The 72,089-nt window shown below is 34.2% G+C and overlaps 2 protein-coding genes across 2 annotated transcripts; one reads left to right on the forward strand and one right to left on the reverse strand.

Annotated features, from left to right (window-relative positions):
* Positions 1 to 9,894: 9,894 nt before the first annotated feature.
* On the reverse strand, positions 9,895 to 12,492 carry LOC131857307 (uncharacterized). The gene is made up of 2 exons (XM_059209593.1): positions 12,247 to 12,492; positions 9,895 to 10,155 (listed from the first exon to the last, which is right to left on the reverse strand). The coding sequence occupies exons 1-2, from the start codon at positions 12,490 to 12,492 to the stop codon at positions 9,895 to 9,897; spliced, it is 507 nt and encodes a 168-aa protein (XP_059065576.1).
* Positions 12,493 to 25,208: 12,716 nt separating this feature from the next.
* Positions 25,209 to 31,604, forward strand: LOC131075720 (type IV inositol polyphosphate 5-phosphatase 6-like). The gene is made up of 9 exons (XM_058012593.2): positions 25,209 to 25,240; positions 25,410 to 25,523; positions 27,212 to 27,327; positions 27,520 to 27,674; positions 27,837 to 28,030; positions 28,215 to 28,323; positions 28,529 to 28,677; positions 28,829 to 28,938; positions 31,507 to 31,604. The coding sequence occupies exons 1-9, from the start codon at positions 25,209 to 25,211 to the stop codon at positions 31,602 to 31,604; spliced, it is 1,077 nt and encodes a 358-aa protein (XP_057868576.2).
* Positions 31,605 to 72,089: the final 40,485 nt, after the last annotated feature.

Here is a 72,089-nt window from a genome sequence, read left to right on the forward strand (position 1 = left end):
TAGTTGGACTTAATGAAGTGTGATGTGGTGATGTTACAAGAATAAAGTTAAATTTATCATCTGCTGATAGGTTATTCTCTTCTTGGAAAATTTGGAAATTTAGTGCATCTCCCTCTTTAGGGGCTTTAGGTGGTCTTGTGGTCCTTTGGAAAGATGCTTGTGTAGATTTCTCATTGATTTCTTCTTCTTCCAACTAGATGCTTGGTCTAGTTAAGAGTAGGTTTTCAAATTCAAAATTATGGCTTTTTAATGTTTATGGCCCGACTAGGGTTCTAGAAAAAAGAAACCTTTGGGAACTTTTGGCTTCAGTTCCATCTCCTTTGCGAAAGGCTTTTCTGATTTTTAGGGGGCACTTTAATCCTATTACTAGTTTAGATGAGAAGGCTGGGGGAATCATCCCTAATAAGCATTCTATATCAGATTGTTGTCACTTTATTCATTCTTTGAATTTCGTTGACTGTAAACGTCTTAATGGGTCATTTACATGGACCAACATGCGGAGAGATTTTTGTCAAATCTATGATCATTTTTTGGTTTCTGAAAATTGGTTTAATTCAGGTTAGTATTTTGTTTCCTCAGTTCTCCCTTTCACTAGTTCTGATTATTTCCCGATTCTATTTTCCATTTTTGAGGATAGGGCTCCCAGGAAATTACCTTTTAAGTTTGAGCCAATGTGGTTTAGGGATCAATCTTTCTTGCCTTCATTAAAACAATGGTGGCTTTCTGGCCCATTTTTTCTTGGGTCTAGGATGTTTTAGATTGTTAAGAAACTGACTTTCTTAAAGCATAAGATTAGGGATTGGAATGTGACACACTTTAAGAATATTTTTGGAGAAAAGGCTAGGATTCAAGAAGAAATTGAGTAGCTTAATAAGAGTATTATTGCATTGGGTATGTCCTCTCTTTCTTATGATAGGCTAAAGTTTTTAAACATTCAATTGAGTGAGATTTTGGCTAGGGAAGAATCTTATTGGAGGCAGAAGTCTAGGGACCTTTGGCTTTCTGAAGGGGATACAAATACTAAGTTTTTCCATTCCTCTTCTAAGCTTAAGAGGCTTCGCAATCGAATTTCATGTATATTGGATTCTAATGGAAATAGTCTGATTGATGAGAATGAGATCGCTTCTGAAGCTATTAGGTTCTTTAAGTCTCTACTTATGGCTGAACCTGTTGTTGTAGATAATGCTTTTATAAATTTGACCCCCCCACTAGTGTCTCAAGAAGATAATAAGATGCTTATGGCTCCCTTTTCATTGGAAGAGCTGAAAGAGATAGTTTTTTCCATGCATCTAGAAAAGGCCCCGGGTCCGGATGGTTTTATAGCTCTTTTTTTTAGAAGTGTTGGGATTTTATAGGAAATGATGTTTTGTTAGCCTTGGAAGAGTCTAGAAGAAATAGGTCAATATTGAGAGAGCTTAATACTACTCTTATTGCTATTATTCCAAAAGTGGATAATCCTAGCTCTTTTTTTGAATTTCGTCTGATTACCTTATGTACTACTTTATATAAATTTTTTACAAGGGAAATTTCGGTTAGGGTTTCTAGGCTCCTTCCTTGGATAGTTTCCTTGGAATAGGGTGTCTTTGTGCCTAGTCGGGAGACATCTGAAGGTGCGATTGTAGCTCATGAAATTCTACACTCCATATCGCAACAAAAGGTTTTGGCCATGATCCTTAAACTAGACATGCTTAAGGCTTATGATCATGTCAATTGGCAGTCCCTTGTTGTTGTCTTGAATCGTTTGGGGTTTTCGCGCTGTTGGGTTAAATGGGTGTTTTCATGTATATCTTCTGCCTATTTCTCAGTATTGATTAATGGTTCCCCTTCGGGGATTTTTGCTTCCTCCCGAGGACTGAGGCAAGGGGATCCCTTGTCCCCTTTTTTGTTTATTCTTTGTGCAGAAGAGTTAAGTAGGGCCATTTCTTACGCTACAACATCTGGTTTATGGTTGGGTGTCAAAATTGATGGCCTTCCTTCTTCACAATCCCATTGTTTGTTTGCTGATGATACGCTTCTGTTTGGGGCTACCTCTTCGAAGGAAGCTAGAGTTATTAAGAAAATTATCTCTGACTATGTTGCTTTTTTAGGACAAAAGGTTAATATTCAGAAGTCTAAAGTCTTCTTTGTGAATGTCTCTCCTCTAGTTAGGGATAGACTCATTTGGTTTTGGGGTTTCCAAGTAGGGACTTTTCCTTGCATGTATTTGGGCATTCCTTTCTTTCTGGGCTCTGAGAAGACCTCCTTTTGGGATAAAGTTGTTCATTTGATAACTTCCATAATTTCCTCCTGGAATCACAAGTGGCTTATGATGGCTGGTAAGATCCTTCTAATTAAATCAGTTTTGAGTGCCAGCACCACATATTTGTTGTCTATTTTACAAGCTCCCCCTAAAGTTACTAAGGACATTAAGATTTCCCTTAGATCCTTTCTTTGGAATGATAACTTGGGAGGTAGAAAGAAGATTCCTCTTCTTGCTTGGGACAATATTTGTCATCCCAAAGAGCTGGGTGGCGCGGGGATTCATGATTTAGCTCTTCAGAATAAAGATCTGGGGGTGAAACTAGTGTGGAAATTATATGTAGACCCTTTAAGCAAATGGGCTTCCATCATGCTTGCTAAGTATTTAAGGGGAGCTTCTAGAGAAAGGATTTTTACTGCCACATCTCTTCCGAAGGGATTTGCATTTTGGAAATTTTTGGTTTCTTGTAAGAAGGTTATTTTACCACATTTATCTTGGGTTGTTCATAATGGGAAGAAGGCCCGGTTTTGGGATGAATTCTGGAATGGGTATCCTGCTCTTTCAGCTATCCAAGATTGGCCCCCTTTACCTAGCATTTTATCGGATCTTTGGGGGCCTTTTGTTGTAGATTATTTTGATATTGTTTCTACAGGTCCATGTTTAGTGGCTAAATGGAAGAATATTCCTCCCTTGCCTATTTATGATTACCTTAGACTTGCATTTATGGAAGAACTTCTCAAAAGACCTCTTGTCTTTCAAGATAAGGAGGATTCTTTGGTCTAGACTAAGAGTGCCTCAAGTGCATATTCAGTAAAGGATGGTTATAATTATTTGTCTCAAATTTCTTCATCCTGTTTTTGTTGGCCTACTAAGCTATTTTGGCATCCGACTTGTCTTCCTAAGGCAGGGTCCTTTGCTTGGTTGGTAGTCTAGGATAAAGTTCTCATTGGGATGCGATTGGATAGGCTTGGGATTACAGTTGTATTCCCTTGTGTTTTTTGTGGATATTGTATGGAATCCATGGACCATCTTTCTCTACTTTGTCCATTTTCTTGTGGGTGTTAGTATTGGCTTTTTGGCATGCTTGGTTGGTCTTCTACTCTTTGTCCCAATCTATTTTCACAATTTATGGCCTGGCCCTTGTTGTTCTTCTCTTCATTTTATTCATCTCTTTGGATTGTGGCTCCATCGCAGGTGATTTGGAATCTCTAGCTTGAAAGGAATTCTAGGATCTTTAAACATAAGTCTGCTACTCTGGTAGATGTGATTGGTAAAATTCAATCCTCCATGTGTGAGGGGTGCTTTCTTACATCCATAAAAATTTAGATCATCTCAGGTCTTTTTCTCATTGGGATTAATTGGGTCACCTGGAAATGGTCTTCACTTCATCTTATGCCTTCTCATGGGGCTATATCAGCCGGGCTATCTTCTCTTGTTAAACGTAAGATGGCTAAATGGACCCTCCCCCATGTCTTCATTCAAGCTTTAGTTTGATGGGGCTTCTAAGGGTAATTCGGGAAGGTTTGGTATTGGAGTGGTCATTTTTTATCATTCTTATAAGATCATCAAAGCTGTGGGAAAATACATTGGTCAGGGTACTAATAATATTGTTGAGTTTCAGGCTCTATCCTTTGGGCTTGATCTCGCTATCTCTTTGAATATTAAAGATATTGTTATTGAAGGTGACTCAATAGTGGTTTTTCAGGTAGTTGTTGCCAAAAAATGTCTCTCTTGGCATTTACAGTATTTTTTAGATCACATTCTTGCACAATTAAAGTGCTTTTCCACTTTCTCTATCTCTCATTATTTCAGGGAGATCAATGTCATTGCAGATTTTTTGGCTATTAAAGCTATTGATGAGGATGCTGAATTCTTAGAGGTTTTTCCTTTGAACATACCAGTCTCTTGCATGAAGCTTCTTTCTTAGCAAGATTTCTTTTTAGAAGCCTCCCTCATTTTCCTTGCTGGACGTGGTTTTCTTTCGTAAGTATCTGCAGTAAGGGTGTTGCTCTTCGTAACAATTTCTTCGTTGTAGATATTTCCAGTTAGAATTTCCTCATGGAGCAAGGTGATTGTTGTGGCTTCTCTTGCTAGAGTGATATCCTCTTTATGGTGTTGTCCTCTCCCTTCTCCTTGCTGGGTGTGGTTTTTACTTCCCTATATGGCTATAAGGAGGATGTTGTCCTGCCTTATGGCAACATCTTTGTTGTAGCTATATTTGGCAACATCTCCTCACTGAGTATGGAGGTTGACGGGACAACTTTGGATTGGCTGGTAGTTTTCTATTCCTATGAGTTCTTTATGTTTTTTGATGTTGGAGGGGCATTTTGTTTACCATGTGCATGTCCTATTTGGCCGGTTGTTTGTTCACCTATGGTTACCTTGTCGATGGGTGTCTCGGTCTCCTTTTGATGACATAGCTTGGTTACTGTGTGGATTGGTATCGATACGGATTGGTATCGGGTACTAACCAAACCTACTCATTGCTCGATAGGAATTGTTTACATTTGGTATAATTATGTCTGTTCAACCCTCTACATTATTTGGTAATCATTAACCTTCGTGGTTTGGGCTTGGTGACTTTCGGGCAGGGCTTTTGTATCATGATGATTTGAGTTGGCTCCTTCATTCTTTAATCATCTGGCATTGTGTTTGTTCTTATCATTTGGGAGTTGCATTTTTTATGATTGGGGGTGTTGTGAGGCATGAGTATGTTTCATCATCTATTGAGCAGCTTCTTGCTCGCTGCCTTTTCTTGTAGTGGAAGGCTAATCATGATCTAGTTATCTTTTCCTCTTTTATATTCTTGGTGGCCTACAGTCTTGGTATCCACTCTTTCTATGCATTTATTTTTACTAACACAAAATACTCTGTTTGTTGTGGAGAGTTCTTGTAAAAATTTGTGGCTGGTGGCTCTTTTTAAGGAATTGGAAAGAGCAGTTTGTATGGTGTTGCAGATGGTTTCTTATTTTGTTGTTATTTCTTTGGCTGTTGCTTTGGATTATCTTATGGATCGGGCTTATCCTGCTTCCTGAGGGTTTTCATCATCCTTCTCTACTTCTTATCTGGATTGGCATATGTTTGCTCACCATTTTTGTGTTGGCAGGATCACTTATTCTTGGCTCTCTTTTGGATCTGATTTTTGGTCTTTTCAGAGCTTTGGACTCATGTGTTGTGTAGACAGGATGACTTTGGGTTGTTGGCACTTGTTATCGTTGGACACTACTGGCTCTATTTTGAAGATGTTCTCTTCTATTCTGGATTTTACAGCTTCTTTTATATCTAATGCGGTTGGCTATGTATCTGGAGGGTTTATTTGGGGTGCCTATGAGATTTTGTAATGGGTAGATATGCTTATGTTTTCTTGAGCAATACTGAAGGGTTTTCTTACTGGTTCTTTCCCTACAGTGCTCTTTGAACCAGACACCTGCAAAAAAACTTAATATTTAATATAATTTTAGTGGTTTCATCCACTTTTATCAAAAAAATAAAAATAAAAATTTACAAAGACTTCACTTTTCTCAAGGACAAGCATCTTGCTTTAATTAATCATTTACTTTTTTTTTTAAGACATGCATTTTATTTTAATAATTATTTACTTTATTTATAAAAAGATCATGCATTTTGGTTGAGATATTAGTTACTAAAAATAATAATATTTCTTTAATACCTATTTCAAATTATATGTTCTTTATTAAATTATTTTTTTTACTACTAAGTAATATTATAAATGTGTATCAATGATTAAAAGTGATATGGAATGATAGAAATATGGAAATGTGGGGGTTGGAAATCATGAAAGGATTGAGTATTTTATTTAAATGATCAATTTTAGTTATCTGTCATTAGTCTTAGCAAGTTGATGTTAAATTTATGTTTGAGTTGTTAGTAAGCATTGTATTATATAACTTCCTTTTATGCAATATTTGATGGAATAAGGGAAGATATTTGTGAGTAATTTATACTTAGGAATAGAATTATATCACTAAAGTGTTATGGAAGAAATAATAATCCTTCAATTAATATCTAGGAGAATTAGTTTCTAATAGTAATAGTAAATAAAAGAATTGTGTTTAAAATTGTATTTGGTTTTCATGAGTTTAGAATTAAAATAAAGATAAAATAATTAAAATTAATATACATTTTAGATTTAATTTCAAGTCTCGAGTAAATATATTAATGTAAATATTTTTTATATATAATTTAGTTATTAATTTAAATTATTATTGTAAATGTTTGGACAATTATTTTAAAATTTTATTTGAATTATCATATTACTCTAGGGTTGGTGATTTATTTGGTTTTATTTACTATTAGAAAAGTGTAAGCATTTTATTTATTAGTGTTTTGTCATTAGAAAATATTATTTTAAATATGAACTAGCTTATATATATTTATTAATATATATAGAATAAGCGAGAGGTATCTTTCTAGAGGCGCCTATTTTTGTATTAATTTATCAACATTAAATTGCAATAGGCACCTCGAGAAGGATAGCAATCGCAACGTGAATTGAAGGACATGACATAAATTAATTTCAAAATATATATTGTTGGATAATTCAATTCTAGATTTAATAATATACTTAGGATTGGGATTAAAATAGTACCCCTATTTCAATAAGGATTAGGGTTAGGGTTTTATTTGGTTTAGACTTACAATTTAACCAAATGAATGAATTTGTAGGTAATACCCACCCATTCCTTGAGAATAGAGCACTTATGCTACAATCCAATTACCTGTACACAACCAAGATCAAAGTAAACACATTTAGGAGATGAAGACTCAGTATGTGTAGATTTCTGGATTCAGTTTGGCAACATTTTATAATATCAATATTTTGGATCATATTTCCATGATCCTATAAGATAAAATTGATTTCATTTATTTTCAAACTAATTTTATTTTGTTTTCATATTTGAAACATTGATGTTGGTAAATATTAAGAATCAAAACCAGAGATCAATGCATACTGAAATTATAGAGTGTGGAAAATTCATGCTGTTAATAGATAACAACTATTTTAAGAAGAAAATTAAATGCTTGTGTCAATGTTACCTTGCTTTCTGTCTTTGGGCGTTCATATTTTAAGACTTCTATCTATTTTGAAACACCAAGTAAAAGAGGTAAATTGATCAGTATACAATATTTTTTGTTCAATTCATATACACGTATTAATATGTGCACAAGATTTTCATCAAGATAACCCAGTTGTTTTGGTGTAAATGTCTCTACATCTTCACCCTTCACACAACTATACAGAAGAATCAATCCAGATAGCTTTCCAAAAGTTGAATATTAATATGCTGATGATTCTACATTTATTCTGCAAATACAATAGATTCAACAAACCTACAATATGAAAACAATATGAAATCCGTAAAACAATATTACATACATCTATCTCACATTGAAACTGCACAATTGGTACATTACCGTTTTTGCAATTTTTAATTATGTAAAAAATTTAAAAATGTAATTATTTTAAAAATTTATTTGAATTATCATATTATTTACAATGGAAAAATGTAAGCATTTTATTTATTAGTGTTTTGTCATTAGAAAATATTGTTTTAAATATAAAAAATGAACTATTTCAATAGTTTTGTATTTTTATGGAAAAACTTATGTAAAAACAAAGTAACATTAAAAATTTACTAATTTAGAGTATTCAAATTACAATTAATTTCTTAATTTCTCATCCCATATGTACATTAGCTTTCATTTGATTGGGTGATATTTTGGTTTTTATCTGACCAAGTGAAATACTTGAGGTCTAATTGCATAAATCTAAGAAATAAAATAACTATTATATCCATTATCCATAAAACAAGAAGAATAGGGATCTAATAACAATGCCAATGATTTATAATAGTTAGAAATAACTTTTGTGTAATTTATAAATAGCTTTTAGTTAGGTTGGGATTATGTTTATATAATTTGATAATATAATTTTTTGGCTATATAAAAAGAATAAAACAAAAAAAAATATAATATAATAAAAAATATTATTAATATAGCAATAAAAAGTAATCTAATTTTTGAAAAAAAATATTAATGAAAATATTAAAATATTAGTAAGGATACAATAAGAAATAATTCAATAATAAAAATAATATAAAATCATATCAGTTAGAATAATATGAAAATAACAATTAGAATAATATGAAAATAACAATATCATAATTTTAATATTAATAATATAATATTAACATTATTCTAATATAAATATAAATTTATATTATAATTAGATTCATAGTAAGAATATTAAATTTTAAATTTTGAATTATAAATGGGCCATCATGGAATCTCACAGATCCTAAAGTTGTACCCTGGGCTATAATAGTCAACAATTGAAAGACAAGGCAGTTAAAACATTAGACAGTCTTTGTATAGAACCTGGATTCTCCTCTGAAAGATACTCTAAAACGTAGAACAACCCATATACAATCATTAGGAAGCAAGAAGAAGCGAGACTATGCAGAACAACCCATATACAATCATTAGGAAGCAAGAAGAAGCAAGACTACAACAACGATCACTGTAAAATAAAATAAAATATTTATGTCAGAACTATTGGATATTGGATGTATGGTTACATATCTCTATAATGATATTTGTTCAGAATTTCAGACATTTAAATCTTTACAAATTTATTTAGTGCTAGAAAAGGTTGTTTAAAAACTGGTAGATTACTTTATGTCAATTGCATCTGAAATGACTAATAGATACAGTTTTCACATCCTAATTTTATAGTCTCCAACATAATGATTAAAGTATATTTTACAATCGACTAACCATTGCACCTTTTGTTTTGATAGAAGCGCTAGTTACTTGTATTTGGAGGTTTCGTGCAATTTTCTTTGGTTATGAATAGATGTAACACGAACTCCATGTTTGCACTTGTTAGTGCGAGGTCGGTGTTTTCAGTGGATGAATATTCATTTTATATTATATTAAATAGTTGTTATTGGTAAAAATATGCATATGGTGTGATGGTGGGTTGGAGAGTATTAACATTAATTTGCATGCAATGGTTGGTTCATCCAGATGGTCCATGTAAACAATACAAATATAGTTAACAAAATAATTAAAAGTCCAATAATTAAAAGTTCAAGTAATGTTAAGTAGTATTTTGCGTTGTTGGTATAAGGGTTGTGATATCATAAAATATGAGGTCACAATATTATGATTTCAATGATTTAAATGTTCTTTAATCTTTAATTCTTAATCAAATGAAATTGATTATTGATACAACATGAGTTCATATTATTATGTAGAAAAAATAATTAGAACTTTTTTATCCTCATTAAAAGTTTAATAAGTGAATTCAATGTATTGTTAGAAATAATATATAATAAAAATGTATAATAAATTGCATAAATTTATTGTGTGATATTATTATATATAATGAAAATGTATAATAAATTGCATAAATTTATTGTGTGAGGTTATTTCTTTTTTATATTAGAGATCGAGAGTCCAAAAAATAGATGGAGAGTTTATACAAAACTAGAGAGCGGGGGGCAGGGCCTCAACCACCAAACTGAACAACCAGAGAGATCTATATACAATTATCTCTTAACCTTATGAAAGGGACACAACAAAGTAAAGCACTATTGGAGACCCTCATCCTGGTCCTCCAGCCATGTGGTCTAGCCTTGTTCTCCTTCCATCCAAACCACCTTCTTTCTTGCCAGGATCTGGGAGCATATCTCTATCCTGTTGAAGGGAGGAGGCCTGCTGTCCTGTAGATCTTTTATCGGCTTCTTCACTGCCTTATCGAAGGAGGTCTGATTCTCTGCAATCCTGGCCCATTCATACCCATCTTGCATCTCATAAACAAACATGGTCGCTCTGCCATCCTTCAGGAATCGGAGGAGCTTGTTTCTCTCAAGATTCATCAAAAAACAGACCTACACAACAATTTTGTAATGTGTGAGTTTTTAAAAAAACTCAGTACATTCCCTTGTAATACCTTGGAACTTCTCCTCATTCCTAAGTTTCCAAATAATCCAGAGAATGTAAGAAGATAGAATTTGCCAAACTAGATTAGCATCCTTCCTTAGTCCTTGAAAAAAAACAATAATTATATCAAGTGTGTAAACATGTTCTGTAATAGAAATTCCAAACAGAAGCCAAATTTCTCTAGCAAAGGGGCAGTCAAAGAAGATGTGGCACACGGTCTCAAGTTTCCTGCAGATAGAACACTGTTCATATGCAGCCGACTTATTCCTAATAGGTAATCTGTCTAGCATAAGTTGCCATCTGAAGCATTTGATCTTAGGGGGGATGGGGGACCGCCAAATCTTCTCAAAGGTTTTCTGCCAGATGTGAGGGGTATGGTTAACATACCACAGAGTGTTGATATGTTTGATCACCGAGGTATCACTGTTGAGCAGGGTATAGATGGTTTTGGCTTTGATCTTAGGGAGGGTGGATCCATCCTTCCATAGGAACGTAAGGTACCTATGGGCGTCCACTTAGGTGTTTTTAGGGAGATTAAAGGGAATGCATGCATTTTTAATCATGTTGTATGTCTTCTTATGTGATACAGGGAGGTCATATATAGTGCTAAGAGCCTCTCAACTGATAAGGTTATCCTGTTCTAGAATATCCATAATGTACTTTATTCCTTTATTATGCTAGTGCTTAGCAGAACAACCTTGGGTTAAAGCAAGGGGTTTGGAGTTATGATGTAGGTTCCACCATATTGACCTTTCACCGTGGAGGGTTTTGTCACAGTTGATGCTCGAGTTGTTAATGAGACCACACACATGCTCCCAGGCTTTCCAAATAGATTTAAACGCCCAGGTGCCTTGGACAGACACAGGGAAACCGCCTGCAATTAGATCATTGAACGAGAGGACTTTCCAAGTTTTGGTAGTTTTGGGAACACCATTTTGTATGTTGTTCCTGATGAGGATTTTCCAGGGTTCTTGGCCTTCCAGTGAGTGAAATATCCATTTGGCTACAAGGGATTTCCCTTGCAGCCTAAGGTCCTTGAGGCCCAGCCCACCATGTTTTTTATCCAAGTGGCACCAGGTCCACTTGACCACGTGAGTTTTCCTTTTACCCTTCCCATTAGACCATAGGAATCGTCTGATAGCCCTTTGGATTTCAAAGACTTGGTAGTTGCTTAACATCCACACCGAGGAGTAGTATATGCTATAGGAAGATAGGATTTTTTGGCAGACTTGAATCCTTCCGGCAAGGGAGAGGACCCTATTGTCCCACTTGTTGAGTTTACTATCTATTTTCCCCTTGACCCACCCCCACATGTCTTTAAGAGAGGGAGATATGGAAAAGGGGATACCAAGATAACAGACTAATTTATTTGGTCCACCCCAAGCATAGCCAAACTGGTGAAGCCATTCTGGAGGATTATCTTTCCATCCAAGTAGAATGGATTTGGTGCTAGATATCCGGGCTCCGGATGCTCTACCGAAAATGTCAAGTTTTTGCTTAAGGGAATCAATATTGTGTCTTGAGAGATTTAGGAAGAGCGAGGTATCATCAGCAAACTGGATGTTGATCAGTTCAGAGTCGTCTGGCATAGTAATGCCTTGGACATGGGGGGATAGGGTGTCATCTCTTAGGAGATAGTACAAAGCATCTGAAGCAATGAGAAACAGAGCAGGGGCAAGGGGGCAGCCCTATCTAATTGATCTAGATAGGGGAATAGGCTGGGAGAGGGTCCCATTGACTTTGATCAGGGTAGATGCATCCTTGAGGAGGATTCAAACATAATCACAAAACTCACTAGGAAAGCCAAAGGCTGAGAGCATCATGAGGATGAAGTCCCATTCCACCCTGTCATATGCTTTCTCAAAGTCGACAAGGAACATGGTGGCATCTTGATTTGAGGTTCTGGCCCATTCCATGGATTCCCAACTCGTTACAAGATTTTCCAAGATGTATCTGCATTTAATGAAACCTGTTTGGGTGGAGCAGATGAATTTGGGGAGGATCTTCTCAAGGCAAGAGGCTAGGATTTTGTAGGAGACGTTGAGGAGGGTGATTGGCCTCCAATTTTTAATTAGGGCTTTGTCCCCCTCCTTTGGAATAAGCTTAATAATACCCCTATTTATGAACTCCCCCAGTGTGCCAGTGTCAAGGGCTTCATTGTAGATGTCATACAGGTCATCAGAGATCCAATCAATGTTGGTTTTGTAGAATTCAGTTGGAAGTCCATCAGGGCCTGGGGCCTTGTTATCCTTGAGAGCCTTAATGGCATTCTTGATTTCTTGCATAGTTAGCTTAGCTTTGAGGAAGTTAGCTTCGTCCTCAAAGATTCTATTAGGAATAATGGTCCTACACTTGGAACGAGCATCTATCGAGGCCTCATTATCCTCTGAGGTAAACAAAGTCTTGTAGAAAACTTCAAAGGCTTCTTTGATGTCATTGATATCCAATAGTTCCTTATCATCTACCGTTATTCTATCTATTTTTTCCCTGGTCTATTTTTGCTTGAGCAGATTGAAGAATATTTTGGAGCCTTTATCACCAAACTGGAGCTAGTGGTTGCAGGCTCTAATGAAAGCATCTCTGATTTTAACCTGTTGGTGTTTCCTGAGGATACTTCTAGCCTCAGAGACCTGTTTGGCCAAGGTAGGGGAAGAGGGCTGAAGTTGGATCTCATGTTCTAGGGAGTGAAGCCGAAGAGTAAGAGTTTTTTCTATGAATCTAAAGTCCTTGTCTTTTTTCTAGCCGATGGTTTGGAGAAGATTCTACCAGGAGGAAATGTTCCTCTGCCATCTGAGAATGTGGGATTGGGGGAGATGTGATTGCAGATTGAAGAGTCTAATTAGTTTGATGGCATTTAGGACATCCTCATCTTGCAGCAAGGAGGTGTTAAGTAAAAATTTCTTATAGCGAGGGTGACGAGGGGTGATGGAGTTCCTGATGTTAATAATGGCTAAAATGGGGAAGTGATCAGATAGGGTAGTTGGTAAGACTGCAACCACACTCCCAAACTGGTTGGGGGAAAAGGAGAAAAAGTCCTTATTAGCATAGAATCTATCTAGCCTGGAGTAGATCCTATTAGTGTTTTGCTGAAAGTTGTACCAGATGTGCCATAGGTTAGGGGTATCAGGTTTAGTGCCTTCCAAGGGGTCAAACAATTGCAGATGTTGTATAAACCTGTCCCAGTGAGGTCTTTTTGAGTTTTTCCATTCAAACGGAAGTCCCCCAGCCTTGTCATTCTGAGATTCAGTCATATTGAAATCCCCAGCCATGACCCAGGGGATATTAGCGAGGGATGTTAGCCAATTCCAAAGGAAAATTCTTTCCTTATAATTGTTAGATGGATATATGGAGCAAATGCCAAAGTAAGATACTTTAACATCTAATGTAACCCAGGCTACTCTATTACAGGGGGAGGTTCCTTTATCTTTTAGGTACATTGTCCATTTAGGGGCAATAAGGAGGCCAACTACTCCTTTTCCTCTTGGGTGGTTGGTACAAACTTTTATTGCATCTCTCCAAATGAAGTCAAGTGTAGTATCGAGGGAGAACCCAACAGATTTAAGTTCTTGTAACATCAGAAAGTCTAGGTTTTTATGATAGTCCATAAATCTTTTTATAACAAATTTTCTATCAGGCGACTCAAGGCCTCGAATGTTCCATGATATATACTTCATCAAAGTGGAGGATTTAAGGGGGGCTAGTAAGGAGACTGTTGTTGGTCTCCAGATTTCTTCTTGTTTTTGGAGCCGACGGATCTACCTTTCTTTTTATTTAAGGAGTATCCTTTCATAAGGTCCTCATCATCTTCACTGGTTTTGGGAAGTTCAGCTCTAATATCTGCATTTCCTCCTATGTCGGACCCAGACAATTGGGAGCTTGGAAAGCCAGGGAGCATTGTGCTAGATCTAAGTTCATCTAGACCCTTATTGGCATAAATAACTTCTATAATATGATTGTCCTCTAGTTCTTTGAGCGTAGATGCAGTCGAGGGGTTGATGGTGCTAGCATCAGAAACAAGTCCTGCAACTGAAGAGGAGACCGAATGAATGGGGGTTTCAGATCTAAGGATCATTGCAGGGTTATTACTAATGCTAGCACCATCATCACCCCAATTGAGGTTTTCCTAATTTTTAACCATATTTCTAACCACATAATTGACAGGGGAGTGAGCAGGGTCCTGGGGTTTATGAGTAGAGGCCAATTGGTTGGTGGTTGAGCGGCTAAGATTTAGGGCATTGAGAGGGGTAATTTTACATCTTCGTTTCCTTAAGGTAACAAGTTGAAAACAATCGGAGGGTGATTCTACAAGGTTTTGAGAAGGGTTGGAAATAGGGATGAGGGGTTCGGGTGCCAGAGGTGCGTACTCAGGCTTGGGAGGGTTAACTTTATTAAGAATGGGATCAGGATTTGTGAACATCTCATTAACAGAGTGGGGAGGAGGAGATTGTAGATCATTAATATTTTTAGGGTTTATCGTAGTTTCAACTGAGTTATGTTTTTGCTTCCTGCAACTAATAATTGGGCAATTTTTACGAATATGCCCTTCTTTCTTGCAGAGAAAACATGCATTCAATCCTCCAAGCATTTCAACCAGGCAGATGAATGTGTCTCCATTAATATCTAGGTTTAAAGATGGTGGGATGTCGATTCTGGGCTTAATTGAGACAAGCATTCTTGCATCAAGGTTGGGTACCAACCGAGCAGTTTCATCGATCTGAATCATTTTTCCAAATGGTTCCATTAATTGGGGAAGGAAACGCCATAGAAAGGGAGGGACATCTTTGAGGATGACCCATATGGGAGAGGATAGTGCGAGGACTTCCTCATTAACTACCTCCAGAGACCAAGCTAGGGCTCGAAAGGAGGTATTCCCAATCGTCTAGTACCGGCGTTTAAGTGCTTCCAATTGGGCTTCATGCGAGTTAAAGAAAATGAGAAAAAGACCTCTCTGCATTTGTCTATAGAATGTGATTTTAAGCCCTAATTTAAGATTCCATAGATTGTGAAACCAGTTGTCTACGAATTTCCTAGGTGGGCATTTTTGAGCATCAACACAGACAAAAAATATGGTAGTGTCACATAACCTATGCTTTTTTGATGCAATTTCATTCAACATTTCAATATTAGGCAAAATGCAGAAGGGATCCGAGGTAATGCAGGGGGACTTACCATTCTTACTGGGTCCTTCATCTGCAGGAGCCTTAAGGAATTGCATCGACAAGTGGACTCCATTTGCAGGTGGGGCGACGGTCTTAGCGAAAGTCTTTTTTAGGGCTGGTATTGTCTGCAATGTGGGTTTAGGGTTATTGATGTTAACACCGTCTGACTCTGGCTCCATTGGAAACCAGGGTTAGGATCGTGCGAGATGGGTAGATGGGTGGCGTTAACTGAATTAAATATTTGCAGAGAAGAGTAATTAAAACACAGAGCAAGTAGAGAAAGTGGGCGAGGTAGGAAGTAGAAACCGAGTGGAGGAGTTTAACTCCTCCACGTAGATGCTGAGGTACTCCCGTCAGTGTTAGCATGCCTCGATCCTGCTTCCACCTTCAGGGAGCGATCATGGTTGAAGGCATTGAAAAAACGCAGAGCTCCATTCCTTCATTTTTTTTGTTTGGTTCACCATCGTTTGATGTTATTTCACTCACAATTTCTTTTGAATATATGATGTAATAGAATTTTCAATACATAAGAAAATATATGACACTAATTCATAAAAGAAATAAAAATAATAATATTACACTAATTTAAAATATACAAAATTCAAATTTTAATTTCAATATATCTATTTACACATAAATTAATTACTTAAATTGTATCATCAAATCAAACTCATAAAATATTTAAATTTAAATTTTTAAAATTATTTAAAGTCTCTAATTTTATTTTTTAATATTTAACACCGATTATTCTCATAAACTTTTTTCCCTATTTACTTTGAAGAGATATTAAATTGTAATCCTTTTATACTTATTAAATATTAAAAAAATAAATAAAATATAATAATATTGCCACATGTCAATTTTGTAGCTACACATGACTAACCCCACTCTACTTATTGCTCTAACTTGTAGATCTTCCATAATAAAAGCTCCACTAAAATAGGAGCAAGTGTAACCACGGGAATAGTTTGAATCATACTTCAAAATTCAAAAAGATATTAAAAAATGAATTTCTCAATTGGCAAAGCTCATAATAAAAACCTGATAGAATAGTAGGTCTCCTTTGAGAGCTGTCTTGTTTATAAACATCTCTTCTTGTCTTTGACGTCACACCATATCTTTGCAAAGTTTTATAAACTAGCACTTGCAACCTTAGGGGGTGCAAGGTAGCCGATAGGTAGTTAGAGAAATACTTTTTTAAATTTAATATTTGAAAATGTAATGTATTTTGTAGTATTGTGATTGTAATATTAGTATATTATTAATTTTATAGTATAATGTTCTATATATTTGTAAAATTTATTTATTTATTATGCAACTAAATAGTTAAGCAAATGAACATAGATTTTGGTAAATAAACTCCATTTGAAGTTTTAAATACTTCATATCAATATCATTTATTGAGAAGTCTAATAAAATAGAAAAGTAGTTACTAAAATTTAACTTTTTACAATGTAATATATCTTGTAGTATCTTATGCAGTTTGGATTCCTTTTTTTTTGGGACCCAAAATATTCATATTCCATAAATGATGTATTCGAGTTCGTATAGCTTCTTTCGTTGCTGCTTTGATCTGCATTTATTTTGAAGAAACATTATGTTAGTTTCCTTCTTGTTATAACAACTTAGAAATAAATGCAGATGAATAAAACAGTATAGTTTGTTGTCAAACACAATATTTTTTTTTTTAAATTACTAGTTATAAACATCACCAATACCTCTCACAAGACTCTTTTGTGAGAGGTATTGGTGATGTTTATAACTTTCTTGACAATGCATCCTATAGTGTAAACCAAGAATAATTAAATATGTATTTTTTTTATTACGTACAAGTAATTATACATACCTGAGCTTTCTATTTCATTTTTGAATACCGCTCGAAAGAGAATGCAGGTTCTATGCGCAAGCCTTTTATGGTTTTGACTGTAGATATCGTTGTAAATGTGAGGCCTTGTCATTCAGTTTTCCCAATATCAGTTGTGGCTTTATTTAGTGTTAATCTTTGTGATTTGTGTATAGTGATAACCCATGCCATGGTTAGTGGTATTTGTGTTCGATTTCCTCTGGTTATTGGTTGTATCAGTATAGTTTTTGGATTTGTTTCATCCCATAATGGACCAATATAGTTTTGAAAAGTGACTGTGACATATGCTGGCAAGTTTGGTGGTTTTGATCCGAATGGATATAGAATGTCTCTGACCTCTCCAAGAGAGCCATAACATAAATTAGGCTTTTTCGTAAATTTGAATTGTTTGCAAGAATTTTACATTTAAGGTGAAAGCATGACATGATAGATGTTATGCAATTTTCTTTTGCTAAAAAATGGATAAAGTAACAATGACAAGTTTTTAGTTATATTAATATCGTAAACTGAAATGTTATAGAACAATACCTGGAGGTTGCAGTAAGTTTGAAAATGTCAATGAGAGTTATCTGGTTCAAAACTGTAGATGGAAAACAAAACAATTAGCTTGATTAAACTTTTTTTTTTCATACTAAAATACTTATACTTTATATTTTTTATATATATAACCAAATATGAAATCAAACTAATCACCTTTCAGTGAACTTGACAATCGGAACAAATAATGTGCAATGACTACTAACTGTACAAGCAAATTAATTTAATATACGTGTGGCAGGCATAATACTATGAATTAGTGTCATATGGGTATGAATAATGCAATCTATACGACCCGTCAAACTATTCTATTTCCGTAAACCTTAGTCAATAGTTATAGGCATATTCACTAAGTTGGGAGCTTATATGACTTCCTATCATCAATCTTTAACATTACTGAATAAATAGCAGTCATCTTAAACATAATTACACAGTATGTGCTCTCACACGGTAAGAAATCAGACATAATCACACAGTATATATAAACTTCCAGAATAGTATTATTTCATTATAAACATATACTTAACATTACCAGCATTCTAGATTTTAATATTACTGACACTAGTCTGAATGATATGACATTAGTAATGTTGATGCTGATCTTAATTAATATAATATTATTAATGTTGGCAGTAATCTGAATAATATGATATTAATTGTATTGATACTAATTCTGAATAATATAGATATTGAAGTATGCTATGAATTCTGAATAATATATATATATATATGACTGCAAAATCACTACGAGCAAATATTAAACAACCCAAAAAGGAAATGTTTTTCTTTTTCCAGCTTTTTAATATTTCATTATATATATTTATTTTGATATAAAGGCAACATATATGTTATTTATTTTTCTTAAGAGAATACAACAGCTTAGATGTAAGGATAAAAACATTAGGCTTGAACTTTACACTATATATATATCTTTGTTTAAATCTATTTTTGTTAAACTTATTTAGTTTAAGAGTAGGATCATCTTAAATAACAGAATAGAATAAATTTGTTTTCTAACAATATCATAATGTTAACTTTAGATCTAAAATAACCATATTTAGATTTATTTACTTGCTTCTTTACATGCATTAAAAAATAGAAAATATGACAGTGATATTTTATTTACAGCTGCAACTAATTATTAACTCTAAGGTATCTATTTATTTTTCCTTTGTATTTGAACTATTGGCTTAAGCAAATATTTCATTTCTATATTAAAGTGACTACTTTATTAATATTTAACTCTCCATTGGTTTTTCAATAACACATAGAAACATAAAATAATTTCATTTTGAATCTTTTTTTTTTTTAATAGAAATAATTCAAAAATGCAGTCTTCTCTTTGCAAGAACATATATACTTCAAATTTAAAATATATCTTTATTACATGGTAAAAACTATTCCAATAGTTACATTTAGTACATCATAGCTTTTTATTTTTTACTAAAATAAGAAGACAACTAAATCAAGCCTCTTATTTCTACTAAATGAGGGCTTATCAAATACATTTATTTTTGAAACTAAAACAATAAGAAATAGGATCATTCCAAAGCTTCCTTTCCAATCTTTTCCCAAGCAAACCTGCAACAAAAACTTGTAGGTTGTGACCATGGAGGCTCACTTCCCCAACTTAGGCTTACAAGAAGCCACCCCCAAGCTAGGAGAACCAAGCCTAAATGGGAGACACACAAACAATATAAAAACAAGTAAGAAAACTCACAACAGACACACTCCCAACCCAAGGCTAGATAACATCACTTATGTGACTTTTCAAGTGGGGTGAAGGTGGACTATATACCTAGAGGAGAATTCTACAAGTAGGAGAACATAATGCCATTGCAAGGCTACCAACAAGCACATCCAGAAGTTCCAAACTCGTCCCAACAAATCTTTATGTCCCCCAAGGCATTAAAGCCTACAACTCCCCTTATGACCCCCATTGCATAAACAAAATGCTATGCAGCAAGGGTCCCATAATCCCTTGTAAATCACTCTCTTCCAAAGAGAGTCTCTACACTCATAGGCTTTCAAACAACCCTTCACCCGAAGGCCACTCTACCCTCCCAAGGGTGAGTTTGGTCTTGAAAACTCCCAAAACAAAACTCAAAAATCACAATAACAAAAGAAAAGAACACATAGGTAAGAACTCAACATCTTCCTAACACACTAAGATATTGACAATGAACGCAACTATAACAAGCAATATTTTCAAAAATACTACAACATACAAGATCTAGAAAAACAAACAACCTTAAATCTGCTAAAAGGATGATGAATCTTGTAGAAGAGCTGCCCAGATCCACTATCTTTTCCCCTCAAGACTTAGCCAAAAATCTTCAAAAACTTACCAAAAACTATTCAAGAATCTAAGTCTCCAAAATGGAGAGTGGGTGATCAAACTTCTCCCTTCCAAATTATTCCCTAAGAAGACACTCCTCACTCTTTCCAATCCTCTTGGGATGGGTGAAGGATGTTCATAGGTTGGTCTTCCCAACACCTTACAAACTTTCTAGCCAAGGCACCTCAAAAAGGTAAAAGGAATGGGGAAGAGCAATGTCGCTCATGAGGAGGGTTGTCTAGCCTAGGAAGGCTCCTCAAAAGTTGAAATTCAGCCAACTTGGGAAACTCAACTTTTAGGGTGACTAAATAGTCCCTAGGGAGTGGACACATAGCTAAATTTGGCCTTCATCTATAGATACATCATATGGACCACTAAAAATGCCTCTAACTTGACCCGAGGAGTTAGTTCAACCCTCTAGAAACTCACCCAAAATTTACCTACGGGTCAACCTTGAGTTGACCTTTCTAATGGCTCCCTATCCAAGACTTTCTTGGGACCATACTAGGATAATTGAAAAATGCATTGGTAAAACAAATTTCCTCCCAAGGGACATGTCATTACCAACTCACTTTACAACACGTGTCAAGTGACACCACAAAAGAATTACACATCACTAAAATACATATGGCAAATGTCCCTTTTTTGGAATTTATAAATTAAACAATTTTCAAATTAAACACACATCCAAGTATAACATTTACAAATTAAAACACATTTACAAGCGAGGTGTTGTCTCTCCTAATAGACAACCCTTGGCTTCACAAACGCACATAGGTCTAGGCTTGATTCTTCGAATAGTTTCCATGGTCACATGGAATAATTTTCCTGCACATCTCACTTTGCACATTAGTAATTTCAAAAATTGCATATAATATTATCATATGGAAAGAATACAATTCATACATTGCATACAATTTCATTTATAATCATCAAGTTTCCAATTATCTAATAACATCCACATAAGATAATCTACTAAATGACATCATCATAATCATCATGAAATTAAATCATTTATAGAGCATGCATCCATAATTTTCTAACATCAAAACAAAGCACTGCAAATCAAAGTAAATGACATAATCATATCAATGTTATCCAAACACTGGATCATATAAAATCTATGTCCATAATGCATCAAAATATAGTATTAATAGTAGGTCTAACATGAATACAATTGAAATACTATTATGGCTCGGGGTAGGGCCTCACAAAACCTAATTTAGCACTAAATTAAATTGACCCCTAACTCTAAACATAATTGAACACTAAACAAAATTGAACCATAACCAGCATTATATTAGTGTGGGTTTTTTAATTCCAATCCTAACTCCATTTCTATATATAATCTTGACCCTAACACTAATCCAAAGTGAACACTAACCCTAAACCTAATTTAATAGTAGACCAAATTGAACCCTAACCCTAAAATTAAATGATATTAAACCCTAAACATTAACTTAATCAAAATTTAAGTATAACGCCAAACCTTCTGAATGCTAACCCTAATGCTAAACTAAATTGAATCCTAAATATTACACTAAACCATTTAAAGCCAAACCATACACAAAATTGAATCATAACCCTAACACTAAACTGGAAATTGAACTAAAACCCTAGAAAACAAATTGAATATTAATTGTAACCATAAACCAAATTAAATCCTAACCCTTATCCTAATTAAACACTAACTAGATTGAACCCTAATATTTAATAAACACTAACCTTAAATAAATTTGTACCCTAAACACTAAATCAAATTGAACCCTAACCTTGAAATGAATTGAACCCTAATTTTAAAACTAAAACAAAATGAATCATAAATAAAATTGAAGTCTAACACTATCCCAAATCAAATTGAACCATATCCCATATCCCATATTGAGGTGTACACCTAAACCTAATTAAACATTAAATAAAATTCAAGGTTTACCCTAAACTTAATTGAACACCATAATCAAAGTAAAACCCAACCCTAATTTTGCTAGATTTTTTAGTTTGAGAACTTAGACTTCAATTAACCTTACCAATCACTCAGATTCAACTCCGATTAGGGTTCAACTTAATGCTCAAAAAGGGTCACAAGTAAAATTTGATTATAGCTACTATTGTATTAGCAAGAAAGTATCAATGGTAAGATTAAGATTAGAATATAATAATGGCTACATTTCAATTTTAATTTTCTTTTAATAAGAGCTAACTTAATATATTAAAATATTTTTTTAAAGTTAAAGTACCTCAATTATAAAACAAGTCATTCTTTAAACTTTTTAAATAACTACTAACTTATATATATATAAAGAAAGTCAGAGATATAGAGACTTTCTTTTTTTTATTTAATAAAGATATATTATTTAAGTAGAAATAAAAACTGAAAAATCTTGATATCATATATATATATATTATTCAATGTATATAATGAAAGGAAACCAGGTAGCAGAATACAACTTTTTGCACTAAACTATCAGAGTGAATGTAAAAAATTTAACAATTACAGATTCATATGCACATCTAATTAAACATTTATAGATATTCAAAACACAATAAACAGATAACAAATCATATATGTGGGAAAACCCTTTAAGGAAAAAATCCACACTCCAAAAGCTAGACTCAATTGTATTATCAACAACGACAATAGTTACAATATAATGTGCAGAGCTCTTCAAGAGTCTTCACACTATTACAAGATTCAGGAGTAATTCCAACAACATAATGATGTCTCTCAAAATCTTTAACAAGTCTTCCAAAATAAGCCAAGGCATCACATATTTATAGAGCTCAATACAAAGTAGTAGGCTTTCATGTTTCCGAAATCAACTTCAAAGCCTAAGAGGTAAGTCATGTCATAAACAATACAATTACCATTATCATGACATGTTGCACATAGCAACCTTCCAAAGCACTAACACCTATCTCATCCAAAATGGTTATCTTGCCCAACATAATGCAAGTTCAACGTAGCAACTCCCATAACTAGGAATAGGCACTTTCCTTACCTCACACCACTTGTCAAAGGTGAACTCCACCATAAATATTAACTGATCAAATACAACTCCAATCCATAATACAAAACACAAGCCAATACTCTTTAGTCGACATAGGAAATTGCCAAATCAATTTCTACTCCAAGCTGGAAATATATGACATCACCTTATCAAAATGTAGAATCTTCCAAGTGGAAACCAATTTCCTAAAAAGGGATTATGCCATCTCATCATTGTCATATAGGTTACCACCTCACCAAAAGGACCCACAAAATGAATGACAACTGAAAAAATTAACATAGAATAAAATGTGAGTTCTTACTTAAGTTGTGGTTTGTTATTATTTGTAAATTGGTAGTTTCGTGTAATCTTTGTTTGGATGGTTTTTATGAAGAGATGTAACACGAGCTCCATGTTTTCAGTTGTTCGTGTGGTGATAGTGTGTATTCAACGGATAAATATTATATTATATTAAAAAGTTATTGGTTGCAAGAGGCATACCATATGCAATGGTGTGACGGTGGGTTAGTGGGTTAGAGAGGATTCATGCATTTAAATTAACATTAATTTGCATACGATGGTTGATAAGAGAGGGTTCAAAAAGATGGTTCAAAGTAACTAATATATAAATAGTAAAGGAAAAAAGTTTAATGTTAAGCGATTTGGTTTGTTGGTGGAGTTGGATGATTGATGCAACATTAATTCGTGTTTTAAGTAACAAAAATAATTAAAAGTTATTTGTTTTGTTAAAAAAGCTTTATAATTGTACTCAATGTATATTGTTAAAAACAAAATATAATGAGAATGTATAATAAATTGCATAAATTTGTTGTCTATGATATTCCATCCCCAATTTTCTTGTAGATATATGATGCAATATAATTTTCTATACATAAGAATATATAAGACACTAATTCATCAAAATAAAAAAATCAACATTACACTATTTTAAAATATACAAAGTTAAAATCTCTATAATTTCAATTTCAACATCTTTACTTACATATAAATTATTTAAGTTGTATTACTAATTTATATAACTTTTAGACATTTTGAAGAATATTTTACTTTTTCTCAAAAATATACAAATACTTCTAACAAAAGAAATCTCATTTAATTATTTAGTTTTTTTTTTTTTATTTCAAAATAAATGAAATATAAATATACTGCCACACTGATGTATGGAGTATCCCCCTGCCTTTTTTTGGTGAATATGTACTTTAATATTTTTATATAATAGAAAAGACCTATTCATGCCACATGTCAAATTCGTAGCATAACTTCAACCCCACTCTACTTATTGCTCTAGCTTTTAGATCTTAAATTATAAAACTCCACTAAAATAGAAGCCAAGTGTAACCACGTGAATGGTTTGAATCATAGTAAAAACTCAAAAAGCTTTAAAGAAATGTAGTGGCGTGTAAACCTTTCCTATTCCAAATCATTCTTCTCAATTGACAAAGCTCTTTATGTCTCATCTTATAGTGGGTCTTCTTTGAGGGCTTTCTTGTTTATAAATATGTCTCATCTTGGCCGTGACGTCACCCCATATGTAAGCAAACTATTATAAATAAGTAAAAAACGTTTCCCACCATTCTCCGATAACATAACATTATGAAATCCAAATAAAAGAGTGGCAGAGTGCTCAACTCTTGAAACTCACATGCATTGCTTGCTACATTTTTATTCTATTCTACTCGTGTTTCCCATTAATAATGGCATTCTCTGGTGAAAAGAAGAACAAGGCATGTCTCAAAAAACATTCTTGTAGCATTACCAAATATATTGATCATTTAAACATTTTCTCTCTAGAATTTTTTAGACAGTGAAGTTGTTTAATGGAGCTTGCTTGGTGTTTGATGTTTGTGCAGAATTCATGGCATAAGTTGGTTGTCAGGAAATGGCTGAATATGAAGTCAAAACCAGAAGAATTTCAAGCTGATGAAATTATTCAAGGTAATCCCATTCCCACTAGGAAGAATGTGCAGCTGAGTGCTATAACTGTGGCTTAGTTTACACCTATATTTAGCTGTAATTCTCACTGCTTTTGTGAAACATGACAGAAAATTTGTTGACCAAACCTACATTTGACACACTGGCAAGACTGGAGCCATATATGTCCCAGCATACCAACATACAAGATCTAAGGTATACTATTTATCAAAGTGGATTCATGTTAAATTCAGCTCAGATTTGATAAGTTATGTTGCCAAGCCTACAAAATCTATCTTCTTTAAAGAACTGAGCATTTAATTTAATCCATTTTTCTTGGTACATAGACAAGGAAGACGTGACTTCAATTATTTCTGGGTTGCAGGGTATTTGTGGGAACATGGAATGTAGGAGGTGAAGCACCCCACACTCACAGTAGCCTCAATTTGGATGAATGGGTACAGCCATCATCAGCTCCTGCAGACATCTACGTTTTTGGGTACAAACAATATTCGCTCATTTCATCCCATTCAATTCTATCAACATGATAAGATATTTGTTTTTCTTTTAGCAGTCAATCAGCTTTCACTTTGAGTAAATCTTTTTTGCCACCAACACATAGGTGATCCTGTGGTCGCGGCTATTCTAGCTCCAAAACAGACCTGTCGTACAGTGTGTCTAACACAGGTTAGTCAACCGCAACTGTTAACTGCAAAATCAACGGTGTAAAACGCGCTAACACAGGTTAGTCAATCACAACCGTTAACTGCAAAATCGACACGTGAGACTAACACGCATGTTAGTCAATCCGTACTGTCTTTTTGAAACCAGAATAGACGCATCCTGATCCTGTTGGGTGTTTATTATTCACAATGCCATGGTGATTCCTCCTTTGTCTAGAGTGACCCATCTCAACTACCTACTAGAGATTGTCTGTAGGATCTGTCTCTAATTGCAGGTGTAGTACCTTATATGAGAGTAACAAATGTACATGTGTAGTGTGCATTTGAGGTCTAAAAATAAACAGCTTTCATGTCTTTTTTTGTTATATAGAGTACCACATGCTGTATATCCAATACCAACAATTTAAAAGAGTCAATATGGAAGTAAAAAATATTTACATAGTTCAGAGAGAGAAATTGTCAAAAATTTAATTTCAAGGATAAAAAGCTGAACCCCATTATCAAAAGATTGGAATCCTAACTTTTACTTTTAAGATATTTATATCTTAATTGTTAGAATAATGAAGAATGAAGTATATGTTGAAAATATTTTTGATCAAGGATTCTGATTGAGCAATTGTTAGAAGAACTTTTTACAAGCAAAAATATTTAGTTATAAAGACATTAAGACGATAAAGAACAATTGAGAAACAGTATAGAAACTCTAAGAGACAAAACACATCAAAACTTTTCAAACAACCAACCCAACAACAAAATGGTTTTATAGAAATTATCCAACCATTTTTGTTTAACTGTATGTTCAATAATGTTAACAATCAGAATTGTAAATGTATTAAGATGCCAATTATTTCCAATTAGATGTGAGAGATTCAAATTTATAGAAATTTATTATATTTCTTTTATCCTTTATTAAATAATACACAACAATCTTCTCTTAAGTAATATTTTTTATACCGAAATCTGAACTTTTTACTCAAAAAAATTTGGAATCAGACATGTAATATACTAATAGACTAATGAGTAAACTCCAGAAACAAGATTGAAAGAACTCCATTAGCCTTCAGCAGTATCCTCCAAAATGGGCATATTAGTCACATGGAGCCATTAATTTTTTCCATAAAAAATAAGAAAGAAAAAGCAAAAGATATGGCACCAAAACATGACCGCTATTTTCATCATATTTAATGAAACTTGGACATATCACTGGTGAAGCCTCCACAATACGTGAATCCTGCGTCCACTTCTTCCTTTTTTCTATTTACCTTTGCCTGTCTTTTACATTATAATATATGTTACTTAAATAAATTAGTTTACAATTAATTAATTTATTTAATAAAAAATGTAGTGACTCTTTTTGGTGGGGAGCTCAAATTAGCTAAAGTGAAAGATTATCATTGAACAAAAAGGCATCAATCAATTGTAATGCACAGGAACCCTAAAAATGGCATTCTCTCACAAAAGATGTCTATTCCTTACCTTTTAACCCTTTTTATTGTTTGTGCAGGTTTCAGGAAATCGTCCCTTTGAATGCTGGGAATGTTTTGGGTGTAGAAGACAATGGCCCTGCTGCAAAATGGTTGGCCCTTATTCGCCAAACATTGAACAAAAACACAAATCAAAGAAGCAGTTTCACATCTTGTAGTAGGGATGGGCCAACAGCTTCAGAGGATCAGCTTTACAGTTTCGATTCTGATTTTGAAGACTCTCAAGGCGATGGAAGTTTCTTCAGTGGAAGAGAATCACCCTATACTTCTTTACACAGTGTAATGTCATATAGTTCCTTATCCAACTCAGGTGAAATGTATTACAACTTCAATTCAAGTGGGCCAAATTACTGTCTGGTAGCCAGCAAACAGATGGTTGGCATTTTTCTGTGTGTGTGGGTGAAAAGTGATCTGAGACAGCATGTCAGAGATATAAGAGTCTCTTGTGTTGGTTGTGGGCTAATGGGTTACCTTGGCAACAAGGTAAGAAAAGAAAAATGACTTAACTGTTACTGTTACATTCTGTTAAAAGTTCAATTTTGATAAGCGGAGAATTTTCTAATGCAAAATAGTTATTCACATCTTCTACTGTCTAAAATTACTCAAAGAATTGCCTTTTTTAATAGATATTTTACATACTTGCAGGGTTCTGTTTCGATCAGCATGTTATTCCAGCAGACAAGCTTCTGCTTTGTTTGTACTCATTTGACATCAGGAGAGAAAGAAGGTGATGAGATACGGAGAAATTCTGATGTGAGGGAGATCATAAAGAAGACCCACTTTCCCCAAACAGACAAGATTTTCTCTGAGAAAAGTCCAGAAAGAATTTTGGAGCATGAGTAGGTTTCAACGGTGTCTTCTTATACTCTCCAATGGATTTCCAATGGATTTTGGTAGACGATGTTATTTTATAATAAATAGAACCAAATGAAAAAACTTCATATGAGATCTTTCAAATTTCCATCATAATGTATGGCAATTGCATGGGTTTATCTGATTCAACTTTGTGATTTTATTTTGCAGTCGAGTTATTTGGCTTGGAGATTTGAATTATCGTCTTGCACTTAACTATACTGACAGCAAAGATCTCATGAAAAAAAATAGCTGGGAAACCCTGTTGGAGAAAGATCAGGTAGCTACATAGTCTATGGAATAGGATTGAAATCCATGGCTTTGAATTTATTTTGTGACTCAAATCATAAAAAAATATTTCTAGTGATAATGAATAATCCATTTAACTTTCATAGTTGTGATAAATTTTACTGAAATCCTAAAGTTAGTTTGCTTTCAAACATTATATTTGTGAACTCAATCAAATCTGGGATTTTCCATGACAGCTTCAAAATCAGAAAAAAGCAGGACATATATTTGAAGGATGGAATGAAGGAAAAATATATTTTCCTCCTACTTACAAGTACTGCACAAATTCAGAGCAATATACTGGAGAAAATCTGAAGTCAAAGGCAAAGCGACGCACACCAGCATGGTTAGTACATCTTACTGCATTTCAAGGTTTCGCATATTATATTTAGAGAGCCCTACAAATTGTGAAATAATCTCTTCCGCATATCAATATTTTAGTTTCGATGTAATATTCCTATATTTTAAATTAGTTTGTATTAATTTTCATTTGACAGGTGTGACCGAATACTTTGGTATGGTAAAGGCTTAAAACAAGCCTTTTATGTTCGTGGAGAGTCAAAATTTTCTGACCATCGACCTGTATATTCAATTTTTATTGCGGATGTAAAAAGCAGAAAAACAATGTGATGATCTTAGGTGTAAGATTTCCTGTGGACGAGTTCTTGCTTTATTGAATTCTTCAATTAAATGAAAGCAGTTGAATCTCCCATTCTTATCATCATTCTCAATATGTACAATTTATTAAATATCTATTGAGTTTTTGATCATTAAAATGTATAGAGGAAGAGCACGAGTAGTTGAGCATGTATCAATTGTTGTGAGGGTTGTTGATATCTTTTGTTTCAAAAATTGAACAAATAAAATCTATTGTTTGAAACAAAAAATATCAATTTTTGTTAGGAAATGTACCAACAGTTGTTAGGAAATGTACCAATAGTAGTTAAGAAATGTACTGATATTGATATTGTAAAAAGTGACCAATCAGGTGATGTCATGTCAGCTGCACAACTATTGGGGTCTCTTTTGCACGCCTATTGGTCTCACTTTTTTTTTGGGCTGTTTTGGACACCTTGGCAAAAAGCATGCTGATGTGGCATCATATTTGATGATGCGGCCTTGAAACCTTAGTTATAAGCAGGGGACTTGCCAAGTAAGCTGCTGTTAAAAAAATCGGAGTGATTTGAAATTTCCAAGTAGAATTTTGAGAAGCCCAAAGTTAGGGTGCACAACTACTAGGTCCTTTCTCCTAGTAATAAGAAAACTTTAAGACTATTATACTAATATCTCTCATATAATAGACATAGTATGTTAGAGATAAGCAATTGTATATATTGTAAATTAGGTTGATAAAAAGTATACAATTTATAGTTCTATAAAAAAGATATATATTATTAAATATTTATATATTAAAAAAAATTGTGTTAAACATCTCATTGTAAGCTCTAAAGTTATTCCACAATTTTTTCATCTAACAGAGTCCAAGATCACATGGTTTAGGTTGATAAAAGAGCAAAGCAAATTTTCACCCTGTGAATGAAAAAATGAAAATGAAAATAGATTGCGATTGCAGTGATTATTTTGTGTCTTCAATCTTTGTTTAAAATTATTAAATTTTCTTCAAGTGTTTACATAACAAAAATTAATAATAAGGCTTCACTAAAGTTCCTCTCAAATGTAGGCATGCTAGTTTTGCTATTCCTAATGCTACAATATTTGCCCTTTTTATATATGTATATTATTATTACTAATGGATAATATTATGTCTTATTCTTGCTTCTAATTGATTCTCTATGTATCAAATGCCTCTTCTAATGAATGATCTAAGATAAAAATGTGAAAACTTGTAAATATTATTGAGGTCAAATAGAGTTGTATGGAAACTCATAAACTATGTTTCTAGTTGAAACTTTGAATGGAGAAATAACATTATTTAGTCAAGTTTTACAGTTAATCAATTGATGTGGATCCCTAATCCAAGGTGATAGGTATATCAATCTTAAGAGCAATATCATGAATTAGCTAATGAAATTACATTAAAGTTTGAAACTATATTAAAAGCAATTAAATGGGGTGCAACCACTAATGTCACTTACCTATCATTTTGAACAAATAACATCACAACTAAAATGACTAAAAGAAATGTACCTGCATGAATTGCAATAATTGTAGAATATATACAAAAATGGTGTATGGAAAATACAAAGGCATATTTTCTAAGAGAAAGTACAATCCACTCTTGCATAAGTTCTATTTAGAAGAAGCTTGGGCTCAAACAACACTCAAGTAGAGGACATCATATATTAGAATGAATATCAAATATATAATTTGTTAAAAAAAAATTGTAATAAGCAATATCAAAAACAAGTTCATTCTTATTTTATTAACTTGCAATAAAATTAAAATTAAAACATATATTTATTAGTTTATAATAAATACAACATAGTCATTCAAATATTTTTAGAATCTAGTGATTGCTATCAATTAATGATGAATGCAACAAAGTGATGCATATTATTTCCTACCAAATGTTGATGGACTAGTGTTGGTCATTGACATGTAGACAAATGACGAGCATCATAAGTATAATTGAATTGGGGTAAGGTATGGAATGATTGACATGTTAAAAGCTAATTATACATTCTCTATAGAAGCATAATTGCTCTTGAATAAGTGGAGGTTTATGGAGGTGTTGTAGAGAATGTTTGCAGAGAGGACTATGACCATCCTAGTCTAGCCCCCATATTAAATTTTCTCTCTCAAATGAAAGTTGCAACTCAATAGAGAGCTTGAATGATATTTATATGATAAAAACATTCAACATATTTGGATTTTTCTCAATGATATTTTCCCATACATATACCTTTAAAAATTGTGTCAATAATGTCTTGTGCATATATAAGCACAAGTAGGTAGTTCAATAAGGTTGTTAAGATGGTGCTTTGATGATATTTTTGTCTAATTCGATGCTAAATCAATTTCACCTTGTTATTAGGTTCATTTTCATCTTAATTTTTTTTTGTTGAATAAATTTGTGAATCTTTGATGCCAAATGAAAATTTGCAACTCTTTTTTTAATCAATATAAAGTAGAAAAATTCAAGTTTGTATAACATATAGACACTTTGAATTGGACAGCGATGCAAAATTATGTGGTTTTCCTTCCTCTACAAACTTGGAACTTGTCAACACTAATAAAATAATGGATGCAAATTTGGATATTCAAGGTTACATAAGATTTCAACCCTTCTTTAATTGGTTTGAAAAAAGTTGAGCTTACATAAATGGCTTCTCTTCTTATTGTGTGAAGGAATGTATATGTTCAAAATATAGTAGTAGATATAAGGCAGGTTGCAAAACATGGATCAAAGATCCAACATATTTAGAGGATGAGAAATTGACCTATGATGTACTTGAAGAAATCATAATGTAGAGAATGATACTTATTGGGATCCTTGATGATATTATAGACAAAAACATGACTAGTACAATTGAGAAGTGGATAGACCTTGTGAAAGATAATGTTAGACAAACTTACATTTCTTTGTCCACTTCAATCATATTTGTAAACATTGAAACCCTACACATCCAATCTTGTTGACTTGAGTGATCTACTATTTCAGTGTATTTAATCAAATATAGTTTGAAGTTTAACAATATCAATCTTCTTCCATAATATGCATTATTTATTTAAAGGTGATTTGTCCTTAATGTTTTATTTTTAAAAATAATTTTAAATTTGAATGTTTTTAAAAAATATTTGTTAGGGTGAAATTTACATTCTTGTGTTATTTTATTCATTTTGAGAGCAAATTAAAATATAACATGATTATCATTGTCATTTTACTCATTTTGAGAACAAATTAACATATAAACATAAGTTAGAAAAAATCCGAGCTTATGAAAGCTCTTGGTTAGTCTTTTGGCTAGTTACTTTGGTAGTTTGGTCCTAGTTTCTTTGTCTTTCATGTCAGGCTCTGAGGGTGTCTACCCTATTTTTGTTGTCATTTGACTAGCATGATTATCGTAAAAACAAGTCCTTTTCCTTGAGGCCTTTATCTATTTTTATAGATATATCCCTACACACATGTACCATCACCTTATTTATACATGCACATAGATATATTAAACTCAACTATACATAATTACCATCTATCTAAATATATTCAACATCTTTCATATAGATGTATTTATATATCTATTCTAGTTTGATATATATTTTTAGTAGGTTTTTTTTTAAATAGCTATTTAGGATAGCAATTATATGGATTTAGTGTCTCCTATCCCCCTTTATCTATTAAATCCTTCACAACTATTTTTTGATCTTGGTGAAAGCCTTCGTATCACATTTAGTTTTGTAACATTTTTTTCTCTTGATATGTTAAGTAAGCAAAATGGTTTAATTGTTGTTTGAGAAGGTGAGACTTATTGTGCATTTAGATTCAATTTTGGACTTCAACAAGTTTGTTAGGGCTTGATTATGCATGGATCTCTTATATCTATTACCATGTTCTCTTCAACTTGCAATCTTCCATGGGATCTTGGTTGCAATATGTGGATATTGGACTTCAACAAATTTTTGAGGGCTTTCTTGTGAGTGAATCTCTTTGATCCACTACTATGTGCTTTGAATTTGGGATTTTGCATGGGATCTTGGTTACAAAAATGTTGATGTTAAAGGTTTCCCTATGAGATGCTTTTGTTGGAATTGAATTGGTTACTTGAAAGAGGGGTATACTCCTCCTTTTTGGGTCTTCAAGGTACAAATATATATTGATTTACATGGAGATTCTAAAATAGGATTCACTCTATAATGATTTCAAATGGAGAAATTATGATTATTTATTTTGGTTTGGTTAAAGGCATTCATTAAGAAACACTCAAAAGAGTCCAAGTAGCATGTATTTTTTCTCCTCTACAAGTCTAGAATCATTTTTTATTATATTTTATATATCTCATGTTTAAAATTATAATCTACATAACTATTTTAATATTATTTTATAAATGTTCTACTTAATATTTATTTAATACACAAAACCATTTTATTCAATTTCAAACCATTTAATATTTCAACAAATTCTTTATTTGTAAATTGAACTATACAATTATTTCAAAAATATTACTCATTATTTACTATATTCTTATTTATTTGTGAGTTTCAAAAAATAGAAAAGATAGAGAAAATTGAGATGAACTAAGCTAAATCAGACAAAAAAAATTCCATCATTTAGCTAGGTATAAGACATTTCCATAGACATGAATTTGAACTTGATTTATAGATTCAATATCATAGAGGGAGTCCATAGTGCTAGATTCATAGAAATATGATAGATCAAGTGTTATTTAAAACTTTGATGAAATTTTTTTAACTTAATTGAATCCAAAAATTTCTTATACTAATATTCATCTTTTTTCAATGCAAAGTTAAATAAATTATTTATCATATTTACTTTTGATAAATAAATAAATACAATGAAATAAACTTTTGCATAAGTTCTATTAAGAAACTTCAAATAACATTCAAGTAGAAGACAACAAATATAAGAAAGATTATCAAATATAGAATTATAATTTGATAAAAATGAATTTTGTAAAATTAGTAGTATCAAAACCAAATTCATTTTAATTTTATTATCTTGTAATGAAACTGAAAATAAAATGTCTCATTATCAATTTATGATAAATGCAACATAGCCATGCAAATTATTTTTGAATCTGGTGACTGCTATTAATTAATGATGAATGCAACAAAATGATGCACATTGTTTCCTGTGAGATGATAGAATGGTGTTGATCATTGACACGTAGACAAATGAAGAGAATCATAAGTATGATTGAATTAGGGTGGGGTATAGAATAATTGACACTAAAAGAAAATCATATCCCCCATAGAAGCAGGATTGCTCTTGCATATGTGGAGGATTCTCAAATGAAATCTGCAACTCAATAGAGGGCTCGAATGCTACATCTAGTAAAAACATTCAACATATTTGGATTTTTGTCAATGATGTTCACCCATGTACATACCTTTAAAAGTCAAATTTGTCTGAGAGATGGGCACTTTGAAGGACGCGTCTATTTTGACTCCAAAACGACAGTATAGATTGACTAACACGCGTGTTAGTCATGTGTTTTACACCATCAATTTTACAATAAACGGCTACAATTGACTAACATATTGCTATCAGACTGTACAAAAAATCTGTTTTGAAGCCAAAATAGCTTCGACCCACTTTAAATTGAATAGTGCTACAGGATTATGTGGTTTTGCTTCCTCCATAAACTTGTAACTTGTCAGCAACCATTAAGTACAAATCATATTTATGGTTTCTACCATTTTAATTCCTCAGTGTTGTGTAAGTCTCTTCATTTGTGCTTGCAATCAATTCACTCAACTATTTAATCATTGTTTTGCTTGTGTTGACAAGATAAGCAAAATTTTGAGGAATATCAGCTATCAATTTTTATACTTTACTTTGGTCCTTTTTCCCATTTAGATTAGTCTATGAAAATCAACAAAGTTTTATTTATTTAATATAAATTATTAAATTATAAAACATTTTCCTTTACAATATCAAAAATCTCTTTAAGTAAGATAAAATAAATATACTCAACCTACTGTGAGACAATTTGAACCAAAGAAATATAGTACAAAATGTGAGTTCTTTCTTAAGTTGTGGTATGTTAAATTATCTATTTTAGTTTAACTCTGGTTGCTGAGACATGCTTTTGAATGAAAAAAAAAGAAAACAATGTAGTATAGTTTATTAAATATTTACAAAGATTTCACTTTTCTCAAGGACAAGCATCTTGCTTTAATTAATAATTTACTTTTTTTTTTTAAGACATGCATTTTGTTTTAATAATTATTTACTTTATTTATAAAAAGATCATGTGTTTTGGTTGAGATATTAGTTACTAAAAGTAATAATATTTCTTTAATACCTATTTCAAATTATATGTTCTTTACTAAATTGTTTTTTTACTACTAAGTAATATTATAAATGTGTATCAATGATTAAAAGTGATATGGAATGATAGAAATATGGAAATGTGGGGGTTGGAAATCATGAAAGGATTGAGTATTTTATTTAAATGATCAATTTTAGTTATCTGTCATTAGTCTTAGCAAGTTGATGTTAAATTTATGTTTGGGTTGTTAGTAAGCATTGTATTATATAACTTCCTTTTATGCAATATTTTTATATTAGAAATCAAGAGAATCCAGAACAAGGAGGCTAGGCCTCAGTGAAACAAAGTTGTCACCGCCACATGACAACAAAAATCAAAGTAACAACAGGGTGCGTAATCTGCACAAAAGATTACTAGCAAACTAACTGCATCATGAGAAGTCAACAAAAGCATCAAGAGAGGATGTCGTCAAGGGGTTCAACCCATGTTGGCCATCCCTAAGGTCCTTCCATCCAAACAATGGTCTTCTGACTTAGAATCTGTGCCAGCATCTCAACTTGGGCGTAGGAGGGCTTCCTGTTATCTTTAATTTCGTTGTTCAGCTTCTTGAGAGCCTCCTTAAAGGAGGATAGGTTGTCCTCATTGCGCCTCCACTCATAACCATCATTCATCTCATTCATGAACATGGTGGTGTGACCATCCTTGAGGAACCTCAGGAGCTTGAGCTTCTCAGGGTTCATAGTAGAGGCAACCTGCACGATAATTTTGAAGAATGTGAGTCTTTGAAAGGTTTCAGTAAGGGCCCTGACTTGGCCTTCAAACTTATCAACATTCCTAATTTTCCAAATATACCAAAGAATATTGGCAGATAAATTAAACCAAAAGATATTAGCATCCTTTTTCAATCCTTTAATGTGCCCAAAAATAATTTCCATAGTATTCACAAGATTAGGGATAGAAAAGCCAAACATTAACCAGATTTCCTTAGCAATGGAGCAATCAAAGAAAATATGCCTGCCAGTCTCAGGAAGTTTATAAATAGAGCACACATTATTATTATCATAATTCCTCTTGAGAGGAAGTCTATTAAGTATCATAATCCATTTAAAGCACTTGATTTTTGGCTCGATCAAACTTTTCCATAGCATGTTGAAGGTCTTTTGCCACTACATAACAAGCAGATCAGAATATCATAAACTGTTAACATGCTTAATGATGGAAGCCTCATAAGGTAAGACAAAGTAAATGTTACGAGCCTTAATTTTAGCCAAAATAGTACCATTAGCCCATTTAAAAGACATAAATCTATGAGAATCAACATCACAGTCTTTAGGAAGACCAAAATCAATACAAGCCTGCTTAATTATGTTGTAGGTTCTTTCTTGAGTGGGGGGGGAGGTTAAATTTTGAGCTGAGATGTTCCCACATGATAAGAGTATCATGTTCCAAAATGTCAATAAGACATTTGATCCCTTTTCTGGCCCAGGCTCTAGTCGAGCATCCCTGAATAAGGGCCAAGGGTTCGCCAACATGGAAGAGGTTCCACCATAAGGATCTCTCGCCATGAATCAGGTCACCATTGTTGACACTAGTGTTGACCAAAAACCCCCTAACATGTTCCCTGGCTTTCCAAATAGACTTGAACATACAAGTTCCCTAGACATAAACAAGAAAACCACCGGCCACAAGGTTGGTGAGAGGTAAACCCTTCCAAGACTTAGCATTCTTAGGGACAACCCTCTCAATATTGTGTCTGATTAAAACCTTCCAAGGTTCTTGACCTTCAAGAGAATGGAAGATTCACTTAGCCGCAAGGGCAATACCTTGGATCCTAAGATCCTTTAATCCAAGGCCACCAAGAGATTTCTCAATATGGCACCACTTCCAATTAACAACATGTAATTTATTATTACCTTTGCCTTCAGACCAAAGGAAGCGTCTAACAACCTTTTGAATTTCTAAGATCTGATAGTTGATAAACATCTAAGCAGAGGAGTAGTAGATATTATAGGAGGAGAGGATTTTTTGGCACACTTGAACCCTGCCAGCTAGGGAGAGGAATCTATTGTTCCATTTACTAAGTTTCTTATCAAATTTCTCCTTAACCCAGAGCCACATATCTTTGAGGTAAGGGGACACTGAGAAGGGAACTCCAAGGTATCTAAAAGATTTGGTAGCCAAGGTGTCCAAACTAGTCAGGGGGGTGATCCATGTCCAGCCAAGGAAGGTAGACTTGGTTTGGGAGATCCGAGCTCCACAAATTGACCCAAAGCATCGGATTTTAAGGTTAAGGTTATCCATGTTTTGCTTGGTGAGCTCTAGAAAAAGAGTTGTGTCATCAACAAACTGAATATTTATCAATTCATTATCATCAGGGAGCCTAATCCCAATAACCTTTGGGGAGAGGGAGTTATCCCTAAGGAGGTAGAATAAAGCGTCAGAGGCAATAACAAAGAGAGAAGGGGCCAACGACAGCTCTGTCTAATGGACCGAGAGAGCATAATGGAAGAGGAGAGGGAGCCATTAGCATCAATCTGAGTAGAGGCATCTTGAAGGAAGACCTTGACATAAGTACAAAATTCACTAGGAAAGCCAAAGGCTTCAAGCATCATAATAATAAAGTCCCATTCCACCCTATCATAGGCTTTCTCAAAGTCAAGGAGAAACATAGTAGTGTCTTGACCAGAAACTTTAGACCATTCCATGGCTTCCCAACTTGTGATGAGATTTTCTAGAATATACCTACCCTAGAAAATGAAGCCGGTTTGGGTGGGGCAGATGAGCTTGGGTAGGATCTTTTCTAGTCGGATGACCAATATTTTAGCCAGGATCTTATAGGACACATTGAGAAGGGTAATGGGTCTTCAGTTCTTAATGAGGGCCTTGTCACCATCCTTGGGTATGAGTTTAATAATGCCCTTATTGATAACATTACCAAGGGAATCCTTACCCAAAGCCTCATTGTATATATCAAGAAGATCAGAGAAAATCCAGTTAAGGTTGGCTTTGTAGAACTCAACTGGGAGCCCATCAGGCCCCGGAGCTTTGTCATTGTGGAGGTAGTTGATGGCTTTCTAAATTTCATCAATTGTGAAATTTTGTTTAAGGAGGCAAGATTCCCCCTCGAAGATCCTATAGGGAATGATGGACTTGCATTTAAGTTTGAGGGCCTTTGTAGCCTCAAAGTCTTCAGAGGTGAAATTTTTTTGGTAGAAGAGGGCAGATGCTTCTTTAATGTTGTCCAAATCAACAATTTCTTGATTATAAACAATAAGTCTATCAATGTTTTCCCGGATTTGCTTATGTTTAAGCAGATTAAAGAAAAACTTGGAGCCTTTATTGCCAAATTGGAGCCAATGGCTACGGGCTCAAATCATGGCCCCCTTGATCTTAACTTGCTGATGTAATCTAAGGGCATCCCTAGTTTTCGCCACTTGGTTGGCTAGGTCAGGGCAAAAAGGAGTCAATTGAATTTCATTTTCAAGGTGAAGCAGATTAAGATTAAGAGCCTTTTCCACAAATATAGAATCTTTGGCCCTTTTTTGACCAATAGTTTGCAAGAGTTTTTTCCAGGAAACAACATTATAATTCCACCTATCAATATGTGAAGCTAAGTTCTTATTATCCTTATTTAGGAGTCTGATGAGGTTAATGGCAGCAAGAACATCAAGATCTTTCAGTAAATTAGTGTTAAGAATGAACTTCTTAGGCCCCACCACATTAGCAGGTAAGGAGTTAGCAAGTTTGATGTGAGCAGTAATAAGGTGGTGATCTGAGAGTGTAAAAGGTCTGACAACAACAGAATTGTCATGGTTACTAGGGATAAATGAAAAAATATCTTTATTGGGATAAAAACGGTCAAGTCTGCAATAAATTCTATTACAACCTTTTTAGAAATTGCACCAAGTGTTTCAGAGACCCCTTGTATCAGCCTTATTATCGAGAAGAGGATCAAATAGGTTTTTCATAAATTTCATTCTATCCCAATGGGATTTTTCAGAGCCTTTCCATTCAAAAGCATTACCCCCCATTTTATCATCACAATTCTCAATCATATTAAAGTCTCCTCCAAGGATCTAGGGAATATCAAGTTAGGATGCAATCCAATCCCAAAGGGCACTTCTTTCCTTATAGTCATTGGATGCATAGATAGAGCACACCCCAATGAGGGTGTTGTCAACATTAATAGAGGCCCAAACAACCCCGTTAAAGGGGGAGAAACCCTTGTCAGTAATATGGTTTGACCATCTAGGGTTAATGAGCAGTCCAACACCACCTTTACCCCTAAGGTGATTGGAGAAAATTTTGATGGAGTCTTTCCATATGAAATTAAGGTTAATATCCAAGGTAAAATTAATAGATTTAAGCTCTTGAAGCATCAGAAAGTCCAAGTCTTTATGAGAGTCCAAGAAACGTTTAACAATCTGCTTTCTGTCTGGGGCTTCCAGCCCTCTAACATTCCATGAGATGTACTTCATGGTAAACAAGGGGGGAAATTATGAGTGCTTAGCAGCATGAGGACTGCTATCACAGGCAGGGAAACCCTTTCCCTTCTTCTTCTTGTCAGAGGGGACCTTGTTCTTTGAGCCCATGGGGCGTCCTCTTCTATTGGGTTTGGAACAACCCTCAATTTGATTATCATGGTCTTCACTAGAATCATCATCTCCTTAAGAGACATTTTTAGAAGGAGGTTCCACGTAGGTAGTAGGCTGGACCGGGGTATCATTCACTACCATCCAGGGCATTTATGTGGAGGACAGGTTAGAGGGAAAAAGACAGAATTTCTATCAGCCCTACCATTAGTAGTGATGACTTGAATCACGTCATCAACATCAAGTTTTTTGAAGAATTTCAGAGGCAAACTCACACTAGATTCACTAGTAATACCGATACAAGGGGTGGGATTGATGAAGCCAAGGTTATCAGAGATGTGATTAGCCCTCGGGGAAGTCATTGATCCATCACCCATATGGAAATCACTAGTGTACCTATCGGGGGTTTCAAAATTGTTAATGATACTCTTAACTTTTGAAAAACTAGCATCAACTGCAGGTGGGGTGAGATTGACATTATTCTGAGTAGGGTTAACACTAACATTATCAGACCTAATCTTATCAATGGCTAATTGTTGTGCATTCTTCCTTTTGCGCTTCTTAGACTTGTTTTTAACAATTTGAAAACTATCTTGTTGTTGCACACCCGACTGTTCTATGTTATCTATAATAGACAAGTAGGGGGGAGCCATATTGGTTTGAGAGCTTTTAGGGCATGTATCTAATATGGGTAGGTCAGGAATAGATGCAGGGGTGCTGCTCATGACAGGCATGACCACAGGGGAGGATGGAGCCATAGGGTTGGGGGGGACCAATGTTATCCGTATGGGTTCTCCGTGAGTTCAAACTTGAGGATTTCTTATTAGGAATAGGGCAATTTTTACGGACATGGCCATCTTTTTTACAGAGGAAACATGCGTTTAAACCCCTTAAAATTTCTAGAGGGTAGGAGAAGATTTCTCCCTCAATATTGAGATTGATAATATTAGGAAGATCAATCCCAGGTTTAATGGAGATGAGCACTCTGGCATCGAGATGGGGCACGAGCCGTGGAGAGTCATCCATACGGATGAATTTACCAATGGGTTCCACAATTTGAGGGATAAATTTTCACAAAAATGGAGGAATGTTCTTGATAATTACCCACCTAGGGCACGAAAGGGCCAAGATTTCTTCAAAAATCGCCTCTGGAGACCAACCTAGGGCACGAAATGAAGTTTTACCAACATTCCAATACAATTTCTTAAGAACCTCTAATTGCATTTCATGCGTATTAAAAAAAATAATAAACAGTCCTTTCTGAATTTTCCTACAGAAGGAGATTTGAAATCCTAATTTTAAATTCCAGTATTTATGAAACCAATCATCCATAAATTTCCGAGGAGGGCATTTATCAATATCCACACAAGCAAAAAAAATTGCAGTCTTTCAACCTGTTTTTTTCAATAGCAATTTCATTGACCATAGAATCATTAGGTGAAATGGAGATAGTGTTGGAGTCGAGGCCAAGGTCCATACCATCTGGACTCGCTCCACCATCTCCACCGATGACAACAAATCTGGCATCCTAGTTAATTGCCGACTAAACCCTACCCACGGCTTCACTGAAGGTTTTTTTTGGTTGCAAGGGGGTTGGGAGGAGGTAGGTGAAGGATGAGACTGAGGGTCTCCATCTGTTTCCACCTCCATTAGGGCAGACAAGATTCACACGTAGAAGAAGAAATTAGAATGAAGGACGCAGAGCATTAAATGAAGAGTATAAGGGAGAATTGTCTACAAACCGCATGGAGGAGGGAATCCTCCAAAACCATCGAGTATTTATGCGCCTCAATCCAGATTTAATGATCCACTTTCAGCAATTCACAATTTTTTCCCATCGTTCATGCCAGGTTTTTGCCCTTCACGCAGAGCTTTTTCGTCTTTTGCCCTTCACGCAGAGCAAAGCATTTTTTATTTTTTTGATCGCATTCCCTTCATGCAGAGCAGACGATCTTTTCTGTTTCCCTTTGCGCAGAGCAGACGATCTTTTCTATTTCCCTTCGTGCAGAGCAGACCCTAATCGTTACATTTCAGAGCAGACCAAAAACTTCGTTATTCTATATTTAAAGAATAAAGCCTCAATATATTAAAAATTTTCTTTAATGCAATATTTGATGGAATAAGGGAAGATATTTGTGAGTAATTTATACTTAGGAATAGAATTATATCACTAAAGTGTTATGGAAGAAATAATAATCCTTCAATTAATATCTAGGAGAATTAGTTGCTAATAGTAATAGTAAATAAAAGAATTATGTTTAAAATTGTATTTGGTTTTCATGAGTTTAGAATTAAAATAAAGATAAAATAATTAAAATTAATATATATTTTAGATTTAATTTCAAGTCTTGAGTAAATATATTAATGTAAATATTTTTTATATATAATTTAGTTATTAATTTAAATTATTATTGTAAATGTTTGGATAATTATTTTAAAAATTTATTTGAATTATCATATTACTCTAGGGTTGGTGATTTATTTGGTTTTATTTACTATTAGAAAAGTGTAAGCATTTTACTTATTAGTGTTTGTCATTAGAAAATATAATTTTAAATATAAAAAATGTAAAAATGTAATTATTTTGAAAATTTATTTGAATTATCATATTATTTACAATGAAAAAATGTAAGCATTTCATTTATTAGTTTTTTGTCATTAGAAAATATTATTTTAAATATAAAAATGAACTATTTCAATAGTTTTGTATTTTTATGGAAAAACTTATGTAAAAATAAAGTAACATTAAAAATTTACTAATTTAGAGTATTCAAATTATAATTAATTTCTTAATTTCTCATATGTATATTAGCTTTCATTTGATTGGGTGATATTTTGGTTTTTATTTGACCAAGTGAAATACTTGAGGTCTAATTGCATAAATCTAAGAAATAAAATAACTATTATATCCATTATCCATAAAACAAGAAGAATAGGGATCTATATTTAATAATATATATAGAATAAGCCGAGAGATATCCTTCTAGAGACACCTATTTTTTATTAATTTATGATTATTTCTAGGGTTAGGGTTTATATCATGGGTTTAGGATCAGGGTTAGGATTGATTGTGTAGTTCTATTTATACAGCTTTGACTTCTAGGGAAGATGAAAAAGCGAAACCAATCCGATCTCAACCCATGCAAGTATAGGGGATTGCATTGATAATTCTAACAAACCCGATATCAAAAGAATTCAAACAAACCCGACATCACACAACTGTAACATGTAGGGAACTTAAGTGATAAGATTTGTTTTGATTAACATGAAATTTAATTTCTGGGGATTTTATAAGGAATAGAAAAGGGATATAAATCTAATGAAGAACTAATTCAAGTAGCTTTCAAAAAGTTGAATATTAATATGCTGATGATTCTGCAATTATTTTGCAAATAAAATAATTCAAAGAATGATGCATTACTGTTTTTGCAATTTTTTATTATCCGATGGAGTGAAACTATCTCGTAACGGTTTTGAAAACCAAATCTATTAATCTATTAATTATTTTACATTCTATATTAATTAATTATTATTTTAAATCTTAAATAATTGAAAACCAAATGACCGTCAAAATTATTGAAAACCCCAAATGTTGAGGCATAAATTTGCTGCCATCGGCTTAATAATTAGAAATAACTTTTGTGTAATTTATAAATAGCTTTTAGTTAGGTTGGGATTATGTTTGTGCAATTTGATAATATAATTTTTTGGCTATCTAAAAAGAGTAAAACAACAAAAAAATATATTATTAATATAGCAATAAAAAGAAAGAATTCAATAATAAAAATAATATAAAATCATATCAATTAGAATGATATGAAAACAACAACATGATAATTTTAACATTAATAATATAATATTAACATTATTTTAATATAAATATAAATTTATATTATAATTAGATTCATAGTAAGATTATTAAATTTTAAATTTTGAATTATAAATGGGCCATCATGGAATCTGACAGATCCTAAAGTTGTACTATGGGCTATAAATCTCAAGGCTTAACACTCCATAAGGGAACGATTGATATAGGAGCTATTGAAAGGAAAGGCTTGACATTTACAGCCATATCCAGAGTTAAAACATTAGATACAATCATTAGGAAGCAAGAAGAAGCAAGACTACAACAACCATCACTGTAAAAATAAATAAAAGTTATATGTCAGAACTATTGGATATGGAATGTATGGTTATATTGGATGTATGGTTACGTATCTCTATAACGATATTTGTTCAAAATTTCAGACATTTAAATCTTTACAAATTTATTTAGTACTAGAAAAGGTTGTTTAAAAATAGGTAGATTACTTTATGTCAGTTGCATCTTAAATGACTAATAGATACAATTTTCACATCCTAATTTTATACTCTCCAACATAATGATTATGAATTCATACTATTATGTAGCAAAAACAATTAGAACATTTTTATCCTCATAAAAAAATTAATAAGTGAATTCAATGTATTGTTAGAAATAATATATAATGAAAATGTATAATAAATTGCATAAATTTATTGTGTGATGTTATTTCACTCACAATTTCTTCTGAATATATGATGTAATAGAATTTTCAATACATAAGAAAATATATGACACTAATTCATAAAAGAAATAAAAATAATAATATTACACTAATTTAAAATATAAAAAATTCAAATTTTAATTTCAATATATCTATTTACACATAAATTAATTACTTAAATTGTATCATCAAATCAAACTCATAAAATATTTAAATTTTAATTATTTAAATTATTTTTCTATTATTCTCATAAACTTTTTCCCCTATTTACTTTGAAGAGATATTAAATTGTAATCCTTTTATACTTATTAAATATTAAAAAAATAAATAAAATATAATAATACTGCCACATGTCAATTTTGTAGCTACACATGACTACATAACTTTAACCCCACTCTACTTATTGCTCTAAATTGTAGATCTTCCATTATAAAAGCTCCACTAAAATAGGAGCAAGTGTAAGCATGTGAATAGTTTGAATCATACTTTAAAATTCAAAAAGATATTAAAAAATGAATTTCTCAATTGACAAAGCTCATAATAAAAACTTGATAGAATAGTGGGTCTCCTTTGAGAGCTTTCTTATTTATAAACATGTCTCTTCTTGTCTTTGACGTAACCCCATATCTTTGCAAAGTTTTATAAACTAGCACTTGCAACCTTAGGGGGTGCAAGGGTAGTCGATAGGTAGTTAGAGAAATCATTTTTTAAATTTAATATTTGAAAATGTAATGTATTTTGTAGTATTGTGATTGAAATATTAGTATATTATTAATTTTATAGTATAATATTCTATATATTTGTAAAATTTATTTATTTTTTATGCAATTAAATAGTTAAGCAAATGAACATAGATTTTGGTAAATAAATGCAGATGAATAAAACAGTATAGTTTGTTGCCAAACGCAATAGTAATTTTTTTTTTAAATTACCTGTTATTGAAGAGTCTTGTGAGAGGTATTGACGATGTTTATAACTTTCTTGACAATGCAACCTGTAGTGTAAACCAAGAATAATTAAATATGTAATTTTTTTAATTACGTACAAGTAATTATACATACCTGAGCTTTCCATTGTGACAGAAATTGTAGACGCTCTTCTTCTTTCTTTCTAATAATGTTGTATGGAAAGAGAATGCAAGTTCTATGCGCAAGCCTTGATTCTAGATATCGTTATAAATGTGAGGCCTTGTCATTCAGTTTTCCCAATATCAATTGTGGCATTATTTAGTGTTAATCCTTGTGATTTGTGTATAGTGATAGCCCATGCCATGGTTAGTGGTATTTGTGTCTGGTTTCCTCTAGTTATTGGTTGTATTGGTATAGTTTTTGGATTGTTTCATCCCATGGTGGACCACATATGCTGGCAAGTTTGGTGGCTTTGATCGTAATGGATATATAATGTTTCTAACCTCTCCAAGAGAGCCATAACATAAATTAGGCTTTTTTTGTAAATTTGAATTGTTTGATGTTTTTTATTTTTAGGTTGGATGCAAGAATTTTACATTTAAGGTGAAAGCATGACATGATAGATGTTATGCAATTTTCTTTTGCTAAAAAATGGATAAAGTAACAATGACAAGTTTATAGTTATATTAATATTGTAAATTGAAATGTTATAGAACAATACCTGAAGGTTGCAGTAAGTTTGAAAATGTCAATGGGAGTTATCTGGTTCAAAACTGTAGATAGAAAACAAAACAATTAACTTAATTAAATTTTTTTTTTTCCATACTAAAATACTTATATTTTATATTTTTAATATATATAACCAAATATGAAATCAAACTAATCACCTTTAACTTGACAATTGGAACAAATAATGTGCAAATAATTTTATCAGTAAATAACAATGGCTATATTATATCTTATGTTTTTTTCTAAATATACAATGACTACTAACTGTACAAGTAAATTAATTTAATATACGTGTGGCAGGCATAATACTATGAATTAGTGTCATATGGGTATGAATAATGCAATCTATACGACCCGTCAAACTATTCTATTTCCGTAAACCTTAGTCAATAATTATAGGCATATTCAAACACAAGTTCGACAAGAAATGGTTTCTGAACAGGGCAACTGGGCTGAAGCTCTCGAGAATGTGGAATGAACTGTTATGGAACTGAGTAGAAATAGCGATCAGGTTTTCAATATACTTAAATATGCCCATTTTGTTAAATAGTCCAAACCCCTTGTATTATATTTATTGAGGAGCTTGCTTATGTGGGATGACAGAGGCGGAGGATCCTAAGAGTAGTAGACCTCCTTGCAAAGAAGTGGGAGGCAACAATTCTTTGTGCAAACAAAAAAATTACAAAATTCATATTACAATGAATGAAATGATAGCAATGTATCTCCAAGTTTAAAACATTTACATATCACAGCAAACCAAAAGACTGAAGCTATAATTTGGCCATCAAAGTAAGCCTTATTTCATTTATGTGTAACTGGTTTTGTTGGTGAACAACATAGGAAGATAGAACAAGAACGATATAGGAAACTACAGTAAATTCACACTAACTGTGATTTACAACTGCAGTTTTTTGAGGAAGTTTAGAATGTGTAGTTCCGTTTTTTCATGGAGTTTACAACTGCAGCTTCGAATTTACATTTACCTTTATAACAACATGTTTTCTGAATTTACATTTACTCAGCTTTATAACAGTCAGCGATTTATACACACATTACTATCATTAATCTACTTAGACCGTTAACAATTATTCCTTATGTACTTAAGAAAGCGGTTTACTCATTCTATTTTCTCGGGAAGTTTCGGCTAGTTCCACTCACATTGTTTGCCATTTTTTAAGGAATTCTATTTTCCCGGAATACTTCAATTCATAGTTTGTAAATGTATATTATCATTTTAAAAGATATTCCCGGAAAGTTTCACTCACGTTTATTTTTTTGTTTTCTTAACTTTCAGGCAATCTATTATGTTTCAGGCGTGAGACAACAATTCTGGGAAGAAGTGGACTGGGAAGTCCACAATAAACAAAGCCTATCGGCTAATTAGTAAAAATATTTTACAAAAATCCTCTAATAACATAACACTATGAAAATCAATATAAAACAATGGAGGCAGGTGCTCAACTCTTCAAACTCACATTACTTGCTACATTTTAATCCTTTCTACTTGTCTTTTCTAATGAGAGTAATATAATAACTAGTATATCTATCTTTAGAGAAATATAGGTAAAGTACGTCCAAAGATATCATATTTGTTTATTATTTCACTTAAAAAATTATTATTATAATTAATATTAATTTATTATTATATTATGATATTATAATCAATATTATATTATTATTAAGATATTACTATATTTTAATATCTTTATATTTATGTTGGGAGACATCTACAATGACATTAAAATGTGCATAAACAAAAATTCAATTTTGAAACTCTCGCAACTTGTCTCCAACTATATGAAACCATTACATTCAAATGATAGTGGAAGAGTGTCATACTTAAGCAACTCTATTATTATCCATATTTTTGAAACTCTTATCTTGTCAGATTTCCTTCTATTATAAAAAATACTAGTTCTATTATTATTATATTATCATATCATTATATTATTATTATAATATTATTTTGACGAAGATAACTATTAGTTTGATGGAGATAAATAGAATTATCTTTATATTATTATTATAATTTTAGTTTAGGTTATTTAAATTATTTTTATTTAAGTAATAGTAAAACTAATTGTAATTATGACGGGTGTCAATTTTAACCTCGCATATCTATCAATCCATTATGTGAGTATTAATACGCCGAATATTTTAATTTTTTAATATTTTTCTATTAAGACTTATTATTATTATTATTATTATTATTTTTTTTTTTTTTTTTTTTTTTTTTATATCAACGAAAATGGTGTCATATATATATCTCAACCAATGATCAATATACAAAATATGTCATGTCTATGCCAAATACAAAACAATGATCAAAATACAATAGAGACGACGTCTCTCAGGTATGATTATCTCCTGAAGGAGACGGTCTCGCTGCAGATGTCCCAGCACCTGGATCTCTAGGTGGATCATGTCTAGAAGGCCCTGTCACGCCTCTGCTCTCTATCCTCGACCCAGTCTCTCGAGATCGACTAGATCTCGACTGTGTGAAACTCTGCACTTGGCACTGCCTGGGCACCGCATCCTCATAATGTCTCCTATAATACTCTGCCTCCTTGGCTCTCAAAGCTATCTCTCTCAAGGTGTCTCTCATTGGGCCACCTACTGTTGCTCTCTCCAAAACCTCTGCTCAAGCCTTGGCTTGACCCAACCACTCCAAAGCAATATCCCGCTTTGTGGTCAGCTGTGTAATCTAACGCTGTTGTGCCAACATCTGTGTCTGCAAATGCTGCACTGACAACTACAGCGATTTAATCTATGCATCCTCCACATGCGTAGGAATCCGCATCTATAGGGGTACCTATGAAGGGGTACCCCCTGTCCCTCTACCTGTCCTCGATGTTGGTGGAGGTAACACATCTGACCTCCTCCTCTGGGTCGGTCACCACACATCCTCATACCCTCCCACTGCCGCTATCACCTCCTCAACCTCCTCCTCCTCTCTAGCTCTGATCGCCAAACCCCCTCTCCCTCTATCCACTGCCACCCGCCACACAACTTTCTCTACCCGTATCCCCCTCCCACCACCATCTCCACCCCTATCTCCTCCCCTCCTCAACTCCAATCTCGCTCTAACTCCTCACTAACCTCTACCACCTCCTCTACCATCTCCTCCATCCCCTCCTCCATCACCACCTCCCTCATCTACCTCCTCATCGTCATCAAATGTTGGGATCATCTCAGCTGGATCAGATATCCTAGCCATTGCCCATGCTACGAAGAGTGTTGCAAACTCATCAATTATCCCTGCATCCACAATCTCAGGGGCATAATCCCAAATCTGGCTGGCTAAGTGAAATAACTCCTCTACTGCTGCCACACTGTCAATCGTAGGCCCCCAATCTGGGATATCCTATCTCTATCGAGCATATAAGCATGCTCCCTATGGTATCCCCTACTGTCGACCATACTGCCGCAGCACCCGGCTATGCAAAAACCTCTCTATGACAAAGGGCATCCGCCCTATCAGATACCTGGACATGAAGACATGAGGCATCTCCATCCCATCCTCAGCCCATACCTCACACCCTGTATATGGTTGCCAGACAACCATATCAATGTCATCCAACACTCTCCTCCAATGCTCTAGTTTGCCCAGCTTACGCTGGACAACTGTCCCTCTGTACCCATATGCGTACGCGCATCCAACAGGCCTATCTCTATCTGCCAGTGGCCTAGCTGTGAGGATATGCTCCCACGCCCATACCTGAAGCAGTGTCACTCCAGCAGATAAACTATCGTAACCCAAGTACACTACCTGATGCAAATCCCTATATAAATGGGCCAACATAGCTGACCCCCATGCAAATCGACGACCCTGTGTCACCATATCCGCCAATACCAATCCCCATCCCACTGATAGTCCCTTTGAACTACGGTCGAGACATAAAAACCCACCAATAAAGTCTACTAGAACTGATGGTAGAGGAGCGTAATCCAAATCCAAAAACTCCTGCCAGGGAATCTCATGCCCACAAATAGTGTCATCCTGAAAGATCCGACGAAGTGCCTCAGTCCCACCCTCCTCCGTCTGCTCGTAGGGTAGCAATGCACCTACTACAAGAATCCACAAAATCCGGTAGCAATCCTCAGGCATCACTATAATCTCATCTGTCACCAAATGAAAGGTGTTCATATTGCTATGCCACCTCTTTGCCAATGCTGTCAATAAACCCCGGTTTACGATAAACTGAGGCATCTCTAACAAAGAGGTCAGACCACATCTCTCAATAATGTCTCTGTCTACTTGTGTCAATCGTGGTATCAATGACCACGGTCTCGGAAATCGCTCACGCGACTGTACTACTCCAAGACGCTCCTCATTTTTAAGTCTCTCATCTATTAAGAACTCAAACAATCAATTTGGAGAAACAGGAACCCATATAGATGTTGTTGCACTGAGAATTACATTCGTAGGCTCTCCAGGACCATCAACATTCTTCCTTGTCATTACATGGATATCATCCTCAATTCCTCACCATTACCATTACAATTACCATAAGATAGTTTAATTTACGAGTACCCACTAGATGCACTCACTCCAGCACAGAATTTATTTGTCATCCTCTCAGCAAGCTTCATCATGCTCTAGCAGTGATATTTATGGCAATAATAGGAGTTTTTGTTGCTGCAAGGAATGCAATCCTTTCACACTGGCACTATAGAGTTGCAATCCAATGTTGTGCTCCAAAGGCCATCCCATTATTTATCACTAAACAAAATATCCTGTGCACCTCAATATTATCATATTCTGCATGCTCCACCCATGTAACCTGCAATCTCCATGAAAAAACAACACCACATATTCAGCAGAAGTTCGAATTCTTCTCTGCTCATTATCATGGAGAAAATCTTGAATAATTTCGATTTTCTGCCCTTTTAAATTTTAATTATTATTATTATATTATCATATCTTTATATTATTATTATAATATTATTTTGACGAAGTTAACTATTAGTATGAGGGAGATAAATAGAATTGATTAATAGTTAAACTTAGAGTGAGTGGATTTTTAATTTATGTTATTTAAATTTATTGAAATTATTTTTTATTTAAGTAATAGTAAAACTAATTGTAATTTATGATGGGTGTCAAATTTAATCACAGAGTTTTTAACCTCGCATATCTATCAATCCATTATGTGAGTATTAATGTGCCTTTCGACGTAATAAAAAATTAATTACAATAAAATAATAAATTTAATAAAAATTAATAATTATAATATAATATTAATTAATTATAATATCATTATTAATATAAAATTCTAAATATTTTACAGTATAACAAAATTAATATAAATATGATATTAATATAATTTTAATATATTAAATAGAATATAATAATTTTAGGGTTATGGTTCAACTAGATTAGGTTAACATTCTTGATAAGACTATTTGATTTTTTTATAAAGACTTAGATTATCATAATTTTACAATTACAATTAAGTTTTGTTAAGATTCATTTAGAATTGATTATAATTAAATATTATATTTATTATTATTAAAGATTATATTGCATTATTAGATTAGATTATATTATTATTAAAAAATATGTTATATTATATAATATAATATTATTAAATATATATTATTATAAACACAAGAGAAGTTTGATTAGGGAATGAAATATTTCCATATTCATGCACATCTATGTCATCTCTTTTGCCATCCTTCTCTTTTCATTTGTAATTTTAAAAAATATAATATCTTCTTTGAGGCTACCTACACTTCCAATCTCCACAATTCCATATGAATTAAATTTACTACAATTCAAGAGCAATGTCTTCAAATAGATCATAACACAAATTCCTTCTTTATAAGAATCATTTCTTGGAATTTTCCACACATATTATTTATTTAGTTTTTGATTGTCTTTTTCCATATATTTGAATCAATAAATTAATTAATTAATTTTTTTATAAATATATTAGAAAACTTTATACAAAACTAATCTTTGAAAAAATCTTATGTAAAACATTGAAAAATATATTTAAGAGATTACACATTTTGCACATCATGATTTTATATCTTATTTATTAATATTATAATTAAACATATGTATTTTAAAGATCTATCTATCCACATTTTTTATATAGATTTTTAATTATATTATATTTTATAATAAGAATTACTAAATATAAATATTAAATTATGTCAAAAAATTTAATTTAATGAAAAAGTTAATAATATATTAAATTGTATAATTAAAAATAAAATAAAATTATAAAATCAATCTTCATCGAAAAAAGAATTATTGGCGAATTTTCGGACATAATTTTTGGATGAGTGAATCCTAGAAGGAGCGAATTTTTAGTGGCTGATGTAGGCATCTTTACTGGATCTCCGTACGCAGCGTGTGGTGGTGGAGGAGGTTTCCCTCCTCCATGTGGTTTGAACTCCCTTCGCTCTCTCCCTCTGCTTTATGTTTTTCTCTTAACTTGAATTTACTCCTGCCATTATGACCTCTGATTCAGATGGTGCCCATATGACATCTTCTCCCCCTGCTTCTTCCCAACCCATTCTGCAAAACAAAAAATCTAATAGCGAAGCTATTTCTAAGGTTTCCTCTGTTGTCTCCGAGAGTGCAAAGTTCGTTGCCGCCAATGGAGATGGAGTGTTACTAGAAGGTATGGACCTTGGTTTCGACCTGAACTCTGTCTCCATTTCCCCTAACGAATCGATGGCTCATGAAATAGCGTTAGAAAAAACTAGACATAAAAATACTACCATCTTTTTTGCCTATGTTGATGTTGATCAATGTCCTCCTCGGAATTCATGGACGATTGGTTCCATAACTACTGGAATTTGAAGCTAGGTTTTCAAATTTCTTTCTATAGACAAATTCAAAAAGGGTTCTTTGTGATTTTCTTTAACAATCATGAAACACAAGTTGAAATTGTTAAAAGAATGTATTGGAATGTTGGAAAAACAACCTTTCGTGCCCTAGGTTGGACATCGGATGCGATCTCTAATGAAATTTTAGCTCTCTCAAGCCCTCGGTGGGTTTTGGTTTGAAACATTCCTCCTTTCCTCTGGCGGTTTATCCCTCAGTTGGTTGAACCAATTGGTAGGATCATCCGCATGGATGACTCCTCTAGGCCCGTGCCGCATCTTGATGCTAGAATCCTTATTTATATTAAGCTTAGTACTGACATTCCAAAGGCCCTTAACCTAAATATTGATGGAGAGGTCTTTTCCTGCCCCATCGAAATCCTTGGTGGTTTAAATGCGTGTTTTCTTTGCAAGAAGGAATGGAACCTTCGCAAAGATTGCCCAATTTTAAGCAAAAAGAAATCTGGAAGTGACCCTAGAAGAAATCACTTGGAGCAGATTAACCCTAATTTGAACTCTGCTAAACCCCATTCCGCCGAAGTCAAATTAGACTCTAGGTTCATTCCCTCAACCTCTTTGGAAACCCCTATTGCTGATTCTTGCCCTAATTTTGGGCAATTTATGACAAACCCCCCTTCCCCACTCTCCGGTTGAAGAAGCTTTGCAAAAAATGGAAAATGAGGAAAGTTTCTTGATTGTTACTAGTAAGTCTAAAAAACGTCGAAGGAAAAATGCACAGCAATTAGCTGCTGAGAAGATTTGATCCATCACTCAGAGCGTGAATCCTAAGCATGATGCTATTAAAGATGTCTCCTCGATGGGGAACTCCTTGGTCAAATCTATTATTAAAAACTTTGAAACTCCTGATAAGTCCATTTGTGATTCCTATGTTGGATCTGGCCCAGTGAGGACCCCAAATATCTCGAGACTAGTTGTTGATCCTAAAATCACTGGTCCCACCCCCTACATAATAACCACTATTGGATCTACTAGGAGCTTGCCAGATAAGGTTTTTAGAGATATTGAAGTTGATGCGGTGATCGAAATCATTACTGCTGACTCTAGAAATAATGCCTTCATTCCTCCCAATGCTTCCTCCACACAAGTGCCTAGGATGGAGATTGTTGGAGCCATCTTGACTCCTCATGATGGTGATGCTTCTCATATTGAGGAAGACTCAAGTGATGATCCTAATGATCTCACTAATTCTTGTACTAAACTGAATAGGAGAGGGTGCCCCCTGGGTTCTAAAAACAAAATGATCAAGAAGAAAAATGGAAGTTAGAAGGACTTGCCCCTCGGTGATAGCAGTCTCCAAATAGTTCCTAATCCCCCCATTTTTTGTTTCTCATGAAGTGCATTTCATGGAATATTAGAGGTCTGGAATCACCAGACAGGAAGCAAATTGTTTGGAGGTTCTTGGATTCTCACAAAGATATTGATTTGTTAATGTTGCAAGAGCTCAAAGCTATCAATTTCACCCTCGAAGTGAACCCTAATTTCATTTGGAATGATTCCGTTAAAATTTGTTCTAATCACCTCAGAGGTAAAGGGGGTGTTGGGCTACTTATCAATCCTAAATGGACAAACCACATTACTAATCAAGGCACTTCCCCCTGCAATAGAGCGGTCTGGGCTACTCTCAATATTAATGGCTCCAATATTGGGATTTTCTCCATCTATGTCGCCAATGATTATAAAGATAGAATCACCCTTTGGAATTGGCTTTCCTCCCTGCTTAACATCCCCTAGATCCTTGGCGGGGACTTTAACATTATTGAGACTTAGGATGATAAATCTGGTGGGGTTCACTTTGATTGGAAAACTTCTGAGAAGGTTTATTGGGATAAGATGAAACTCCAGATGAATTTGTTTGACCCTCTTGTTGGTAATAAAAATGATCACAAGGGCCTATGGTACACTTGGTGCAATTACTAGCAAGGCATTAATAGAATATATAGTAGGCTTAACTACTTCTATGCTAATAAGAATCACTTTTCCTTTATTCTGGATGATCCGGGCAGATTTATTGTTGTTTGGCCCCTACATCTCTTTGATCATCACCTCATTATTACTCATATCACTACTGTTAACCCTCTGACTTCCAATGTTTCTAGGGGTCAGAGGTTCATTCTCAACACTAAATTTCTTAAAGATGTTGATCTCCTTGTGGCCATTAACCTTATTAACTTTATTAATAAACAAAATAAGAATCTTCCCTCCCATTTAGCCCGATGGAACGTCAATGTCTCCTCTTGGCAAAAAATCCTTCAAACTGTGGGCCAAAAGAAGGCCAAGGATTTTAGATTTGTGGAAAAAACTCTTACTCATAACCTGCATAGCATTGAGTTGGATATCGAGCATTCCCCCAATAACCCGGTTCTTTCTTCCCATGTTGCTAAGGCCCATGATGCTCTTAGTAAACACCAGAATGTCAAAATTAGAGGAGCTATGATTAGAGCTCGTAGCCAGTAGCTCCATTTCGGAGATAGGGGCTCAAAAATTTTCTTTAACTTGCTTAAGTATAAATAGACCAATGAGAGAATTGATAGAATTTATGTTGATAATAAGGAAATCTTTGATCTTGACAATATTAAGGATGCCTTTTCCTTATTTTATCAAAACTTGATCACCTCAGAAGACTCTAAGACTGCTAAAAACGTGAGGACTAAATGTAGCTTCATTATCCCTTGTAGAATTTATGCGGAGGACTCCCTCCTTCTGAGGCAAAAAATTGAGCTTGAGGAAGTTCAAAAGGCCATCACCTCCCTTAGTAATGACAAAACCCCTAGTCCTGATGGGCTTCTAGTCAAGTTCTATAAAGCTAACATAGACTGGATTAGTAAGGATCTGCATGATGTTTATTTGGAAGCTATAGATTGTGTCACCCTTGGAGATAATATTAATAAGGGCTTTATTAAGCTTATCCACAAAGACGGTGATAAAGCTCTTATAAAGAACTGGATGCCCATTACCTTACTCAATGTTTCCTATAAAATTTTGGCTAAAATTTTGGCCATCCGTCTTGAAAAATTCCTTCCCAAGTTCATTTTCCCCACCCAAACTGGCTTTATAAAGGGTAGATACATCCTTGAGAACCTCATCACCAGTTGGGAAGCTATGGAATGGTCTAAGGTGTCAGGTCAGAACTCCACCATGTTTCTTCTTGACTTCAAGAAAGCTTATGATAGAGTCGAATGGTACTTTATCATCATGATGCTTGAAGCTTTTGGGTTCCCTAGAGAATTTTGCGGTTATATTAAGGTTCTTCTTAATGATACTTCTGCTCAAATTAAGGTTAATGGCTCCCTCTCCTCTCCGATTAGTTTGTCCCACTCTATTAGACAGGGTTGTCCCTTAGCTCCTACTCTCTTTGTCATCACCTCTAATGCTCTTTATTATCTCCTTAGGGATAGTTCCCTCTCCCCTAGAGTTAATGGGATTAGGCTCCTTGACGACAATGACCTTTTCAATTTTCAGTTTGCCAATGATATGACCTTGTTCCTTGAGCTTACTAATCAAAACCTTGAGAATCTTAATCTTAAACTTAAGATCTTTGGGCAAATCTCGAGTGCCTAGATCTCTCAATCTAAATATACCTTTCTTGGATGGAGGGACCGCCCTCCAGACTGGATAGAAAAATATGGCTTCTAATGGGGGGGGGCTGACAAAATTGTTAGATACCTTGGCTTGCATTTTTCCATCTCCCCCTCCCTCAAGGACATGTGGTTTTGGATTGGACAGAAAATTGACAAGAAACTTAATAAATGGAACAATAGATACCTCTCTCTTGCTGGCAGGGTCCAAGTCTGCCAGAAGATCCTTTCCTCCTATAGTGTTTATTACTCCTCTGCTTGGATGTTCAGTAACTATCAGATCCTTGAGATCCAAAAATCCATCAAAAGGTTCTTATGGTCTGATGGCAAAGGGAATAAGAAAATGAATGTTGTAAAATGGAAATGGTGTAGCATTGATAAAAAAATTGGGGGCCTTGGTCTCAAAGACCTCAAAATCCAGGGCATCGCCCTTGCTACCAAATGGATTTTTCATGCCCTTCATGGTAGGGAACCTTGGAAGGTCATGATCAAAAGTAATATTGAGAGAGGTGTGCTGAAGTTTGCTGAGTCCTGGAAGAACCTTCCCTTTGCTGATCTTGTGGCTGGGAGCTTCCTTGTGTCTGTTCAAGGCACTTGTGTGTTCAAATCCTTATGGAAAGAATGGGAGCATGTTAGGAAATTATTGGTCAATACTAGTGTCAGCAATAATGATTTTGTTCATGGGGAAAGATCCATTTGGTGGAATATTTTCCACTCTTCTAAACCTCTTGCCCTCACCCAAGGCTACTCTGCCAAATCCTGGGCCAGCAAAGGTATAACCCACTTGATTGACCTTCTTGAGCATGATAACCTCATCTCCTAGGAAGAACTTAGTAGTAATTACAATTTACCTCCTGCTCAAAAAAGAACCTACAACATGATTAAGGATGCTTGTCTGGATCTTGGCCTGCCTAAGTATTGTGGCATTGACTCCCATAGTTTTCTTTCTTTTAAGTGGCTTGATGGCACTCTTTTAGCTAAAATTAAAGCCTGGAATATCTATCCTATTCTTTCCTATAATGACTTTGTTATTAGACATGTTAACGTTCTTTGGTATATGGACCTTAGTGAAGCTGCTTGGCAAAAGATTTTTCTCAGAAGCTGGAAATCTCCTATCGCCCCCAATATCAACTTCTTTAGATGGCTTATGATCCTGGATAGACTTCCCCTTAGGAAAGATCCTATTGCCCTTGAGCTTTGTACCATCTGTAAATTACTTGATACCAGCAAACACATATTCTTCAACTGTTCTATTGCTAAGGAAATATGGCTTATGTTTGGTATCTGCATTCCTTTTCATGTTAATATATTTGATATTATCACTGGCTATATTCAAGGTCTAAAGAAAGATGCTAATATTTTTTGGGTCTATTCTTTCTGCTTCTATTTTATGGATTATCTGGAAGGTTAGGAATGAAGACAAGTATCAAGGCCAACCCAGGGCCCTTACTGAGTCGTTTCGTAGACTCATCTTCTACAAAAATTTTGCGCAGGTCTCTATTAATTTTGAGGTGGAACAAAGTAAATTGATCAGGTTTCTCAATGATAGGGCTACTACTATGTTCTTCCATGAGATGAGAGGTGGCTATGAGTGGCGTAGAACTATGGACAACCTCCCGCACTTTGAAAAAGCTCTCGACAAGTTGATCACGGAGATTAAAAATAACAGGGATCCCTCTTTCAGCCAATTGGAGATGCTCACTCAGATTCAAGATAATAAATAGATCGTGTGGATGGAAGGCCCTAATGGTTGGATGGCCTGGGTTGATATCCTTGATGACATTCTCCTCTAACTGTTGCACTTATCTTCCTTGTAATCTCTTTTGTATTTTTGCTCGAATGTAAGACAACTTTTGTTATGTCTCTATTGTTGTTGTTGTCTTAGTTGGATCTCTATATCTGACTCCTTTTGAGGTTTGTCCTCTTGATCTGTAAAGACTTTCTCTCGATATTTAATATTAAAAAAATTAAAAAAATTATATAATTAATAATTAATATATTTTGATATGTTAATACTCAAAGATATGTTGTTTTTTTAAATATAGAAAAATAATTAAATGTCAAGCATAATTTACATCAATTTTATATGTTATTAATGTTGATGTGGGAAAATAGAACAACATGAAGCTCTCTCTTATATTTTTAACCATGTAATTTTTTTCTACATTTCTTATACATTAAGCATTTGATCTTCCATTTCTTTCACTAGTCTTCCTTTCTTTTTGGAAACCTACATATAGTATTTTTCTATCATTTTTTATCCCTTCATCTAAATTTGAAATGAATTACATTTTTCCATTCTAAATTCTATCATATTCACATTTAAAATTTTGACTTTTAATCAATTTTCAAAAATATTAGAAGAAAGCTTTTTTGTTTAGAACATGTGTCAAATTTGAAGATTAGTAAAAATCATATATTCATTAACAAAATAGTATCAAGCATAGATTATGTGGTGTAAGTTTATTTTTCACTAAAGCAATAAAAATAAACCTATTAAATACTTTTTCAAACTCAAAATTTTAGTGTGAGCACACAAATGTTATATTATAATTTATTAACAAAAAATATGAACACTTTGTGTGATCTATCTTTTTGAATTATTAATCTCTACCATTTTTTAAAACAAAATAATAAATTAATAACTAGATTCCCAAAATTATAAATCTTTTTCTTGTCACATCTTCAATTTTTAAGTATGTATATCTTAGGTTTTCCATCCAAGGTCCATTTGTATTGATTAAAAGACAAGTGACCACTTGAACTCATTTTGATTCCCCAATTTTTATGCACATACCTTCAATGCACCAATATACATAGTATGTTTATAATAATATCATTAAATAATTATTTTTTCAAATATTATTTGATTGGATGCAATTTTGATGGCCTCCTCTTAATGTAAACTGGAATGAAAGCATAAAAGATATTGAAATGTAAATCTACAAAATCATATGAAACTCCCAACCATATTTAGTGTACTCTTAGTAACATTAAATTAAAAGAAGCCATGCCCAAATTCAAAAAGACAAAAGACTCAAATAATCTCATGTCTTTTCAAATATTACTAAATCAAGAAAGAACCAAGGAAAGCATAGTAAAAATTAATTAGAAAGTAATTAGAACAAAAGCTAATAAAAAATAATAGGCTTTAATTATCTAAAAATTTAAAAACAATTCTAAGAATGTAATATCTTTTACAAAGTTGTAGATGTTATAACATCTATATTAATACAATTCTTATTTAACTTTAATTTCAGTATACTATTCAAATAACCAAGTGTAGATATATTGATAGTGTATCTAGTTCCACATATAATTGTAAATATTACAAAAAAATTATAGAAGTAAATGTTACAAAACTTAGTACAAGCTTAGTTGACCTAGTGGTGGAGAACTTGTTCTCTTCAAAGAAAGGTCACAAGTTCAAATCCCAAAGGGGGTTAGGTTTGTACACCTTATCGGCTTCGGCCCATTACCAATTAAAAAAAAATGTTACAAAACTTAATTATTTCTATGATAGCACTCATAAAACCTTTCTCATAGATTTAGTGAAATTATAAATTATAAATATTAAATAGAACATAAAAAAAAAGTATGATTTTTTTTTTTAATAAGTAAATAGTTGCATAGGGGCAGCACCCGTGTATTAAACAAAAAGGAGAATACAAGGCGTAATTCAAAAAGAGTGGTAGGAGGAAAGAATCAGGAAGAAAACCACCTACCTTAGCTCAAGTCTAAGATAAGAAAGACCAACCCTGAAAGCTGGAAGAGTACAAACATAAACCAACCTCTTACACATACAGAGGTTTTAAGACAAAAACATACAAACTCAAAAAGTAGAGAGATTGGAGGGCCTACTGACAACCGGAGTCGAAGAGAGTCTTCAGAAGCATCATCCACTAGCGCATTAGCCGCATCCAGAACAATGGGACATTCTGTGCCACAATTCGAATGAGAAGTCGATTTTGCCTTCTCCTTTGGGAGTTGGTAGTCATTTGGGAACCACTCTTCGCCCAACCCAAAACCCCAGTCATTTCCATCCACCAAATCTTCATTCTCCAAAATCCCAAAGTCATCTATTCTCGCTATATCTTCATCACAGAGAAATTTTGCCCGCCATTCCGATGTGAAATCGCTTTGTATGCCAGTCGCTTTAAGCAAGAAATCAATGTTCCTAGAGATGCCAAGCCAGGTTGCTTGGAGAGACTTGAAATCCAGAGAATTAACAACCACAAGCTTCTTTACCTCCGCTCTATTGCCTAGTGACATATAGTAATTTTAGGGTAGTGGAATTCTAAGATTGGCATCAATACTGTCCAATACAACATCTATTTCCCCCAACAGGCGATGCTTAAACATCATTTGTGTTAACAGTTTTGCTTTTTGCTTACTAGTACACATGTAAATTATCATTGCAAGAAAAAAAGTTGGGATATCGGTGTTGGCTCTGTACTTGTGATACACCATGAGGAATTCCTTTCCTAGAATCCTCTTAATGCTATGGAGAATGAGAGGATGCCGAGAGAAGAGGACCTCTTGCAAACGTCTATCCGAGATATCACCCAGGAAAGCCATCTGGCGACAAGTAGCTTCAAGGAGGATTGGGGTCTCCATAGCGAATCACCAAGAAAGAAAAGAAATTGTTTGATGGAAAGAAGGGTATACCATTGTTAAATAACGTGACATCAAACCAAAGAATATGACACTCTGCAAGCAATTCATACCCAATAAATATCCACACATGTGAGTTGCCAGTATCCAAAAAACCATCTGCGCCAAAGCTCCTCAACTTGGTGTCGTTTGACTTTAAGCATCAAGTGATCATAAACAAATCTTGAGAGAATCTAGTCATGACTAGATATTAATAAAGTACACTTATATTTAATTGCCCCGAGGCCAAAACTGACACTAATCAATGATGCGGCAAAGCATCACATCACATTGGTAAGAAGAGACCATAACAGGTAAATAGGGCAAATGGTCGATCTCTCTACCGAAAACCATGATCGGGGGTAAAGCGGCTACAGGGGAGCAAAGTAGCAATTTGCTCCACAGTCGGAAGTTGCGGAATGAACTGGAGAGTGCGTAACCATTAATATGTTGATATGTGGTGACTGATCAACAAAGTACTATACACAGAAAAAAAAATTGCCATTTTTTGTTGATGAAAACCGACATTGTAATAAAACCCTAAAAAGGCCAACTTTGTTTGTTTCCCTAAAAATGCATGTTATAAGCAGCTGGGATGCTTAAGGCATTGTAAGGTTGATGTACTATTTTTGCTAGATAATAAGAAAGATTGGACGGCTATGTATGGTGGACGTAACCCATTCTGGGTGAACCACGTTAAATCTCTGTGTTATCTGTTTCCTGTTTTATTTCTTTATCTTTTATATTTAAATCTGTATATAATTGTTGGTTCATATTTGCTTCGGATCTGCTTGAAACCCTAACACAATAGACCCAACTGGAGAGCATCCCCCTAAATGGAGAGTGAGGATAGCATGTCAACCGGTGGAACCAATGCAATGCCACATCACCAACCGGCCCCAAAAAACATCATCGATGAATATTCAGGTGGGGTCACCTATGGCTATAGCCAATTTAGAAGGTCTATTAGCTTCACCATTACCTTCCCTATAGATGTGGCTAACCCGAAATTCATCAAAGGTAGCTAGTAGTGCCAAGATCGGTTGAAGATACTGGTTAAGATGCCAACTAGAGATCCTATTACAGCGGATCACATTAATAACATTTAATGAGTCTCCCTCCAAATGAATTCTCTGCACCCCTAGCTCCTTCCCTAACTGAAGACCTCTGAAAGCCATTCTGAATTCCACTTCATTATTAGTGGCCACACCAATCTTTTCAGAGATTTCTTTTATATAGAGACCATCAGAGTCCCTCAGAATACAGCCAACTCCATTTTGACCCAGATATCCTGCAGACGCACCATCAAAGTTTACCTTGCTCCACCCAACCTCTGGCGCATCCCATTTCACCCCCACTCTTGGATTGGTCTGATCCACTGGGGTACCCAGTCTGAAGATCAGAGGGATGAGGAGGTTTGGAAGAACCAGCTTAATCTTACAATCCTAGTCCATGAACAAATTTGTCTTTAATGATTTGGATTGGGCAGCCTCATTCAGGAGTTCAGTTAGGTGGTTCTCAATTTTCCCACAAAGAGACAATAGGCTCATTTCTTTACCCTGGAAGATTTTGCAGTTCCTTTCTTTCCAGATTTCCTAGATCAGAAGAGATGGGAGGATAAAAAGCAAATCAGCAAAAATAGCCTTACCTGTCGGTTTAGGCCATTGCAAAAACCAGTTATCTAACCCTCCTGGGAAGGGGCCAAAGATTCTCAGTTTACCCATGAAATGCCACTAGCAATGACTAGAGAATTTGTAGTGGAGAAGAAGATGATCCGTAGTCTCTTCCTATTCCAAACATAAAGGACATCTACTGGGTCCATTGATACCCATTGACTGAAGCCTTTCTTGAGTCAAGATTTTTCTCTGACAAGCCAGTCAAGCAAAGGAGCCCGCTTTGGGAAGGAGATGTTGATGCCAAAAAAGATTAAAAGGGCAGTCTTGTTTATCAATAGCCACTTCCTTCAGTTTTTAACCAAAACATACTTTGTATTTAGCATCGGAGGAACTACACCACCTAATAATGTCCTTATCAAGGGAAGGGAAAATAAACCTTTTTTTTAGAATGTCAGTAAACAGGTCCTTCTAATGTTGATCCAAAGAGTTCCATTTCCATTTGGCAATACCATTTTCTTGGATCACATAACGATAATCATAGATATTGTGCCCCCAAAGGTGACAGGTTTCTACCATAATAGGTTGCAGAGAGGGGTTGTGGCACAGGGCAACTTCACTAGACCAAGAATCAAACCAAAAGGAGGCATCCCTACCATTCTTGACATCCTAGGTAACCTGATCACTTATGATTTCCCTATTGTCCATAACGAAATTCCAGATAGTCGAGCCTCTGGGAGGATTGTTGATAGTCAGAATCCTTTTAGGCTCCAGGAAATCCAGATATTTATGTTTCAAAAGCCTTACCCATTTTAGCTTCCCGCCGCTACAAATCTCCCAAACCAACTTAGCACCCATTGCTAAATTCATAATCAAGATTTGGCGAATACCAGCACCTCCTGTTATTTTTAGTTGGCAAATCTTTTTTCAGGCTATCAAAGGGAATTTACCTTTGTCATCCAAACCATTCCAAAGGAAGTTTCTCATTAGAGAAACCAATTCATCTTCAATTGCCACCGGTAATCTCAGGCAAGCCATGGAAAAAACCAGTAGCGCTAAAAGAACTGACTTTATCATAGTAAGCTTACCAACAGAGGATAACCACTTACCTTTCCAAGATGCAAGTTTGGATTTGCACTTATCAATAAGATGCTTCCAGTAGTGAGATTTGTTGCTACCAATGAAGAGGGGAGTACCAAGAAACTTCCCAGGGAAGTTAGCGACTCTAAGATTAAGAATCCTTGATAATACAACTTGTAGGTTAAGCGGGGTGTTGACAAAAAAATACTTCAGATTTATGCCAGTTGATTGTCTACCCGGAAGCCAAATAGTAATCATCAAGGCATGTTTTACTAGTTCTAGCTTCCCTCCTACAAGACGAACCAAACAAAATGGTGGCATCAGCAAACTAAAGATGAGTCATTTTTTAAACCCCTGTTGCCACATTAACTCCAACCCAACGATCATCTTACTGAAGAGCTCTTATAGATCGACCTAGAGCTTTAGCCATTATGATTAACAAAAATGGTGATAATGGATCACCTTGTCTGATTCCTCTTGTTGAAGAGAAAAAACCATGGGATGAACCATTAACCAGAACAGAGAATTTGAGGGAAGAGAGACAACTCGTGACCCAAGTGAGCCATTCCTTGCAGAAGCCAAATTTATTAAGAACATCAAATAAGAAAACCCTGTCCACCATGTCATAAGCTTTCAGGATGTCCAATTTTAAAATCATACAGGAGTCCTTGGTCTTCTTGGCTGTGTAAAGCATTTCATAAGCAATGATAATGCCTTCCACAATGGATCTTCCAGGGGCAAAACCGCTTTGTTCATCTGATATGATGTGATTAAGGAGGGGCTTCAATCTATTAGCTATGATCTTTGTTACAATATTATATACATTGTTGCATAAAGCAATGGGCCTAAAGTCACTCATCTGTTATGGATTTTGCTTCTTCGGATTTAGAGTCAAAAAGGTGTGATTGAAACCCCTAACATAATCATCTTCTTTCTTGATTCTTCTACTGCAAGATGTAGATCTCGAGTAATGATATCCCATAAATGATGGAAGAAATCAGTAGGGAAGCCATCCGGGCCAAGAGTCTTATCCGGTTTCAGCTGGAAGGTGGTAATCCTTACTTCATCAATTGAAATAGGAGTACAGAGAGCTGTATTTTGATCACCGGATATAACAGATGGGATTGAGTTTAGAATTCTGGTTCTTGCTTCATGATCGATCTGATGGACCCTGTTCAACAAAGAGTCAAAGAATCTTACAGCTTTCTACACAATGTCCTCATAATTCCTGATAGTGACTCCGTCTGATCTCATAATCTCTAATATTTTGTTTCTATTTCAATTGGCAATGGCCGATCGGTGGAAGAATTTCATGTTTTTATCACCTTCCTTAAGCCATAACTCCCTTGATTTTTGATGCAAGTAAATTTCCTCACACCGAAGGATTTCATTTAGGTCAGACTTGAGAGAATTTTCTTTGATAAATAGATCCTCAGTCATTCCAGAAGTGATAATAGAGTTGGTTAAGTCTGTCAGTTCAACCTTAATTCTTAATTTCTCCATATGAATATTCTTGAAATGGCTCTTATTCCATTCTTTGATCTTGACCTTAATATACTTGAGCTTTTTATTGAGAATGAGAAGTCTTGAATAATTCCCAAAAACTGGTTCATTCCACTAAGTGGCTATAAGGTCATATAGTTCAGGCACTCTGAACCACATTTTCTCAAACCAAAATGGGGTACCCCCGTCCACTTGACCCAAGGTGACCTCCAGATAGATCGGGTAGTGATCTGATCCGATAAGCGAGAGAATCAATGATTCTAAGGCTAAATTTTGTCCTAACCACTCATCAGAGACAAGAAACAGGTCAAGTCGTTCAGCAATATTAGTAAAACCTACTCTCTAGTTCGTCCATGTGAAAATACCATTTTTCAGAACAATGTCTAAAAGGTGATTCTGCTCAACAAAATCCAAAAAGTCCTTCTGGGAAGTACCAGTTCTCTGAATACCCCCACTTTTCTCAATGCCAAAGAGGATCACATTAATGTCCCCGGCTACCACACAACTACCATCGGTAATACTGTTTAGTTTGCTGGATAAGAGAGCCCAAAGAACCCGTTTATCACCAGCAATAGATGGTCCGTACACATTGAAAAGATTGAAATTCTCATTTTGTCTAAGAATAGTAATTGAGTAGTGTTGCCAATACTTATCTTCCCCTACAAGTGAGATCTTAACATTCATAGGGTTCCAAATGATACCCAAGCCACCAAAGGCTCCATCTGATTGCCTAAAAAGCACATTCCACTGTTTCCAAACTCTCATTTTAGCAGCAGTCTCAGCCATGCTCCATTTAGTTTCCTGAAGTAGCCAAATATCTCCTTTAGTGTCATCAATTTGGTGCTTAATCAAGTGCCATTTTTTAGGGGCATTGATGCCCCTGACATTCCAAGATAGGAGTTTCATTGCTCCTAGGGAAGGGTATTTCCCTTCCATAAATTAAGTTTGGTTTGACCACAAGCAGCACCAGCCACTGCTAGCATAACTTTTTTGGACTTGCGCCGCCGCACACCTTTTGGCTTCAAATTAGGTTTGTCAATAGTTGAATCCGATTTACCAAAACCCTTTGAAGTAACCTCCAATATAAGATTTGAGTCCGGTTCAAAGTCTTCCTCCCCCTCCAAGGCAGAGATTTCAATTTCACCATCTTATAACTCAATGCTTATCGAGGAGTAGATCTACCCTCCCATCTCCCTCATAGTGCTAGTCTCCATATCCTGAGAGTGAAGATTTCCATCTTCAATTACCAATTGATTCCTGGGCACAAAGGGGGAGGGTGGAAGTGAATCCGCTAAGTTGGATTCAATATCTGCCTCTAGGGTTTTGGTCTTCTCCAAAAGTGTGAGAAGATCTTGTTGACTCTCGCATTGACCCTAGAGGAGGGAGGAATTATGATAAAAGGGGTTGATTCTGTTAGTTGGACATTCTCATTGTCAAGAGTGTTGTTGCAAATAGCTTCCTCGGTGTCAAAGGCAATAGGAGGTTTCAGTTGCAAATTTACCTCAATAGGAGATTGCATACAGGAATAGCTTTGTTGTATCGTAGCCGAAACATCACAACTAATACCGGTATGATCTAAAGAAAAGAATTTAGGACAAATATTTAGTTGATCTTCTCTATCAATCTTTTGGATCCAGATCTTCCCTACCCCAATAATTTTGACTTCATCGGGGATCTTGGTGATTTGATCTGTGCTAATACAAATTCTGAGGAAGCTTCCCCATAATTTATCTTCCAAGATATCATCTGCCGATACAAACGTGCCAAGGTCTTTGCATATATCCTTGATGACATCAATGTACCAATAATTTGAGGGACAATTATACAGTCTTATTCATACCTTGTTGTCCGGCAACACATACGTTCAGGGGTTGAAATGGGGCTGCCAATCAATGATGTGAACTTCAATGCCATCTAAGATGCATGGACCTTTATTTTTCGCTTGCCATTTATCCTTATTGCTCATAAATTCAATCATATATAAATCATTTGGGAGGATATTAATGTTAATATCCTTACCCCACTACGCTCTACACCACGATTCAAAGTTGTCCTTAACTCGCTTTCCATCACCCCACTTGATGAAAAGGCAAGACTCAAGCAAATTTGACCTAGCAAAATTAATTTTATTCTCATCCAAGAAGATGGTGGGTCTTGAGGTTTTTCTTACCGGTTTATGAAAATGAGGTTGCTGAGGGAGAGAGGTGGCTCTTTGAAAGTCAGGGCATCTTTCTTGGCTCAAACAAGGGTTCTGATTATTAGGGTGAAAATTGGATCTCCAAAACCTGGCTTCGTCTGCCCTTGAGTTTTCTTTCCTGAAGCACCCATTCCACTTTTGGGGATTACTGTGATCAATCGGGGGAACCAAAAAAGAAACAGTGTGAGGATTTCCTCTCTCGGGTGCCGCACCGGAAATCCTAGGTTCAGGTGGTGGATACCAGTTTTGGGGAGCCTCAGATGCAGGATTCTTAGCCTTACGAAACCAGCCTTTGTTATTCCAAATGAAACCATTCTCCTTACACTTATGTGGGTCAATAGGGAACTAGTTGCCATTTATGTAAGGGTTTCCAAAGTTTAACCACAGTCTGGAATGTCTATTGCCCTAGACCATATCTGCTTTCCCAACATTAATTGGTTTCTGAACAACCTGCAATCTACCTATCTCGATGGGGAAGGCAATGTCCGCTTCATCACTCCAAGATCCAACCTTCGTAGACTAAGCATCGGAATAGGGCACATCAGTAACCTTGCTCATATCACCACTGCCAATCCTGCTGCCATCCAGTGCCACCGTTTCACTCCTCCTCCTTTCACTTTAGGGAAAAAAATTAAAAATTAAAAAGTACAAAATTGATTGAAAGGTACTTATTACATTCTTTCAAAAGATGGTATAAATTAACAACAATATAATAGCATAAATAAGCATAAGTCAAAATAATATTGATAATCACAAATATTAACATAAATCAAAAAATACAATTTTTTTGTGTGGGTGTATTGAAGCACCACTTGTGGAGCCTATCTACAATTCAGTTGGTTCACACATTCAATGTCAAGATGTGATATTTGGAACAAGATATAGACATCCATCAAAGCATTAAAGATAGAGGAATAAGTCAAATGCTTTAGTTGTCACTATCTTGGTAGAAATGTATGCACAATGTAAAGTCATACATAAGACACAAAAGAATTTTGATCAATTGCTAATTTATTAAAAACTTGTACATAATGTTATCTTGGAACCTCCCTTTTATAATTGACAACAACAAATGTATTTTTATTTAAATTTTATCATTGCATCAACATATATTAACTAAATTTCTAATATTACTTTACAAAATGATCTCTTAAATCTCTAATCATACTATGATGTCAAACTATAATAAGGTGGCTGCAAGAAGTTGAGTCCCACTTTTGGGCAAAAAGTGGAAGTGTTTTCTCTATTTTTTGAATTTTTTGTCGATTGATGTCAAAATTTGATGCACTAAAAAATTGAATCTCAGAAAACTTCAATAATAGAAAATGTAGTGCTCGGAGTCTACTTTTCAAATATATAATTTATTTTAATACCCACATGGTAGAAATCACTTTTTAGTAGGCATGTTTAAAAACCAGTTTTTCAAAATGCCTGTTTCAGGACCATATCACACATCTGTACGACCACCCTTTTTTGATGCAAATAAATGCATTTTTGCAAATCCTTCTGGGAAACGATACCTAAGACACCAAATATTGATGAGAATATTTTTGCTTATTTTTTTATTGAATATATTTGTTTTTATTAATTTTTAAATGACAATAAAGTATATTTTCAAAACATCGGGTGTATGACCACCATAATTTGATGAAATTTTCATATTTTTCAATTTTCTTTTTTTTAATATTCAAATGAATTGTATGTAGATCGATGTCATATAATTTATTTTTCTAAAATCCTAAAAACAAAAAAGTTATTAAAGTTTTAGTGAACCTTGGTATTTTAGGTTTAGGTTCCACTTTTGATTAATAAATAATACAAAAAAAGTAAAAATAATCTTATCACTATGAAATTTACATTTATGGAATCAGGACGCTGAAAAATCTAATGGGTTTTTGTTTCATCAAAAAATTCAATCAGAAAGGCCCTCAAAAAATTAGGCCAAGGTAGAAATCTGATGTTGTTTTACCTTAGTCATTTTTTTGGAGGTCCAAGCATAGGCTTGGTGGGACCAAGCCTATCGCGAAGCAAAAAAAAATGCTAAGGGTTGTTTCCCGCCCCTAATTTTAACAAATGGGCACCCGTTTTTTAAATTCAAAAAACGGGCGCCTGTTTCACTTTGTACCATTGAAAGCAAAACGGGCGCCCAATTCTAAAATGGGCACCCATTTTTGAAAAGATCCGTTGGGACAGAATCTTGCCCACAAGCACAAATCCCAATGATTGAATGATTTTTCAATCATTTCCTGACAGGTACGATCTAAAAAGAGAATGTTTTGATTAATCATTCTCTTTTTTTGTCTTATTGTCGATTTGGTAAGGGGATCAATTTGAATTCAAAATTTGGTGCAACCATGGGATCAAATCAACGTGGGAAGAGGCAAAGGAAGGTTTTGACAACTAAGGAGATTGAATCAAATAGGGAGAAGGAGGCAAAACGTCAACGAGAGAGAAGATCAAGAATTAGACAAGGAGCTTCAAGTTCCACAATCGTTTCAAAAGAGGAGAACATCAATGAGACCATAAATGTTGACGAAGGAAACACAATAGAACCATTTAACTCAGGTGCATCTTCTAATCCATTATTGGATACATGTATGTCTTCATAGTGCTATGATTTTTCTCATGAAGAAATTGGTGATTTAGTAGAAGCAAGTTACTTATTAAATCAAACGTCAATTGAAAATCAAACCCCAAATGAAATTAGAACTCAAGTTGAAACTGAAATTGAAATCCAAATTGAAACCCCAAATGAAACTAGATCTCAACTTGAAACTGAAATTGAAATTGAGTTTGAAACTCCAAATGAAATTGAAAATCCACCTGCAACTAAAACCAATAATGTGTATGTAGACATGGAAACACCAATTGAAAATGAAACACATTTGAATGATAATCAAATGAATGAAAATTTTAAAATTAAAAGTGATGTACTAGACAACCTTCCCGACTTGGTTTCATGGAGACAAATTAGGACACATGCAAATAGATTGTTTAGACATTTTTTATAATAAAAAATTTGGGTTTCAATGTCAATTAATGGTACAACTAATTAAAATGACTAAAATACAAAAAGTGATGAAGAAGTTAGGATTTTATGTCAAACCCAAGAAGAAGGATGAGTCTTTAAAACAAGTTGTATTGACTCTTGCTAGCACCTTTGATACAATTGGAAAGAAAAGTCGTTCTAAAGATAAAAATGTGGCATGACGGGAAATAACATTAGCTTTAGTAAGCCAAACAACTTCTAATAAAAGAATGATGAGTAACATAAGTGGATATTGTAATATTCATCATAAAACTTTGTCAAGAGTTGTAAAAAGAAGAGTTAATTTTGAAAGTGATCCGACAAACAAATTGTGGACTTTTAGTGGTAGACTACCAAGGTTTGATATGAAACTTATTGGTGAAGTCAAAAATTTGATCAAAAAATTCTAGCACGATAATACGAGAGTATCACCTAATGTTAGAGATGTTCTTAAATTAGGAGTTGGGCCAAAAATTCATGATCCACATCCAAAACACCTATTGGACATGACTTAAACTGAATTGTACAATTTTTTTTTGGATGATAAGGTGTTGACTATTAGCATTTGTCAAAGGTCTTTTGAAAAGTGTAAACCTTGGTATGTTCGAATTAGCAAGGAAGGAGTCACATGTTGTTGCAAAACTCATGTTCAATTTCACTACCATTATGATGTATTTCGATATATACGTGTTACCATACATAGTAATGGAATGTTCCAAGAATGTGGTATAAATATACCACTTGAAACTATAAAGGATTTTATATAAAGTTTGTTTTGCAACCCACCAAATGAGAAAAAATTTCTTTTCAATGCATGTGTTTCCGGTGTATGTGATATATGTGGCAATCTTGCATTGTTGGATGAATGTTTGCATGAAAATATTTCAAATCATTTTGGACAACAATTAGTTGATGTTAAAAGATTTAAAAATGTTGAGTATCCATTGAAGGATGGAAAGGTTGGAAGATGGTATGATCTAATCACTGAAAAAGTTAGTCTTCATGCATTTATGAATAAATTTAAGAGTAACATCGTACCTAAATATGTTAAACACACTCAAAATGCTAGATGGCTCGATGGTCAGTTTTGAATATGTAAGGATACATTTCCTATTGGTAGTATACTTTTGGTCGTTGACTTTGCAGAGAACTACACGCTTGCACCACGAGATGAGGTCCAATCACAATACTACAATTCAGTGCAAATATCGATTTTTGTCCATATTGTCTATAGGCATGCACTAGATAGTACAAAAGAGGATCGTAAAATTTTGAGAGAGTACCATTTCTATATAAGTGATAATAAATTACACTCATCTGAGTTTGTCCAGTATTGCTTCAAGACCTTAGGTTTGTTATTCCCGAGCCTAGAGAAGGTAGTGCCTACGTGCTGCTTTTAGGGAAAGTAGCACGTACATGCTACCTCTAGGAAAATGAGCTCATACGCACTACTTATAGGAAAATGAACACATACGCTTTAATAATTCCAAAAGAACCGCGTACGCGGTGCTTGTCGAAATTTTTTTTTAAAAAAAAGTGGGTCTTATTTTCTTGTGAATAGCGCGTTTTTAGTTTGTTT

This window comes from Cryptomeria japonica, chromosome 1 (assembly GCF_030272615.1).
Source record: "Cryptomeria japonica chromosome 1, Sugi_1.0, whole genome shotgun sequence".
Taxonomy (NCBI): domain Eukaryota; kingdom Viridiplantae; phylum Streptophyta; class Pinopsida; order Cupressales; family Cupressaceae; genus Cryptomeria; species Cryptomeria japonica.

Bases quoted from the DNA above. Each gene is read 5' to 3' on its own strand.
- LOC131075720 (XM_058012593.2), top strand. From the start codon at position 25,209: ATGTCCCAGCATACCAACATACAAGATCTAAG. The intron at 27,675-27,836 runs GTAAGAAAAGAA...ACATACTTGCAG, and splicing joins TGGGTTACCTTGGCAACAAG to GGTTCTGTTTCGATCAGCAT. The intron at 28,324-28,528 runs GTAGCTACATAG...TTTCCATGACAG, and splicing joins CCCTGTTGGAGAAAGATCAG to CTTCAAAATCAGAAAAAAGC.
- LOC131857307 (XM_059209593.1), bottom strand. From the start codon at position 12,492: ATGCAAGAAATCAAGAATGCCATTAAGGCTCTCAAGGATAACAAGGCC. The intron at 10,156-12,246 runs GTCTCCTACAAA...ATTGTTGTGTAG, and splicing joins GGCCAATCACCCTCCTCAAC to GTCTGTTTTTTGATGAATCT.